At 39.2% G+C, this 62,322-nt stretch overlaps 2 protein-coding genes and 1 long non-coding RNA gene across 3 annotated transcripts; all 3 read right to left on the bottom strand.

Annotated features, from left to right (window-relative positions):
* Nucleotides 1-8,363: 8,363 nt before the first annotated feature.
* On the bottom strand, nucleotides 8,364-9,106 carry LOC131220385 (uncharacterized). The gene is made up of 4 exons (XR_009158545.1): nucleotides 8,985-9,106; nucleotides 8,823-8,895; nucleotides 8,672-8,744; nucleotides 8,364-8,451 (listed from the first exon to the last, which is right to left on the bottom strand). It is a non-coding gene; the product is annotated as an uncharacterized LOC131220385 (long non-coding RNA).
* Nucleotides 9,107-26,916: 17,810 nt separating this feature from the next.
* LOC131221022 (phosphoglycerate kinase, cytosolic-like) lies at nucleotides 26,917-33,558 on the bottom strand. The gene is made up of 6 exons (XM_058216097.1): nucleotides 32,936-33,558; nucleotides 30,128-30,205; nucleotides 29,763-30,023; nucleotides 28,463-28,780; nucleotides 27,845-28,003; nucleotides 26,917-27,253 (listed from the first exon to the last, which is right to left on the bottom strand). Exons 1-6 carry the CDS (start codon nucleotides 33,362-33,364, stop codon nucleotides 27,044-27,046), a joined length of 1,455 nt encoding a protein of 484 aa, XP_058072080.1. The 5' UTR covers nucleotides 33,365-33,558; the 3' UTR covers nucleotides 26,917-27,043.
* Nucleotides 33,559-39,823: 6,265 nt separating this feature from the next.
* Nucleotides 39,824-57,353, bottom strand: LOC131221021 (uncharacterized protein At4g19900). The gene is made up of 5 exons (XM_058216095.1): nucleotides 55,590-57,353; nucleotides 53,087-53,236; nucleotides 49,932-50,069; nucleotides 42,559-42,753; nucleotides 39,824-40,404 (listed from the first exon to the last, which is right to left on the bottom strand). The coding sequence occupies exons 1-5, from the start codon at nucleotides 57,239-57,241 to the stop codon at nucleotides 40,218-40,220; spliced, it is 2,322 nt and encodes a 773-aa protein (XP_058072078.1). The 5' UTR covers nucleotides 57,242-57,353; the 3' UTR covers nucleotides 39,824-40,217.
* Nucleotides 57,354-62,322: the final 4,969 nt, after the last annotated feature.

The raw sequence follows: 62,322 nt of genomic DNA, 5'->3' as shown, positions 1-62,322 counted from the left end.
TTTGGGGATAATTTTCGTCGATTGCTTTTAATGGTGACCTCGTAGATTTATTTAAAGATTTTTTAGATTTATTTGAAGTGTTTTATGTTAGATGACGGGTTATATATATCATACAACATCTTTTTTTAAAAAAATCAGTCCTCATGTTAAATTTCTCTTGACATTATAGGTCAATTGAAAATAGAGCTCTTATGACTTATTTGCACGCTATGCTTGGTGGATTCTGTGCCCATTCATGACGTGATATAGACATCGACTCAGTAGTGAAAGTTGGTATGAATGATCCAGACATGGATGAGAAGGTACCGAATCTAGAAATTGGTATGGAGTTTAAAACAGAGAAAGATGCATATGATTTCTACAATAATTTCGGAAGGAAAGTTGGTTTCAATATTCGAAAGCATAGTGTAAAACAAGATAAAACGACAGATTTATTGAAAATGAGATATTTTATTTGTTCCAAAGAAGGTAAATGTTCATTTGATAAACGTGATGTTAATGTAAAGCATCATCGGGATGAAACAAGAACAGGTTGTGAGGCACATATAAAAATTAGATTGGGAGTTGACGGAAAATATCGTGTTACTGATATTAAGATTGATCATAATCATATTCTTACATCTCCTGAAGAAGCTCATTTGTTGAGATCACAATGGAAATTTACTCAAGAAGTAGTTGTCGATAATTGTGATAATGCAGGTATAAAGCCAAAAGCGACATATGATTTCATGACTAAACAAGCCGGTGGTCGACAAAATGTTAGATATAATTTGGTAGATTACAAGAATTATTTACGGACGAAAATGGTGAAAGCAATGAAGAAATTTGATGACGAAGGTCTTTTGATATTTTTTAAAAGAAAGCAAGCTGAAGATCCAATGTTCTTTTATTGTATTCAATTTGATATTCAAGATTGTATCACCAACATTTTTTGGGCAGATTATGAACGTTTTGGAGATGTGATTTGCTTTGACACAACGTATAAAACAAATAAGTATGGATGGCCATTTGCACCATTTATTGGTGTTAATAATCATCATAGACAGACAGTTATATTTGGGGCTGCACTTCTCTATGATGAAACAATCGATTCTTTCAGATAGTTGTTTAGAACATTCTGTGATGCAATGTGTAAAAAAGAACTCCAAACCATTCTCACATATCAGGATAAGGCTATATCAAATGCCATCAAGATAGAGTTACCTGGAACGGTTCACCGTATTTGTGTATGGCATATATATGTTTCAGAATGCTTACAAACATCTAATATGCCAGATTCCGAGCCTGGGATACTACAAGGAGGATTTTTTTTTTGTATATACATTTAACTCATAATAAGCATAACCACAAGATTACCCAATTGACAAAGGCAACATCATCATCACATATCCACTAATATAATCATTTGAGTACAATGCTGAAAGGGAAAATACATATATCGAAATCAAAGCTCCAGAATACAACTGCACGCTCCAAGCTCAACGCTGCTGCAACCTAATAACACCTGCACGCATCTATCGTGCATAAGCTTATAGAAAGCTTAGGAGGTGGTGTAAGTGTGTGCACAAGGTAAGTGCCAAGTATTCAATACAATGTCATTATCATAAAAACTGGAAGTACTGGTAATCCATAAATCGTACAATATCGGAATAAGCAAAGATACTAGCAAGATCATGAATTATCTGAGTAAGCAGAAATACTGACAAGAGCAGGAATTATCAGAGTAAACAGAAATACTCACAAGATCATAGATCATACGATAACAGAGTAAGCGGAAATACGAGCAAGTCCATGAGCCAATCAATATCAGAATACGCAATATATAACAGCTACGCAAACGAGGAGTCATAAAGAGCCAAATATCAAATGCCGAGAATGCAATGGGGTATATAATTCCTTATTTGTTCACAAATACGTCACCATATCTAGACCATATAAATGCGGACACCGTAACCCAAGATGTCGTATGTCAGCGGATGTAATGCAATATACGGTGCGAATGGAATGACCATGCGGAGTGTGAAGTCGGGATGGTAGTGCGTAGTATCACACGCTATGGGGTCTATCACAAGGGACTTCTATCCAAACCACCCCATACCTAAATTTGGATAGTCGATTCAATGTGGTAAACTCCCGATCTCAGGTTAGTCGCGCGCCCCAACCGAAATCCTGGCCATTGCGAAGGCACACGTAACAACTAGTTGCATACCACCAACCCGAGTAGATAGTGAATGAATGAATGCATGAATGAGTATGCAACTCCGCTCACTAAATCCACATATCGGTACGGTCATCTCTGGGATCATCACGGGGTTTAGTACACTCCAAATGGCACCGCCGCTCTCCCAGGCGCAACCCAAGTGAGCGTAAGAAACCTCACTATCCGCCCGGCCAATAGTCGCCAATACCTATCCGGCATGTCGATAGCGGACCCATTCACGAGGTGATACTCAGGCTAGTATTGCCCCCTACCCTCGGGCGGGTAAGGCCACACCCCTCCCAACCGACCACGACACAGTGGGAGACGCGGCCTGCCTCTTGGTATTCGGCGCTCATGTATCCACTCGGTCTCGACGTTGGGGCGTCTCCTGGCCACGGAGGTTTAGGGATTTTCACCCAGGGACATCTATGGCGCCCGTATGCTAGAACCAAATATTTTCGGTGTCCCATTTGGCCATCCACGATATGCCTGTGGAGGCTACGACCCTGATGTCGCTAGGGCGTACAATAATCATAATGCGAGATGCATGAGTCATACAATCCAGTCATGCATCAATCCTGTGCATACTGCGTGCTCAAGTGAGATAACCTCCGCCTATCAGGGAGTCTCATAACAACATGCTCAATGACATATGCAATGATCAACCACATCTCATAACAAACATGCAGATGATGCGTATGGGCATGTATCATGATGCTATGCTGTCACATACTCATAATCGGTATCAATAACCGGCATCGACAATCGACCTCGACAATGTGGACATTTAACCAACATTGCCCCCAAGGAATGGCCCTCATGGATCCTAATATATAGTGGACCTATGACCTCACACAAGGGCCAAATATAGAACACCATGGGCCTTACTCAAGAGCTTAATACATATCACGATGGGCCTTTCACATGGGCCTAACATACATCACAATGGCTCCATAGCCTAGCCCTCAAACACACCACAATGGGCTTTGTACAATCATAATGGGCTGCGTCACATGGGGCTAATACGCATCACATGGGCTACATGTACATCACAATGGGCCACGTCCATGGGCCTTTATACATCATAGTGGACCCCAACCTACGGGCAGAATATACATCACAATCGAAATCCACAATCGGCCACGATGATTGGCCTTGGTTGATAATCAGCCAATCGACCACAACAATCATAATCGGTAGTCGATAACCAGAATCGGCAAATCAGTCACGTCAATCAGAATCGGTCAATAATCAGCCTCATTGATTGGTCGAACATGGCCTATGGGAAGGTCACAATATGAACATTCAACCATCATCGCTTAACCAACATTGCTCCCAAGTAGTGGCCCATGTAGAGTCAAACATAAGGTGGGCCCAAATATCCGACAGGTGGCCTCAAATAGTCATCACAGGTGGGCCTTGCACGCGCAGCACGTGGGCCTACGCATCACCAAGGGTCGATAAGTGGGTCGCATCACATGGGCCTAATGCACATCGCTATGGGCCGCATCATATGAGCTAGAAATACATCTCGATGGGCTTCATCACATGAGTAGGAATATTTCACAATGGCCTCACTAAATGGGTCGGAAACACATCTCAATGGGCCACGACGTATGGGCCGAGTATATATCACAATGGGCCACGACCCATGGGCCGCTACCCGTGGGCCTCAAATACAAGTGGGCCACATTAATGGGGCCCATATATAAACCTCAGGTGGGCCCTGCTCATGGGCTTCAAATACATAATATGTGGGCCCTACCCATGGGTCTTATACGCTTCAAATGGGTCACGCGTCATGGGCCCAATACATGTCACAATAGGCCTTGCATCAATGGGCCGCACTAATGGGCCTCGTACACATCAAGTGGGTTGTATCAAATAGGCAGCACTAATGGGCCTCGACCCTTGAGCCCTGATATATATCATAATGGGGTGCCTACCCTGGATGGCGTGGATAAAAATACATCAAAGTGGGCTTGACAAATGGGCCACAACATACATCAAAGTAGGCCTCATAACATGGTCATACATACATCAAATGGGCCACACCAATGGGCCCCATATATATCAAATGGGCCACACTCAAATATAAGTGGTGATAATGATTTTCACTACTAAAATTTTCAAGGCCCGCCATAACATTTATTTCCCATCTAATCTAATCATAAGGTCTCAAGATTTCAAAGATAGCCGTTCAATCCTCACCGTGCACTATGGTCCACTTGATAAATAAATCTGTATTATTTTCATCCTAAACCTTAAAATCATTTTTCCAAAAATGGTTGGACGGTTGGATGAAACACATGCATCGTGGTGCGTCCCATTGGGATGGAAGGCATAGATAAGTCACATATCCCGCTATGGAGGTCCACAATTGTGGACACAACACATGCATAAATGGGTCTTAAGTAAGACCCACCAAAATGTTTATTTTCCACCCATCCTAGGGCCCAACATACTGTCCATCCAAACTGGGGCCAACATGATGTTTATTTTCCATCCAAACTAATCTGGTGATAGGGTCACATGGGCCTAGGGCCCGCTATAATATTTATTTGCATCCAACCTAGGCCACTGTAATATTTATTTGCATCCAACCTGTTAATAAGGTCATATAGACCTGGGGCCCACTATAATATTTATTTATTTATTATTATTATTATTATTATTATTATTATTATTATTATTATTATTATTATTATTATTATTTTAACCTGTTGATAGGGTCACACGACATTGGACCCACTACAACATTTACTTGTATCCAATCTGTTGATAAAGTCACATGGGCCAGGGGCCCACCGCAATGTTTACTTGCCATACAACCTCTTTATAAAGTCACGTGGACTAAGCCACTGTAATATTTATTTGTCCACCAAACTTTTGGTACGATTATGTGATCTTGGGGTCCACCATGATGTAGTTCACAAATCCAACCCATTCATTGTGTGTGTGCCACCAATTTAAGGGTCCAAACAGAGTTTCAGGTGGATCCAAGCTGCATGTGGACCCCAGCAGTTGATTCCATGTGGCTTGACATACCACCGCATGAAAGATGATGGTGTGGGCCATACGAGAATGTTTTATAACTGATTTTTAGAACCAACGTATCAAATAAAGGGACCTATCAAATGAATGGCGTGGATGTAGAACATACATCATGGTAGGGTCCACCATTGGGGCCAATGGGACCCTCCCTACTTAACGTTGGACGTCCAGAGAGTCTAGCCTTAAAATCTCTTCTTTTTTTTTATTTTTATTTTTTTTGACGCTGTGTGAAGCACGTCCAGCGTCCGTGGATGACGCTGGACGGACGAAGTGAATATGAAAGTTCTTTAAGGTGGGTCCCACGTTGACGTGGCCCACCTTACAGGATCAACTTGATATTTGTGGTTTTTCCATCACCCACAAGATAGGGCCCACATAGCTTGGACGACCATGGGGTCCATCTGATGGACAAATATACATCACATCTTATTGAGTGGGCCACAAAATAAAGGAAGAAGAGAGAGAGAGAGAGAGAGAGAGAGGGAAGGAGAATCACCCACTTTACTCTTTTTCTTCTTCCCATATACTCCAATGCTTCTATGAAGCTCTTTCAACGGTGAAGATGACAATCTAGAGGTTGGATTGGTGGGGATCTAAGGTAGATGGTGGTTGGATTTTTGGGATGGTTGGACGTCCATGGCTTTTGCAATGGAGAGTGAGGAAGAAAGAGGGAGGGAGAGAGATAGGAGAGAGAGAGAGAGAGGTGATGGTTTATATGTAATTAATGAGTTGACTTATGGGGAAAAGGGAATGGGTGGTTATTTATGAGTTATGGCTAAGGTAGGGTAGGGTGATGTCACCCCTAGGGTGACATCATAATAATTATGTTTCTAGGAAAGTACAACCAAAGGGATAGGTAGGTCCCGCGATCAAGCGATCAAAGGCTGAGATAATGCACGGGCCGGATCTCATAATCTGAGCGTCGCATTGACGCACGAGACGCGTCGTCGGAACCGCAGCAACGACGGGCTGCACTTCTCTATGATGAAACAATCGATTCTTTCAGATAGTTGTTTAGAACATTCTGTGATGCAATGTGTAAAAAAGAACTCCAAACCATTCTCACATATCAGGATAAGGCTATATCAAATGCCATCAAGATAGAGTTACCTGGAACGGTTCACCGTATTTGTGTATGGCATATATATGTTTCAGAATGCTTACAAACATTTAAGTCATCTATTTTGTTCTTCCAAGTTGTTTGGCAATGATTTTAGGAGATGTGTATATGATTTTGATGAGGAGCATGAATTTCTTGAAGCGTGGAAAAGAATGATCATGAAATATAATCTCATAGATAATATATGGTTACAACAGTTATTCAATGAAAATGAGAAGTGGGCATTAGTATATGGAAAGAATAGTTTTTGTACAGACATGAAGAGCACGCAGCGTTGTGAAAGTTTAAATAAGGATTTGAAGAAATACTTGCATCCTAGTCAAAATATAATTAGATTTTTTGAACATTTTGAACGCTTGGTGGATGATAGACGAAATGCAGAATTAGAAGTCAATTTCAAGTTGACACAAAGTTCACCAATTGTAACTTTTCCTGTTAGTATCCTAAAGCACGCAGCTAGTGTATATACACCAACTATTTTCAAATTATTTCAAGCAGAATTTGGTGATAACCTTGATCAAATAGTGGAACAAGTAGATGAGTCCGGTACAATCAGAAAATATCAAGTTTTGAATAGAAAGTTTGAATTCATGAGTATTTTGTGTTCTCATGCATTAAAAGCTATGAATCATACCCTCACAAATATCCCGGTTAAGTACATCTTGAAAAGGTGGACTCGATAAGCTGCTTCAATTTCATTCTCCTCATTAAGTAGTGGAAGTGACTCCATTGACAAAAGCAAGAAATCACAATCCCGGCGTTACAATAGTTTACTTTGCAATTTTATGAAATTAGCAACAATGGGTTGTGAAAGTGAAGAAGCATTTGAATGTGCTTCCAAGCATTTAGAATGGATGTTGCAAGAATTGAAAAAGATTTTGAAAGCAAAAGAAAATGAAAAAGAACCCTCATCACATGTTGAAAGCCTGAGTAATGAAAAAGATGTTCAAGCTTATCGAGTAAAATTCGAAGATGGTGATGTGCAGCAAAGAAGTGAAATCACTAAAATTTTAAAAAAAAAAGCTCATAAGAAAGCAATGAAAAATTATTATATCAAAAGAAAAAGCGCTAAAATCATTGAAGTAAGAGAAAAAGCTCATGAAATTAAAAGAAAAGAGAATTGTCGTGGTAAACGTAGAATTAAGAATAGCTTGGAAAGAGGAAAATCGAAGAGATGTCCACAGAAAGAGCAGAGAGATATACCAAATCCAGTCCATCCCAATCAACAGCCCACATTAGTACGCTCTAATGTTCAATCTCCATTTGCTCAGGTAGCATTTTGATTACCCTTAGAGTAATGAAAATTTATTTTATAGTGAAATTGAAAATTTTCAAGAAACTTAATATTTACTTGTACATTATGTTATGGATACAATAATGTCGGGCCTCTCCCCGTAACCACGTACTATATATCGGAAGCACAGATTCAACCGCAACTCTCTCATTCTTGGTGTCAACCACAGCTGTTTCCTTTCATGAATCAACCACATCCATATATCCAGCATGAAATTGATTCAAATTTTCATATGCTTGATAATTTCAACTTTACACAATTACTTCAGGTAATGAATAACATTTAAGGAAAGCTGATATAGTTTAGTTTTGTAAAATGAAAATGTATGCATATGTAAACTTAGGTATTTTAGTAATTAAAAAAGTAGTTGTTATTCAATTTAAATTTTGATTTGAATTATATCTTAATGAAATTAACTCAAAATTTATGGAATGTTGACTGTTTAGTATCCTGTTACAACTGGTGCCTTCCAACAATTCATGGTAAGTGGCAGTAATTCAAAATTTGGAACAGAGGAACAACGACCTTTATCGAAATAGAATATGGTAAGGTTCATCGTATCTAATATTTTCTTAAATCATTTTCAGTTTTTTCCTAAAATATCTTAGCCCCTAAGTATAATCACATACTCCACACGAGAGATAAACAATCACGATCTCTTTAGCTTGTAATATCTTCCTTAGATGAATCCACACAAAGACCCCACTCGAAAAGAGAAGAAAATCATATTCTGATAATCAGTATCATCCTTAGCCACACTAGCCATCTCCAACTCATGTGCACCTGCAATATCACATTGAGCAGGCCACAAAAGTATATGAATGTCATACTCATACTTTTGAAGTCTTGTTTCACATCCAAAAAGTATAGGAATGTTTTATATATGGAAATGACACAATAAACCCAATCAGTTCATAATGTCTACTAGAAATAAAAGAAATGTAAGTAGTAAGTACTGTTTGTGATTCTGAACTTAGTAGGAAATCAAAATCGAAACTAATACCTTATTTCTATGGACTTATCTTGCCAAACAAAAGTTGTGCAGCTATCTTTTTTCGTTCAAATTGCATATCTCCCTGATCATGACATTGGACTGTAAATATATCTCATAAATGATATATAAATGAAAAATCTTAAAGAAGAAGTGAAAATACCGAATTGAAATAAAATCTATCTCCTTGGGACAAGCAATCCATAAATTTTATCACAAAAAGACCGCAATCATACCTATTTACATTAAAATGATAAAAGTAAGTACCTATTAAAATAAAATCAATATACATTCGTATAAAGAAGTGATTGAAAGATAAACATACGAATTTTTCTGTTGAGGACATTCATTATCCATAATGAGTTGAAAAGTACTGCAATCAGGTATACCACGTATTGAAAAATATTTCTTTACACTTATAACCTGTAATAACGAAAAATAAATAAATATTCTTATAATCATATTATTCGAGTTTAAACAATTTACTTCAAAAAAATAATTTAAATCGAAACATATAAATAACTACATACCATTGTGTTGATGTAGCTAGATGCATGATGACCTTTAATAGAGTTGTAAACTAAAAATATTTTTTTCTTAAGGTCAATAGTGAGCAAGTACCAGTGTGATACTTCATTCATAGGAATAAAATTTTTATCCTTACTCCCCAAATCATAAGGTATCGTCTCAAAGACACATTGAAGTTGACGACTAAAACTATTATCCGTGTCTTCACTTTTCTTTCTTTTTGCCTTATCATTTCTTCTTGAACATATAAATTGCTGAAATAATTCAATCATGAACAAATTAAAATGCTTGCTAAATACATCAATATTTGTATTAACATTGCGTATTTATATAAAAAACTTACATGAAACCAGGTATTAAAAAAATGACATTTTAATAAATCCTGTCTATCTCTATTTTGTCGACTCTTCAGCAATTCACTATACTGGTCTATAACCTGAAACATAATATATATATATATATATATAATATGTCAAATGATTATACTCTTTGCATTCATTAATATTAAATTAATATATGCTGCTACATGAGGTAGTACAAGAATGAAAACAGTACATGTGGATATACCTCATCATCAAGCCATCCTCTAGGATCAATCAATAAGTTTAACGAACTTCGAAGGACATAAAGTGGTCCATAAGAATCCTTCCTAAAGACATGTATAGGGTATTAGTGTGAGGAACTACTACAATGAAAGTAATTGAATAATGACAAACTAGTTAATTTATGTGTCATACTTATAATGAGTCATGTGAACGAAACTTTTAATTGCAATATCCTCTTCTTAAGACAACATAAGCCCAGCCGCCCTCTCTTTCATTGTTGAATCATTATCAAGTGATTTTACTTTGCTTTTAGTATTACGTTTATGATATATTATCATGTACTATGATTGTAAGACCTTTGAAGTATTTCTAATCCTACCACCCTCTTTCACACGCTTCATTATGGAACTCGGACTTCCAAGTACAAAATCATGATTGGTGGTCATCGCATTCATAGGAGAGAAAATATATGGCTCATTTGTAGCTAATGGTGTATCCGATATTACATTTATACGAGGGAAAAGTTGTGGACTACATGCTGCCATCCAATTATCCTCCATTGTCTCACACATTGGACTACCATAATGACATTTCTTCTCTGACTTTGTCAATTTATCAAATATCTCTGTGATGAGTGCTGCCTGTGTATCTAGCTTATCTTGCATTCCCTTTAACACCTCCAATAATTGTTTACGTTCCTTCAACATTTCTTTGTAATGTAAGCTTTCTTCATAATTCCTATTCTGAGTCATAGACTGGTCCTATTTCAATAGCATAAAATTCAATGCAAGTTGAAATAAACTACAATAAAAATAAAATATTTCAAAATAATTTTTTAATTAGAAATATGTGCGTGTATATAAATGAAATAACCATTATGTAAAAAGTACTTAACGATTTTCTCTTCCATCCTCACAAGTATGGGTTCCAATCACTGACGAATTTCTTTATTTGTATTTAAAGTTCCCTATATAAAGTAATATGAAATTAGTTATATAATTTAAAAATATGTATAGAAAATATATAAAATTTTACTTACATTTTTCTCATCAATTTTCAGAAGTATGGGTTCCAACCACTAACGTATTTCTCTATTCGAGCTTGAGGCGTCGTATATGAATATCACAACCATTACTTATATGATCAAGTGTGAGATCATTTATATTATCAAGAATCTATGTTATAAACAAAATAATCATTATATGAGGAATATTTACTATTTTCTCTTCAATCTTCAAAAGGCATGGTTCTAATCATTGACGTATCTCTTTGATTGAATTTGATGTCTCCTGTATATCAATCACAATAAAGACTTATATATCTCAAGTGTACAACTATGGGGTAATTACATAATGGGCAAAAACATAAATATAAAGTGCTTACAGTGAGAGGTAGAAGGTGACTCTCCTCATTTGTAGGGGTTATATCTTCAATAATCTGATGGAGATAAATATATCAATATAAATGTACACTTGAACATAATAGTGATGAATGTTTAAATAAATAATTCTTTAACAAATGTATATACCCGTGTGCAGATAAGATTGTCTAATTTTTTTTTATGTGTGCCCGTTTGTCGATAACTGCTATCGACCCATCTTAAAATACGTGGAGACACCATCTTTGTTGATAACCATGACGGAAGAATAATATGCTCGTGTAACCATGGCTGTTGAAAACAATATCATTGATGAGAAAGACATGCAAAACAAATATATATATATATATATATATATATATATATTGATTGAAAACAATCTCATTTATATAAGAAGTAATACATACTTCCAAAACCATGACACGTCCATTCACGTACTTTTTCTTCTTCCTCGCGCTTTCAGAAATGTCCAAATGGCAGTGGCCCATGCATAACTATGCAAATTTTTCAACTCATTCACATAATGTAACAAAAATATAGAAATTGTCTCGCTGGCGATTAGAAAAAGAATTGTATTGAATAAATATAGTATGAACAATTTCACAAAATCAGATATAGATTCTTCCAAACTTTCTTCCAACAAATTCTTAATATTCTCCTCTATTAACTCTCTCTTGAGAAGAACATTTACAAAATATTTTTTCTTTAGTTCTTTCTCACTTGCACTCAATTCCCTTCTCAAATCTATATGTTCTCCATTCATACTCAATCTCAATATAATGGCAATGTCTTGGGGTTTAAAAAATATCATCTTTCCTCTGAGAAGGAAACAATTATGTTCGTCATCCCATTTAGTAAGAATAGTATTTAGAAATATGCGTTGAACTAGAAACTTGAGAAAATGCATAAATCCTTTAAATGGAGTATCTTTTATTACTTTAATATGTTCGTCCTTCAAATTCACTTTCTTGATAAAATTATAAAACTTTAACGGCGCACATCTAGTAGTATAATTGACTTTTTGTGAGTGAATGTTCTCCTACATTCAATGAGAAACAATCATAATGAGTTCATCACATACCTTTTTAATATTGCATATTAAATTATTCTAAATTTGATTAATATTATCTGAAAGAGAAGGTAAAATAACTCACCATGGTATACCAAAAACCACTTTAATATGATGTCATAGTATGAGAATATAATAATCCTGTATATAAGACAAATAAATGATGAGAGAAAACTAAATGATAACATAAGAAAAAAATTACTCCGATCCATATATAAACAGATTTTTGGTGACATCGACATATTTACAATATTATTGAAATATTGCTGATACACTAGTGATACAAGCAACACCTGGAATTTACATAGTCGAAAATATTGGCAATACAAGAGACTTGGAATTTACACCGTCAAAAATATTGACGATACATTGGTGATATGTAGTGATATATCGCCGATACATAGAATTACATAGAATTTTTGATACTATCAATATTATCGGTATCGTCAAGCTAAAGATATGGATAATATCGGGGATATTCTGATTAGGACAATTGTTATGCCCCATGTGCATTGATGTTGTCGGATGGTGGGCCTATTATGCGACCAATTCTCACACGTTGGGCCATATTAACAAGTCATGGTTGGCCATTCACATTTGTTTCTGGGGGGGAACTAACTTAGGAAAGTGACTTGAATGTGTAGATTGGATCAAAATCACAAATGTGGTAAATTGCTTACATATGTAAATGGATTCCTATGTATATAATTTACTATGTGAAACATTTAAGCATTTAAATGGTTTGTAGACAAACATGCCCGTAAGTAATAGAAATTATCCAATAAATGTTAAAACTTGTACACCAGAACCCAGCTATTGGGATGTTCCATAGTTTCTAACTTCTTGAAGGTTACAACTTACAAAATGTGGCTAATGAACAGAAGATTACAATGAACTGATATAACCACTTTCTAAGTGGGTTTACTTCAATTTCTAACAATATTGGAAGTATTTGCATGTCTTTGTTTCCTTCTCACTAAATTTACAACGTCGCTGTTATGTAACTACAAAGAATTACAAATATGAAAGGAGTGGTCTGCGTTGTTGAGCTTGTGTTGTACAGAACTGGAGGATGAAATTAGACAAACTATTAGCATAAATGTGATTTTTTTTTTTTGCTTTTCTCATCAAAGTGGGTATTTGTGGATAAGATCGAGTGGGAGAAGATTTGAATTGTTGAATGACGTCAGCGGTTGCTACTGCTGGAGGAAATGACATTCGAAAGGTGGGCTGGCTACATGGTGGTGCTGGTCACACGACCAGAGCTGGTTTGGAGTCCGAAGTTTTCTTTTAGTTTTTTTTTTTTTCAAAGTGAGTGGTGACATGGACCAATGAGGATTAGGCAATCAGGGAATCCCTGTTTACCAAATAACAGAGGATCCGGACTTAGGACAGATTGGATAGTGACTCCAGCACTACCCAACTAGTGTATTGGGCAAAGTGGGACCCACCCTAATATATGTGTTTTATATTCTAGCCATTCAGTCATTTTGCTAGCTTTATAGGGCATGAGCCCAAAAAATAAATAAATAAGCCCAGGCTCGAGTGGACCACACCCACTGTTTATTTACTATCCAACCTGTTGATAAGGTTACATGACTTGGAGAAGGGAAAATGACCTTATGAAGTTTTTAGTAAGGGCCCTCAATCATCATTGTTTCCTATGGGCTACCGGAGATTTTGATCTATTTCATCTGGCTGTGGATAAAACAAATACATCACAGTGGGCCACACAGCACCCAAGAACACATGGTGTTGGGTCACCCCAATATACTTTCATTCGCAGCACCTGTTTGACATAAGTGCGTGAGAATCCCTTGCTCTGTGGGGCCATCGTATTATATATGCAACATCCACTCCGTCCACCAGGTTCTATGATATATTCTAGGCCGTTGGAGAAAATATCATCTGGATACGTAACTCATATGGGCCACACAACAGGAGACAATTGGGGATGGTATACCAAGTATGGGTTTGTTTGTGAGGCTGCATTGGTGTGAATCTTTCATCAAATCCATTAATCAGGTGTAATTCACTGGGATGAAGTTAAATACAAAAACACCATGATAAAAAAATATCAAGTGGGCCACACCATCTCAGCCTAGATTCTTTAGAGCAATTTCATATTGTTCCCATTAGAATGGCCCGTCAGAGCTTTTTATCAGGAGAATCTTGTGTATTTTAATTAAAATAAAATTTCTCACTTGATTTACGGCGTGGATTTACATAAAAAAACACGGTGGCCCCCTACAAAGCTTGGGTGTTGCGTAAGAAAAACAGAAAATTAATGCATTCAAAAAATCCATCACAATTTGGAAATCCAGATGCACGATTAAATGCAGGCTCACTTCATCTTTTAGCCAACCAGTTGCAGCTGGCCCGTTGCTACTCTATGGAATCCCTACGATAGGTGAATCTGGACCCTCCTATTGGCGGGCCCAGTTACGGATGATCGGTGAATCTTGAAAAATACCAGCATCTGATGAACAGAATATTCCCTTTTTGAATCAAGAACATTGACTTTCGAGGCTTTCTCTACCACTGAGTCATCCCCTCAGAGGGACCACTTCATGGATGGTCTAGTATCACCAAACGTACAACCACGTGTACGGTGGAGCGGCAACGAACCATGTCTGGTTCACTGCGCGACAGTCAAGAGTCTGCCTCAACTTCAAAGAGCATGATGAATACATGTAGTGCATAGATGAAAGAATAAAATACAGGCATATACATGCATGCATGCATGGTATAGATGCATGAATACATTGCATGCATGCATACTTTCGGATGCTTCTTTCTTGCTTTTGCAAGCTCAATCCTTCTGTCGCGCCCTTTGTCTCACTTGGCGTCGCTCCTCCTTGAAACTATATCAACCTCAAACCGAGGATACGTGTAGTGTCCTCGACCATTACTTCTTGACAATCTGGACCCGTGGTAATCAAGACCGTTGATATGATGGGTATTGTTCTAATGGGGGATTCCTCTTCCTGAGGAGTCGTTTGGATGCTTCTAATAGCTTGTTTGAAAAATGCTGATTAACTTGCAGTGATGACTGGAAGTGGATCCTTGGAAAGAGCCCTCACTTCCCGTTTTCTTTTTCTGTTTTTATTTTTTCCTTTATTTTTTTTAATAATGGTTTGGCGTCTGAAGCTTTCTTTTATTTTTTTAATCCGTTAAGCGAGTGGTGACGTGGACCAATGAGGATCAGGATAACAGGAATTCCCTGTTTACCTGGTAACAAAGGATCCGGACTCTTAGTACATAGGGTAAAGCACCTAAAAAAGTAAGAATATTTTGGTCATTATGGTTTAACAGTACAATTAGAAGACTATTTCGATTAGATAAGTTTTGTTCGGGTCACATTATAAAAGGTGGTGCTCCGCCGGGTGTATAGTGAAAACTTACCCTTTTATTTGCCATCCGACCAATTGATAAGGTACACGTCTGTATACGGTAAGAAAACAAAAGTGGGTAATTTTTTAATATAGGCACAACCCTATTTTCCGTACCTTAAAAATATACTTTAGTAATAAAAACTTACAGCAGTTGAAAAAAAATTTACTTAAAAAACACAGCATCTATGGTACTAAAATTTTCAAACAAAAGTATCAACTTATAGAAAACTTCTATAACCCTCAGGAACTTTTATTAACGGTGGGCATTCAATCACCATTTTATCCCATAGTGTGGTTCACCTGAGATTTCGATGGGCCCAAAGAGCAACCCCCACATACACATCATGATGGTCCACTCATCCGATCATCTCATAGGATATGATAACAGATTTGACCAGAAAAAATAAGATCCACTCATCTAGGGGGCCACGCATGTGCGGTGAAAGTGGACTGTTATTCATATTTTTTTCCTTTTCTCTAATTATCCGCTCTTTTTGGACACGTATGGCCCACCTGATGAATTGAATGACCTTATTTTTGCATCATGCATGTTTAACGTATCCCCCATCTAATGAATGGTCTGGATCTTGACCACAATGCAGAGGAAAACCTCCTAATGGGTGTTCACCTGATCAGGGGGCCCACGCAATGTATCCTTTGTATATCCATGCCGTCCATCATTTTTTCCAGCTAAATTTAATGCATGGTTCCGAAAATGAAGCAGATCCAACTCTCAAGTGAACTGCACCATAGGACACACTGGTCATTGAATGCCCACCATTAAAAACTTCCTATGGCCCATTAAAATATTTATTTGCCATCCAATCATAAAAGTGTGTAATCGGTACGTTGATCAGGACGTGTTGGGTTCCACTATTAAGGAGCCATAACCCAAATTTACTCTAATTAAATTAAAAAATTATTATATGGGTAATTTGTAGGGCTGTAAATGGTTGGGTTTGGATGATTTTAGTCAAAACCAGATCCAATCAGTTATCGAGGCTGGGTCTAAATTTTAAACCCATACCGTTTTATTTAAAAGGATATATTTGGGTGGAGCACGAGTCAACCCATTAAATTCATTTATAAATAGGTTTGAGTCTGAGTTTGATAGAGAGAGATCCCCCGTACATGTTTATAAATGGGTTAGATTTAATGGGTTTGGTTAAAGAATATCTAAACCAACTTATAAACAGGTCTAACGAGTCTGATATTATCCAATAAGTTTGGGTCATCTTGATTTTATATCGAAATTAAATACTAATTAATAATAAATAATAAATTTAACAACTTCTTATAATAATAAAAATGCGAATAATGGCGCAAGTAACTATCGAAATGATAAAAATGATTATCTTTATTTAGTTGCTCGACTTTGATGATGGTACATAGATGCCATGAACTCTTCTTCATGTAGGTTACATCTTGAATTTTGATGTAAGCTTTGTTTCATAATTGAATTTAATGTTACTATGCATTTAACCTGGGTTGCCCTGGCAAGTAATCCGGTAAAAATTTTGATGCAACCCAATTCAAGAACTCTCATTCAGTTGCTCCAATACGAAATTGGATTGCTACTGAGTTACTCAATATGCTCTTATCATACTGAGTAAACTCAATTAGGCCCACTATAAATGTATTTGTCTTATCCATGCCGTCCATATGTGTTTTTATACCATTTTAGTAGTTGAACCCAAAATTGAGGCATATCTAAAGCTCAAGTGAACCATATCACAGGAAACGATGGGAATAATGATTTCCACCGTTAAAACCTTTCTATGGCCCACAATGGTGTTTATTTGTCATTTAACCTGTTCATAATATCATAAAGACATGGATGAAGTGAAAACACAAATATCAAATTGATCTAATACTACTGTGCCTCTATGAAATTTTCAATAGTAGATGTTCAATTTACATTGTTTCCGATGGTGTGGTCTATTTGAGCTTTGGATATGCTTCATTTTTGGGCTAAATACCTAAACTTATATGCTAAAATGCATCGATGGAGTGGGTAAAATGGACGAACGACGATAGGACCCATAGAATTTGCGTACTCAATACGTAACCTGCTTTCCTCTACTATGGGCATGTTGCATAATATCTAGAGTAATTTTTTTACTATAGACGAGACTTTTCATCCATTTTTTTTTTACCCAAACAAAATTTGTTTTACCAATCTAGACTTCTATCTGTACGGACGAACCAATAAAGACAAAAATACCCTTACTTTTTCAACTGCTTTAATCCGAAAACCAGAGTTATTTTTGTCCAAAACTCTCTTTTCATACCTAAAAAATCTACTTTCGTAACATAAGTTTTCAACCGTTTAGAAAAAAAATACATAAAAGGTAAGTGTCTACAATACTAATTTTTTCTAATATATATAAACTCTAACATGTTACTTGTCCATGTATGCAAGTATTTTTATTAGGTTTAAAACTGAATTTAGATATGGATGGGTCCTTCAACATAGATCAAGCTTGCCCATGACTAAATTAGAAAAGGTCAGGCCTACTGTAAAGGAAACCAAATCCACACTCATTTAGCAATTGGGCTTTTTTTTTTATTTTTTATTTTTCACACTGATCCATCCATTTAAAAAATAGGTTAGATCTAGGTCGATTCTAAATGGGTCAACCCTGGTACTCCATCAGGTCCATTGACCTATTTACGGCTCTGTGTGTTGGGATTTTAGCCTGCGGAATCACACAGATCTAGATTTAGGATAGCAATCCAATGGCACCAAGCACACACTTAACGTGTAAAATCTTGTGAAAAAAAATTACGACACAAAGCAACAAATCTTCACTATGAAAATAGAAATTACAAAGAGAGAGGACTTACCCAATTCGAACAACTTCGAATCTCACATTTGCTACATCCTTTGATAACCCTAGAACCCATTTAGAAACCCTTGAAATCCCTTAGAATAATACCTTTTAATCCCGTTTACACCCATATATATAGTTTTAGGAAAAATTTCAAATAAAATCGAAAAGAATAATAAACGAAATCGGAAACAAATCCCGCCCTTCCACAGCTGCGCGAAAAATCTGCACAAAATCAGATTAGATTTAAGACATCAAATACAATAGAGCAGATATGTGGTTGAGAGAAAAGAAGCACAATAGACCTCGTTCAGCTGTCACCATTTCAACTAGTAGATCTTTTGGACATGGTCCACATGAGGTGGACAGAACAGACGAACGGTCTGGATTTACAGCACTACAATGTTCTGGCTGACTAAACACCTGATCGGTTGCATAAAAATCAATGGAGAAAAGTAAGATATGTGTCGCAAAAATCAACTTCCCCAGCAAGTATAGGATGTTCGAGTACATACCATGTTTGAAAAGTCTTCTAAGATCCTGACTCGTCCGAGTCAACTCAACTCCTTACACGATCCATTCGCCGTGAGTTACCGTGGTTTAAGGTCGGTTGGTTCATTAACCATTCGTTCTGCTGGCCAATTATCAGACGGCTAAGAGACTCCAATCCCATTTTCTTTTGGGGTATAACCTATCCACCTTGGTGGTCCACCAAAAAAACAATTTTGATCAGTAGATCTATTTTCCACGTGTACATTGAGGAGGGAAGTGCATAGAATTACATGCACCTAGCTGCATGTTAGCATTTAAGACCTTTCTCGGAAGTCTCACGTGATCTCCGGCGAGACAGGACACAGGCCATACCTCACGTGATACAACCGCCTCGAAGGAAAAGCTCGAAGGGTCAATACCCATATATATATAGTTTTAGGAAAAATTTCAAACAAAATCAGAAAGAATTATAAACGAAATCAGAAACAAATTCTACCCTTTTACAATTGCGCGAAATCTGATTAGATTTAAGACATTAAATACAACACAGTAAACATATAATTAAGAGAAAAGAAGCACAATAGACCTCGTTAAGCTGTCACCATTTCAATCTGGTAGATCTTTTGGACGTAATCCACATGAGGTGGACAGAATAGACGAACGACTGGATTTACAGTACTACAATGTTCCGGCTGACTAAACACCTGATCGGTTGCCTAAAAATCAATGGAGAAAAGTAAGATATGGGTCGCAAAAATCAACTTCCCCAGCAAGTTTAGAATGTTCGAGTACATACCATGTTTGAAAAGTCTTCTAAGATCCTGACTCGACCGAGTCAACTCAGCTCTCTTACACGATCCATTCGCTGTGAGTTACAGTGGTTTAAGGTCGGTTGCTTCATTAACCATTCGTCCTGCTGGCCAATTATCAGAAGGCTAAGAGACTTCAATCCCATTTTCTTTTGGGGTATGACCTATCCACCTTGGTCGTCCACCAAAAAAACAATTTTGATCAGTAGATCTATTTTCCACGTGTACGTTGAGGAGGGAAGTGCATAGAATTTCCATGCACCTAGCTGCATGTTAGCATTTAAGACCTTTCTCGCGGAAGTCTCACGTGATCTCCGGCGAGACAGGACACAGGCCATACCTCACGTGATACAACCGCCTCGAAGGAAAAGCTCGAAGGGCCAGACTCGTGTGGCAGTCATGCGCCATTTTAAATGGTGGTGATTCTTCTTTCCATGTTGCGCACTGATTTACAGCAATCCAAACCATCCAATTTGTAGGTCCCAATGTGGATGGATCATATGTCAAAAATTATCAGTGAATTTTAACCGTCCAGTTGGTATCTACCAAATGGATTGTTAAAAAAAATAGTTAGTGGTCCAAGGGGAAAAACGGATGGTTAATATGATCTCTCCATGCTAGATCAGCGATTTTGACGGTCTGCATTTCCTTGCAACGCTGCAGCTATGCCATGTGCGCGGCTGAAGAGTCACCACATTTTTTCACAAAACAAGGTTAGTCGCGGATTAGGTGCGACCCCGGATCCAGCCATGGTGCTGCCCAAACCATGGGATCCACCTTTAGTAATTTTTTAAATCAACGCCGTCCATCTATTTTTCCAGATCATTATAGTGTACTTTTGAAAAAATGAATTAGATCTGAATCTCAAGTGGACCACACCATAGGAAACGGTGCTCATTGAACGCCCACCATTAAAACATCCTAGGGTCCACCGTAATGTTTATTTTCCATCAAACCTGTTCATAAGGTCACAGAGACATTGATGAATTCAAAAAACAAATAGAAGCTCGATCCAAAACTTTTGTGGCCTCCAATAAGTTTTTAAAGGTTGGAATTCAATACTTACTGTGTGGTCCACCTGAGTTTTTTTCTGCTTCATTTTTAAGTATATACTGTAAAATTAGCTATAAAAACTGATGGACGGCGTGGATATACAACAATACATCGACGTGGCCCCACCCCCATGGTTAGTTCCGCACCCACCTGTCTGGATCCGGGGTCGCACCTAATCCCCGTCCATCTCCCTACTTTCCGCAAAAGGAATTGGCGTCACACGTGCCAATATAGTACAGGGTGAGATCTGAGCCGTTGATTGGTGAACCCCAGTGAATGCGCCCTGACCCAAAATTCAGGCACGTGTACGAGAAATGGACAATTAAAGATGATTATCCAACGGTTCACATTCAAGATCTAAGTTTGCTCGGACCTGGTCCATCCAATGACAGCCCGTGTCCCATCTGATAACCAGACCAGCGTCACAACCTAATCTCTTGGGCCGAGATCACATGGAAAGTGGGCCATGATGCCCACCTGATGAACAGTGTAGATCTCGCACCAGTGTGACATGCTGGCACGTGTGCTCACTAAATTGTCTATCTGAAAAAGAGAGATGGAGCTCGCTGTCCGACTTTTGAAAAACAGCCCAGATGGCACCCCTTAACTAGATCCGGACCATTCATTTGGTGGGCCCTACGGTAGAGGGTCCATAAATCAACATTTAAACTGATGGGGTGATCTTAACCATCCGATCAAAGCCTACAAATGGGTAGTAAATTAAAATAAGTAGCCGTCCACATTCGGCCAGGAAATGTTTGGTTCCGTACAACTGGGGTCCATGTTTCAGTAATCTGAACCGTTAATCTGATGGGGCCATTTTAGATGACCTATAATATCCTATAAACTCTAATCCTGGCCATCCAATTTGGCCTTTTACAACTACAACTGGACCATAACAGTATTTCTTTTCTTAACCATTTATTTTGAAGGTCATGATCAAAAGGTTAAGATATTAAGATATGTTCCATTGAGGATATTTTAGGGTATGGTCCATCCATACTGGGCCCCCTAACCTCAATGGTCCGGATTACTCTACAATGGGCCCATTTCTAAAAACTGAGAAACCAAGGAAACTATCCACGTCCTTGGGCCGAGCCTCGAATAACTCACCTTCGCCTGGAAGGATAGGGTGTTGGGAAACGGATTGGCTGCTCCCCCTGCCATCAGCCCCGTGGCTGATGGTCGGTGCTCCGTGGGCCCCACTATGATGTATGTGTTTCATCCGTTCCGTTCATCCATTTTTACAGATTATTTTAGAGTTTTATGGTGAAAATGAGAGGGATATATATCTCATGTGGACCACACCACAGGAAAACAATGGTGATTGGATATCCACCATTAAAATCCTCCTAAGGCCTACTGTACTGTTTATTTGACATCCAATCTGTTGATTAGGTCATACAGGACCAGATGAAGGGAAAAACCAAAGATCAGCTTGATCCAAAACTTTTATGGCTCCCAAAAGGTTTTTAATGGTCCACGCTCATTCAACACTGTTTCCTATAATGTGGTCCAACTGAGATTGGGATATAACTCATTTTTAGTCTTATATCATAAAATTATCTGGAAAAATAGATAGACGGCATGGATGAAAAACGTACATCATGGTGGGTCCCACAGAGCACTGACCACCAGCCATTGGCTGGTGGCAGGGGGAGTAGCCAATCCGTTTCCAGGGTGTTGCCGACCAACCGTGGGGCCCACCTGTTGGTCGGTCCAGAATCTTTTGCCTAAATAAAAGAGGAAGAAAGGAAACGTCCCCATCAATTGGTGCGCATGAAACATGACATAGACGTATGTTGTCTTTAATATAATCAAGTTTCATTGCATCAAATCGTGTGGATGAGATTGGTTTTAACTATCCATCTGTTGCCTACGAAACAACGGTTGGGATTAGTTATGTAATTTGGGCCTAATCAGCAGTTTGGACCGTCTAATGACCGGAGCCTATCATGGATTGCTTATGGTTCCAAAAGAATCACTTCTAGCAAAGAAGGTTTAGGGCTTGTATTAGGCATGTACAGGATTTCACTCAAATACTTTATAATCAAAGTGACTTCAAATCTTTAATTGTGTTTGGCAATTTGTAATTAGAATACATCAATTCAAATTTTTTGGAGCCTGTATTTAAAATGCATTAGGATTTTATGGTATATTCATGTCTTAAATTTAATTAACTTAATTAACTTTAATATCATAAATTAATATACATTTGTGATATTTGAAAGAATGAATGTAACAAGCCTATTAAAATATATACATTGATAAAAAATTAAGAATTTTTTAACCTTGAGTGGGCTACAAATTTAAAGATCATAAATAAGCAACTCATCAATATTTTTTAATTATTCATTTAAATGAGTAACATTTGGACAATTTATCTATAGAACAATCTAATTTCAGTTTTTTTTTTTTCAGTACCCACTTATAACATGTGGCTTTTCTATCCCTGGGTAATTGGTAAAGTTCTCAAGTTTGATTTCTTTCTATTGAATTGATTCCATTATTCATAGTTTTTAATCATCCATTGAATTCTTGTGAATTTATAGCTTTAATATAGTTAGATAGGTTATTAACCTCTTGTGTATCAATGGAGTTACATTGTTCATCACTTACGTGAACATAGAAGTCATCGAAATATGATGGGGAATCTCTTGATCTCTTTTGACCATATAACATAGGATGGATATTTGTCTGATCATCTACAACCCTATTATTAACCGGCTTTCCATAAGTGATTGATCATCCTCACATATCAACCCAAGAGGCTTAGTATCATCTACTATATCAATTTTATTGAGATTTTTAAAAAATTCAGTGTCCTTACTTTCTATTTAATCCATTTCTTTATGATAAAAAACCTTTATCATTTTGATTCACCAGGGTAACCTATAAAATTATATCTATTAGTCTTAGGTTCCAATTTGTTTCTAAGTTGTTGAGGCACTAATACGTGTGCCGCTGATCCCCATTTTCTAAAGGTTACTTAGGTTTTCTTCAGGTGTTCTTGTTCTAAGGTTAGTGCAATGGAAAGTTAGTAAGGTTCGGAATTTTTGCATTTAACCTGAGGACTAGCACAACCATCTTACAATAAGGTGGAAGAGTATTCAAGATGGTTGATATTTGCGTCCTCTCAAGAATTTCATTCCTAGCAACTGTCAAATCCTTCTCCACGACCAACATCATGTTAATGTGTTCTTTCACATTGCCACCACCTTTCATTTCGAAGGTGTTGTACCTTTCTAGGAGTAATTGGATGTTTTTCAAGTGTGGCATCATATTTCTTAATGATAAGATCTTCTGCAAAATTTTCAAATGTCCTTTTCTCCTTATCCGGGGGATCTACGGTCAGCTTAGGCAAATCTATCTTTAAAAGATATGCATGCCTATCTTGTATCAACTGGTATTCCATTTTGAATTTTCATGCCGAGAAGTTTGTACCATCTAGCTTGTCCATCTTGACTAGTTCGATGGTGACAATAGGATTAGCTTTTTTTTTTTAGTGAAAATATTCCCAACCTTTAAATAAATAAATAAAATTCAAAGCAATTGACCATATTTGCAGAGAGAAAAAAATTGTTTTTTAATGAAAGCGAGCCCCACATAACTTGATGATGTAGCTCGTTTACTCATCCACTGTTTCTCTTGTTCTCCTCGGTCATGCAATAATTACACTTCTGGCATATTATAATTCAGAGTCCGGATGGCTGAGATATCTACCTGGCCCTGATACCACTGAAAATATGTCGCACTTCTAGACAATTTGGACCATTGATTAATGCCATCAAGGAGGAGGGGAATGTCATGGGACTGACAATCGCTTAGAGGTTGCTCATCCAAACCGTTTTTCGGGATTTTCTCGGCAATTTATCTTTTTCTGATATTTCTTGTATGTCTTTACAAATGGGGTGGAAACCCTTTATATAGCCTCCGATCCAACAATCAAAATGTTCAGATCTTCAGTTATCCCTAAAGAGAAACGGTCCCTCATCCGATGGTAACATTAATCCCCATTAATATTGAAATCCAATGGTAAAAAGGGATATAAGAAAATGGATAGCAAAATAAATACTATTTATATCATACAATAGATGCGATTAATAATCAACCTAAGTCAGTGAATACATAAAAGCACTTGAAAAGAGAAGTCATGAGTGGCACATATGCTGGAGTATAATAAACCTCATGATAGGAACATGTACATATCCCATTTTTTTACTTTTCTTTGTAAATATCCCATTTTCTCCCATCATAACTCAAGGAAGTTGAATTCATCATAACTTAAGGAAGTTGAATTGGCCTTCACGTTTCATTGTAAATATCGCATTTCCTCCCATAACTTGAGTTGAATTGGCCTCCACGTTTCATTGTAAATATCCCATTTTCTCCCATAACTAAAGAAAGTTGAATTGGCTGTGCAAGAGCAAGCATTTGAACAGGGGATGATTTCTCAGGAAAGGTGGGAAAAAACCCAAAAAACATCCAGTAAAAGGTATGGCTGGTTATAGAAGTCATGGACAAGATATAATACAACAAGAAAATGGATGGGGTGATGCAGAACCTCATGGCACCCTTTCTCTTATTTGACTTGCCTCCGCACAATGCACAATTCGATTTGTGGATCTACTGTTCGGGCCTGTTTGGTCCGTGAAATTAAATGATATGGAATTGCATTAGATGGGACTGACACCATTATTGCACAATGATTGCATGTCTGGAAATACCATGGTATTTTGGCCATGGGAAATACCATAGTGAGAATTTTCCCAAAAAATTCTTGCTATGGGAAAAACACTTGATTAAGCAAAACCCCATTTGGTGGACCATGGAATTGTAATCAATGAACCAACATATGTCGGTCACTTGTACACATATAACTAGAATGTCACATGCAAAAGGTGTACATGGACGGATGGCATGGATAAAACACATGGATCAATGTGGGGCCCACGTATGTAGTAGATTTCAAAATCCACTAAAAATCCAGCATGGGACCAAATGCAATTCGATCCCACGTAATCCCAACCCTACCCGTCCTCACCAAACACCGGATGGAATTTGCACGGGACCAAACGCAATTCCATCCCACCTAATCCCATTTCCCCAGTTAATTCACGGAATTCTGGAAGGAACCAATAACCATGTTTTCTGCAATCCCATTTCCCCAGTTAATTCAGGGAATTCGAGGTTGTAACAATAAAATCAGCCTCCAGGAATTCGACGTTATGACTCTAAACAGGGATTCTATAACATTAAATTTTGATGGTTTGGAATGTCTTCATCTTCAACAAGCGGGAACTAAGTAGGCAGCTGCAAAAGATTAGGTGGTGACTTGCTAGACAGATTTATATGATGGAGAACTCAGATTGAGATATTTAAAAATGAGTTTCTAGGGTCAAGGAGACATTCCATAATCAAGAAAAAAGAATCAAATGATCAAAAGGTCAAAAGGTAAAAAATATTCCAATATGAGAATTTTATTTTTCACATTTCTCCCATCCAAGGCAAGACCCATTCGGATAATTTCAATCATTGGAAGATGACCCAGATCCAAAGGCTAGAGTCTGACATGTCCTATACCAATACCTTTGGATGTATTGCAACAAACCTCTTTTTAATGCAATTGCCAGTTACCAAGAAAGATCGGGATGTATGATAGTGTATTACGAATGTACGCAGTAATTCATCTAGTAATAGGATAAAAATGTTGGTATCATAGCATGCCAATGTCTTGGAAAGTATTGTTTGTATCATTGATATGGTCAGATACAAATGCATGGTAGGCTGGTAGCAGAATGATTTCTGGATGCATTCTTCCCCAAATCATTTTAGTGAATTCCAATTTCAAAAGCCAAATCAATAATAATGGGACAGCGATGCGTTGCAATAAATTCATATGGTGATATGATTGAACCTCTGTAAGCAAAGCTTCATCGGGCCTTTAGTCTGTAAGTGGGGCCCATCGCCTTTAGTCTGTGTTGATCTGATGGGCCCCACTTTGGACAGACCATGTCCAAGAAAGCACCCCCCAAAATAGAGGGTAAAGAAAAAAGTAAAAGAACTGTTTGCATAATAACTCAAAGCAATCTCCTTGAAAGAGATTTTCTTCTTTCGGCGTGAAAGCGAAGGTTGATGAGGACAAGAGAAGACAAACTGAAGAAAAGATTCCTCTTATTAAAAACCGATCCCCATTCTCTACATGATGTTTTGCTTCTCTTGTACAACCCATTCAAAAAACATTACAAAGACGGGAAAAATATTTTAAAAAAGAGAGACTTGCCTTAGACGGCAACAGGAACGGCTTCGTCGAGAGCGAGAACGCCTGGAAGCTCCTTGCCTTCCAACAACTCCAAGCTGGCACCACCTCCTGTTGAGATGTGGCTCATCACCTCAGCTACTCCTACCTTCTCTACCGCTGCAACAGAATCTCCACCTCCAATGATTGTCGTCACACCCTTCCCGCTGAGCTCTGCTAGCTTCTTTGCAATCGCCTGCAATCGGAGGATGTTAGCCTCACTGTAACAAATCATAAGCAGCAGCAAGCACAATATTGACAACAGCCGTTCATTGGGATGGCATGGCACACCATTATCCCGTATCAGATGATCCCAGCCATCTAATTGGTAGCATACAAATGGACAAGTACAGCCAATGCTCCACATTTAATGGGGAACTATGGGTCCAATCAGATGATTAGGATCGTTCAATTGGGGCCAATACCTGACAGGTCAGGAAACTGAAAGGTGGGCCCTACATGCATAGTTTGTTGGGTCTAGAAAACTGCTTAATTAGTTGCACATCATTACTTGGTGTAGAGCAAGATTCAAGGTCAGGACACCAAGTATCAGATTATTCTCCACAGATATGGCCCCACATCGCCCCGTATCCCTGTGCTCGGCTGTTTCAGGCCAATAAAACCGTATTGTCCACAGACAATACCAGTATGTATCCAGTTTCTGATGATACTTTAAACCATGGTTCAAAAGGACTCTCGAGAAGTTCACTACCACTGTCTATCAATCTATTTTTCTATCCATCTCCCTATATGTAAGTCTGCATGTGAGCACTGTATATATGCATACCTCTGTTCCAACTGCAAACTTTTCGAATTCAAACACCCCCATAGGCCCATTCCAAATAACTGTCTTGGTAGTCTCCAATGCCTCACTGAATGATTTCACTGAGTCGGGGCCGATATCCAATCCCATCCAACCATCTGGGATAGCAGACGACGGTACAACCTGCAAGACACCAGATGATTTTTCATTCCTAGAAGTCAGGTCTTAAAGCCAAACCCAGCATCCTAATAGAATTGAACTAGTGAAGTTACATGAGCCGAACAGTTTTCAAAAAGCAGGATAAGAAACAAATGGATGTGCGCCTTGTCCAGTGCTGGATCTGTTTTACTTGAGCATCTCAATCAGGAACTAAATTGACTAAACTCAATTCAATCAAAATCAGTAATTCTTTACTCTTCCTCATGTCTGAGGGCCATTTAGAAGCACCCCTGAACAGGGATTGGTCCTGCAACTTGAGTGAAACCCCGCCCACTTTGAGTTTGGGGTGGAAAACAAGTCGAGCAGGATTCCATTTTCCCAATCATCCACTGCTAGGAGCAGTAACTTCCAAATTTCACAATGATTCTTCTTCTACCATTTCTAGTTTGTGATTCAAGATTTCCAGGAGTCCAAGTAATGAACCTTGCTGTTTGCATCGGGAGCGAACTTGTCAGCTATAATAACATCGCTAGGCAGCAAAAGAGACACCCCTTTCAACTTGGCTTTCTCAAGAAGGGAAGTCGCAAGATCAAGTTTGTCTTCTTCCACAAGAGATGAACCTACTGGCAAGCCCTGTGCCTTGTAAAATGTGAAGATCATTCCTCCGCCTAGAAGAAGGATATCAACCTTCTCCAACAGTGACTCTATCACACCAATCTTGGATGACACCTTGGAGCCACCAACAATGGCAGCAAAGGGCCTCTTGGGGCTTGAAACAGCCCCAACAAGATAGTCCAGCTCCTGAAACAACAAAGCAAGTTCAAGTGTGAAAATTCAAGCATCCATTACTCACAGGTCATAACAAACATCATCACCATCATCTAAGGATGATTGCATCAACTTGTTTTTACAACAAACATCAACTCTTCCCATAAGAATGATTGCAAACATCCAGCAAATGTATTAAAGAGATGAGGATTCAGAATACTCTTCATGCATAAGTGCAAAATCGGCAGATGTATGCAGAATCGTTGCCAATCATCTGTCACCACTATGACATACTTCAAACATGTGCAGGTGAAAAATCCAGGCCAATCTGCTCATCAGGCGGACCACAAATGCATGATGAAAATGGAAAGTTAAAATAGATTGACCAGCTGTCGAGGATTGAAAATTGATTTTTGTACATCGTATTGATCACCACCAAAACTAGGTTGTAACACAGCATCGAGCTGTTTTGGGCTGTTATGCACCGATATAGTCGCAGTGTTTATAGATAAACAGGTTGTATCAGTTGATACATCCCCGGTTTCGGACAGTACTTTAACCTTGCCAGTGATCCATATTCACACATGCATGTGGCCCATCTGATAAGTGACCTGCCTCAACTTTTAGCCAGTGACTGTCCACCAAACCTCAGATGGTGAACAGCATAGATTGCACACGCATGCGAAGGTAGCAGCTTATTTTTGAGCCAGGGAATGTCCCTGCATGGTGAACAGCATGGATCTTGCACACATGCATGTTCAGATGCGGCAAATGGGTTTCTTAGGCACAAATATCCTTCACGTTCTGTCACAATAATGTCAACACCATGCAAATTTCAAGATTGCAGTACCTCAAATGCATATTTGAGAAGCACCAACATGAAATTAAACTGCCTTATTGAGATGATGGAAGCTTTGATTCATGTAACATTGTAATCAATATAACCAACAATGAGTGCAATTTATTGAAATGACAAAATTTTAATGGACAGAGCAACAAGTTTCTAGGATCCTACCTTCTGCAAAAGGAAGCCAGCAACAGAAGGCTTCAAGTATTTGGTAACTCCCTCCGTCGACGCATGTGCTCTGTGCGCAGTACCAAATGCGTCGTTCACATAGAGGTCAGCGAGCGAAGCAAGCTTCTTTGCGAACTCTGGCTCATTCTTTTCTTCCTCCTTATAGAACCTCACATTCTCTAGAAGAAGAACGCCACCTTCTGGAAGTGCGGCCACCAACTTCTCAACTTCTGGACCAATACAATCCTCAGCTTTCTCAACCTGTTTGGTACTCATACAGGAATAATCAAAGAAAATCATCATCTCAACAACCATATCAAAGACCACAAAAGATGGTTGTACTTTGAAAGGAAGAAGAAATGTACCTTAATTCCAAGAAGTTCAGATAGCCTAGGGACGAGTGGCTTCAAGCTGAATTTTGGTGTCACGCCCTTTGGGCGTCCCTGAAAATAAGAGAAGAATGAGAATTTGTATAAAAAAATCCTACGTGAAATGAAATCCGCAATATCAAGAATAATTTTCACGAGAACTTAACAAGGTCACATTCTAAGTGAAGATGGCGATGTGTTACATGACAAAACTGAGTTGCATCAGTACATATTGGAGAATAAGTGCTCAATGTGATCTGTATTGCTGAAAATTCCAACTGATTTTAGAGCCATATCAGCAAAATAAATAAATAAATTTGGAATGATGATAAACTTTATTAGGCCAAAGCTGGAAAAAAAAAAAAAAACACCCAGAAAATAACAAAGTACAAAACAAAAAACACAAAAAGAAAAGAAAAGGAGAATAGAAAAGAAGTGAAAAGACAGAGAAAACAAAACTTAAAAAACAACACACAACAGCCCTAAGGCAATCAAGGTGCCCAATGTCTGAATAACAACAGGACACAATTGAAAACCCCAGCACAAGAAAGGCTCTTGTTGTAGAAGCATCAGTTGTTTCTTTCCCCCGAGATAGCCCAGAGAACAGCAATCCTCCATTTCTTTCTTCCTAGACTCTCCCTACCTTCAGCATGCCAAGAATCGAAGAGGCCAACAATGTTAGAAGGCATCACCCACGAAACATCAACAGGGCCAAGGAAGACTTGACCATATGTCTAAGGAGAAGCAGTGGAGAAATAAGTGGTTGATCGACCCCACATCTTGAAGGCACATCAGACAGATATTAGAAAAGATCATATTCCTTTTGCAAAGGTTGTCGACCTTTAGGACATGACTCCTCCCAACCAACCAAGCAAAAGCCACTATTTTTTGTTTTGTGGGGGCACCATATGACCAGACGTGACCCATGCAACAGCAGGTGCCTGAAGATACGGACTCAGAAAGGATGTCGAAAGACTAAACTGAAGCTAGTTCCCAGTGATATGGACTCAAATATTAGCAATATATGCTAAAATGGAAACACAGCTAGTTCCCAATTAATAATGCTCATGAAAAATAAAAAACTTCTAAGAAAAAATTTGACTCATGTTTTTAATAGTTTTAATTCATGTTCTGATAATAATTCCTCAACAATGACGGGCATCTAATTCATTAAAGGAACAAAATTACTCCTGCTATTAAAATATCAACCATCCGTTAAATTTCCAAAGCAACATTGCTAAAATGGTAGAAGTGCACTTTCTTTGTCGATTTCCACAATCTTGAAAAGAATGCGACCCTAACTTAACAAATAAGAACATCACCATAAGAGGGGAGGAAATGCTGCTATCTTATTCCCCAGGTTCCTAGACAATCCAAACAAAAAGAAGGAAATTTTAATTAGAATAGGCGTTAATATAATATTTTATCCAGAAATTGAGAAAATGACATTATGCACAGCGCATCCATATTAGCCAAAATTAATTTCCCCAAAAATCATAATTGATAGAATAAAAACTGTTGCTAGGCTGAGATGACATATAACTCATTCATAAGTTATAATTTAACTTATTGAGAAATGCTTGAGGATTGTGGAGGTGTCCTGCATGTGCAAATGTAGCATACATGTGCAGTAACCAGTTCACTCATGTGGGTACGACCATGAACATGCTGTGGCTTCAAAAATCAAGAAAGTCCTCCATTCAGGAGTCACATTCATATATCGAACATAGACCATTGTCATTACATTCATATATCAAACATAGACCATTGTTCATCTTCTTTCTACTGTTTATTTCTCGATAGGCATGTGACCCGCCCGATAAGTCGACCTGCCTGATCTTCTGACTAGGACATGCTCATGATGGCCCTCACCTGAGTGGCCCAGATCCTGCACATGCATAATGTTGGAATATGTGCCATAATTCACCGCTTCAATCACCTCTCATAAATTGCACTATCACTTCTCTTATTCTCAACATTCTTGCTTGTACTGCTAACCGATTCTTTTTCTTCTGTTTTTGGATTCTACGGTCTCAGCAAGCAACCAGTAACAACATAAAATCACAACAAAACTGAGAATAATTTAGCAATAAAATGCATCACACTGAAGATGTTCTTCAAAACTTGCATCTCTTTGTATCAACTACAAACCTGCTAAGAATGCAGCCAGTGATAGGAAAAATGAAGATGAAGAAGAAGAAGAAGAAGAATAAACACAGAAACAAATGCAATTGAAATTGAAAAAAAAAAAAAACCAGAAATTTTAGCAAAAGAATGCTAAAATCATCAAGATTATTGTAACAAAAATTCAAACACGATTTTTGAGCTTTGCAAAGTTTACTCAAGTCAGTATTTTTCTTGTATACACTGCTCACACATTTCAAAGTGGTACGCGTGTGCGTGATCCAAGCCCTGCACCACAAGGACCTCACTGTGTAGACCCTTGGATGAAGATTCAGACTGGTATTCTACTCATCAGATGAGCTGCACTTAATGCAAAAGAAACAGACAGTTAAGAGTAATTGGACCAACAGTCCAATTCAATGTAACACAGTCCATGTGTTCCGTACCCAGTTAATCGATGGTCCTGATTTCTCACCCAGAGCATCTCCATGGAAGTTCCCGCATAATGAGTGGCTTGGATTGTGCAAAAAAGATTGAAATTTCACCAAATTCAGATAAATGAATATAGAAACAGAATCCAATTATATAACAACAACACAATGCAGCAGAATAAATACAGAACATAAAAACCTAAAAGTACCCTAAAATATAAACATATAGAGAGAGAGAGAGAGTTCTCACCAAATGGCTGGAAAGGATGACTTTGGCGCCTTTGCCGATCAAATGCTTGATTGTGGGGATCGCAGCCCGGATCCTGGTATCATCAGTGATGTTCTGGTTATCATCCAACGGCACGTTAAAGTCGGCCCTGACAAAGACCTTCTTCCCCTTCAGATCGGCCTCCGTCAGGTCGCCGACACTCTTCTTCACCATCGATACGACCCCGCGCGGGCCCCGCCCATGGCCGGACGCGGCCGCAGCGACCCTCTTGGCGACGTGGATCGCGAGGAGGGGGTCGGCGGAGACGCCGGCGAATCCGAGGCGGCGGAGGGGGGCAACGCGTAGGCCGCCAGCGTGAATACGGGCAGAGGGCGCCACGTGGCGGGTGGAGCGCTGGCGGGAGGAGGTGGTGGGGAGAGAGAGAGAGGTGGGTGATGCTGCAGTCGTCATAAGAGAGAGGATATCTACGGTTAGAGAGAGAGAGAGATCCGATAGGGTGTGGTTTCTGTTCTTGCTTTGGGATTTGTGGAATGTGATTGGGAACAGAGAGAGAGTGAGAGAGTGAGAAAGAGGGGATTTTCTGTGGATGGGATTGGAGATGAGAGATGATCTTTCTTATCGTTGAGAAGAGGTTGAAATGAGAGAGTGAGTGGCGATTCTTTCGGTGAGGACTGTTTTCTTATTTGGATTTTCCATCGCTAGGATTCCCGCCCTTCAATAAATGTCAAACGTGTGGTGGCGATTGGGGACTCACCGCATACGTGCCAACATGGATCAGAGCCGTTCATCGAGTTGGGCCCACCTGTAATCCGCCCAGCCCAGAGAAACAGGCATGTCCATATCGTCGGCTAGTTGGAACGTGCAAAAACCAGAATCTACACGATTTTTGTCGATTTTCGTAATAATATAACATAAATAAGCAATTGTTACTATTTCACGGATAACTATATTCGTTGATACGTAATTCTAAAGTTAAATGCGAATGTAATAAATTTAACAAAAGACTCTTTAAAGAAATTTATAATCACTACAAATTTTCAATGATAAAGCAGATAATCTAACCAACACCATATCAACTCAGGCAAATGCAAATGATGTTAATAGAAATGTAAAGTAATTTGTAATAAATTTTTTATAAAATGTATTTTACTGACATAGTTACTGAAATAAACAAGCCTAAAGAAGTTGTTTAGTAGCTTGAATGCAAGTGTAATAGATATAATAAGAGATTTTTAGAAGAATTTATAATTACTACAATTTTATAGAATAAAAAAAATAATGTAAACAATATCTCTATTGATTTTCTATTATTATTATTATTATTATTTGTTTTTATGCATACACACACCCCCACACACTCATGCCGTAGTGGAATTTCACAACCTATGGGTATTCAAACCCTTGACCCAATGCTGAAACTCCCAAGGATCTCCCAACCGAGCAAGAGTAATTATCAACAAATGTCACGAGAATAATAAAGCAATTTGTAATAACTATCGAGGTTTATTTTATATTGTTGTAATTGGTGAAACAAACAAGCTAAAGTTGTTTGGTACTGTAGAATCATAAGTAATTGAGAATAATGAAAATGATTTTTTATTTTTTAATTTTTTTTTAGTATTTAATAGCCTGTATCACCAATTCACTTGTTTTGAAATCCCAGGGTGAAAGCATGTATCCAACAACTATTACCATGGATTCATGTGATGATGTGAAAGCATGCATCCAACAACGGTTACCGTAGATTCATGTGATGAATTTCTCATGTCAATCAACTTTTACAAGGTGATTCACTTTAAGAATTAATTACCCCCACCATAATGCTTAAGTAAAATCTACCTTGACTACTGGGTGCATTACCTCAATTTAAATCAGCCGAATATATGATTTAAGTGGGATATACAAAAGGAAATAGTTAAGAGAGGCATGCCCATCTTTGATTTTATTTTTTTTACTCAAAGCCCACCATGATAATAATATGAAATCCACTCTGACAATTATATGCTAAGAGCAAAAATATAAGATTCGTCCATGATTTAGGTGGACCACACAAAGGAAAATAGCTTAGAGGGTGAGCATTACCTCGTGGTCCACCTAAATCACGAACCAAGCTGAATTTTCAGTGACACTTGGTGATTTGGGTGGATTTCACATAGAACATCACCATAGGACGTGTGAGAATGTTTTAGTTTAAGCTATGCATGAAAATCACTTTAAATCTATGTCGAGAATTAATGGGCCTACCGTGATGTCTAGGGCTTGTTTGTTAGATATAAAGGGATGTAAAATCATAATAATTATGTTTTTTTTCAACGTGATGACCGTTGCCATAAGTAATTATATGGTCCTCTACCACGGATCAATGTATTTAAACATCCCACCCGAATTATGAAGATTTCAATTGAACTTCAGAATTGGCACCCTGATCAGCCAAGAGAAGTATTACGAACGTGAACGGATCAAACGGAGAAGATGTGTGCTCGCGCCCATTTGAAAAGGTTTCCTCGCGCCCAAGAAAGGCCGCTGAGAGTGTGAGAGGTGAATAATTGGGTTTGAGAGTAAAGGTCTTCTTGGTGAGATGTGTGCTCCAGGGGGCTTGGCCAGAGGAACTCCACTACGCTGGAAGGTTGCCCATTGTAAAAGAAGTTCATCCATCTACAGAGTAGGTTGAGAAACGCATGATCATCTTTTTGCACCATAGTTCCTCAAGTTTCACATTAGCATCCCACGCATATCATTCGAGCATTTTGCTTCATTTTTTATTTATTTACTTTCCCGCATGTTAATTTCAGATATAGTTTCTTCTTAAGCTTGTTTAAATCCTTGAAAAATTCAAAATCCTGTAAAGTAAATATTGCATATTATGTATATGAAATACGGCGCCTAAATATTTTCTTTTTCATCAACAAAGCTCTTAGAGTTTTTGGTTATTGTCAACTATATAAGTTACTAGAGTTGGGGGATTTCACAATTCTCTAACCCTCAAGTGATTCTATGAGTTTTAGCTAGTTATAAATTCTAAGTTTCATTTGGCTAGTGACCACTTCATGTGCATTATTTTATCCAAATCAATAGCACACCTCACAAGGCAAAACACATTTACCAAGACATGCTAAAGAAGTGGTGCAATCGCTTGCATAATAGTGTTCACACAGTATGCTTCGTTTTTCAATTTTCACAACTACGCCTAGTCTATTCGAATCCATCATGGAAGTATAATTAATGAAATATCTCTTCGATAAGACAATCCTACCCTCTCAAGTTTGGGGCCTTCCATGGATGGATGAAGGGGTGTGAAGTCAGGGGATGCAACTCTCTTTCCGGGGTTCGGTCATTTCAAACAGCCCTTACGCGAAATCTACCCGGATCACCGGGTATGTCATCCCATTTTAGCCATATGGCACAGAAATAGCCCATTTCATGATTCACGTGGGTGGGCCGTAAGAAGGAAATTAGTAAGGAGAGGGATGCCCATCTTTGATTTTTTTTCAAGGTCTATTGTGATTATTATATCAAAGCCACTCAAATTGTTAGATACTAAGCTAAAATTTAGGCATCAAGATAAAATAAAAATTAAGCCCATGCATGATTTTGGTGGGCCACATAAAGAGAAACAATTTAGAGGGTAAGTGTTGCCTCATATATTGTTTCCAACCATATGATCCACCTAAATCATGGACTAGGCTGATTAGGCTGATTTTTAGGTTCTATTACCAAAATGGGGTGATGTGCCTAGTGAGTGGGGTTAATTCATATAAAACATTAAGGTGGGCCATGTGTGACAATTCATAAAATGCATCTATTCATGCTTCCAAAGTGACATGGCTTCACTCCAAAAACATTAAGGTGGGCCATGTGTGACAATTCATAAAATGCATCTATTCATGCTTCCAAAGTGACATGGCTTCACTCCATCCATCAAACGCAAACTTTTGATTCCACCCTATTCTATCTACTCAATACCAAACACAACTGGGGATTCTAATTCACATGAATTCCATATTAATTGTGATTTGGATTCTAATTCATACTAAATCTGACCCCAAGCTCAGTGAGCTACACAACAGGAAATAATGAGATTAAATACCCACCATTGAAACCTTTCTGATGGTCACGAAAGTTTCGAAAGTATACTTCATCGCGGTAGGAATTACTTCGTTCCCATTGTTTTCTATGGTGTGGCTAGCTTGAGTTTTCAATTTTCTTCATTTTTGGACTCATATCCTACAATAAAATAGAGCAATAAATGAACAAAATGAATATTAATAGCCATAAATCACGGTGGGCCCACGGAGCTAATAGTTACTGGGGATTACCATTGCAAGTTCACGCCCATGCTGGAGCTATGTTTGCAACCCGGCCGGTGAGAAAACAAGCCTGATTTATCCTTCACACGTGTGCCATTTCCACATGCATCATTCAAAACACGGTGGGCTGCTCCATCAAATGGGATCCATTGTGGATGGATCTGATTCCCAAATTTGCACAAATCGAGCAATCCTAGCCATCCAAACTTATTGCACTTTGTGCAGTTGGACATCCATCATTGACTATAGTGGTTTAGGGCCCGTTTGGCCCGGTGGATTGGGAGGGATTGAATGGTATTAGGGTGGATGACATGGATTTCTAGGTAATGATGGTGTTGTCAGTGGATTGTCTGGAGATCCATGGGATTGCTATATCCCTGGATTGCTATATCCAATCTGTTTGGTGCGCCCGGCCAATCCTGGGATTAAACCTTCTCATCCCTTCCAATCCCTCAAACCAAACACGTCCCAGGCAAATTTGAAAGGATTAGGTTGGATTGGATGGGATTTAGAGGTAATGATGGGATTTAGTATCTTTTTTTGTGAGGATTACTAACTATGATGGCAACGATGAGCCAGCCCTATCATTTTTTTGAATCATTTTCCATCCACGGTAAAGTAGATGGACGGTGTAGATGATATGTGGAGATTGTAGTATCATATTGTGGCTCTAGTATCTTTTTTTGTGAGGATTACTAACTATGATGCAACGATGAGCCAGCCCTTTCATTATTTTGAATCAATTTACATCCACGGTAAAGTAGACGGACGGTGTAGATGATATATGGAGATTTTAGTATCATATTGTGGCTCCAGCACATCACCACCCTCAATGTGATGTTCTTGCGTGGAACTCACAACTTAGGAATCACATTCCATATAACTTTGATAGTTTGGGCTTTTTGGAGGACGCATATGAGCTACTGACAGGTTCAGTAGTGAGACTCCTACTGAAGTGACCTCACCATATTCTGTGGGCCCCATCATGATGTATGTGTTATATCGATACCGTCCATTCATTTGGAGAGATCATTTTAGGGCATGACTGAAAGAATAAGTAAGATCCAAATCTCGAGTTGACCCGCCACAGAAAACAGTGGATATTGAAGGCCTACTATTAAAAACTTCGAGGAGCCAGAGAAGTTTTCGATCAAGCTGATATTTGTGTTTATCCTTAGTTCACGTCTGTGTTCACTTATGAAAATGTTGGATCTCAAATAAATATCATGGTGAACCCTCGGAAGGTTTCAACGGTGGGTGTCACTCTCCCCATTGTTTTCTGTGGTGGGGTCCGCTAGAGCTTTGTATCTGGCTCATTCTTTGAATAATGCCCTAAAATGATCTCTCCAAATGGATGAGCGGTGTGGATACAACACATACATCATGGTGGCGCCCACAGAATATGGTGACGTCACTTCAGTAGCAAGTCTCGCTAGTCAACCTGTCAGTAGCTAATCCGCGCCCCTTTTTGATGCGTGAATTCCATGAAACTTGGAGTTACTGTGGGCCTGTTTGGTTAACCACTGGTAAATGGGGGACGCAGATTAGTTCTGACAGGTTGAGTAGACTCAAGTGACGTCACCAAGTTCTGTGAGCCCCACCATAATGTATTTATTATATCCACACCGTACATCCATTTGTAAATATCATTTTAGCGTGTTAGCCAAAGAATAAGTCAGATACGAAGCTCGAGTGGACTCCACCAAAGAAAACAGTGGGGATTGAACGCCTACCATTAAAAACTTTCAAAAGCTACAGAAGGTTTCAATTCAACGGTGGGCATCACTCTCCCAACTGTTTTCTGTGGTGGCGTCCACTCGAGCTTTGTATCTGACTTATTCTTTAGCTTTATTTTTAGGCGGCGCAAATGATGCAGGGAGTGGAAGTTACACACATCATGGTAGGCCCCACAACTTCATTACACGTGCTCACTGCAGCAATTGCTTGGGAGGATTCCTATCAAAACAAACAGGGAAACGGATTGTCTACTCACCCTGCCACTAGCCAATGGCTAGTGGTCGGTGCTCTGTGGACCCCAACATGATGTATGTGTCTCATCCATGCCGTCCATCCATTTTTCCAGATAATTTCATGATATGAAGACAAAAACGAGGTAGATCAAAATCTCAAGGGGGCCACAAAGTGTTAATAGAACTCTCACCGTTAAACACTTCTTGGGGCTACGAAAGTTTTGAATCAACCTGATATTTGTTTTTTTTTACCTTCATCCAGGTCTGTATGACCTAATCTACGGGTTGGATGTCAAATAAACATTACAGTGGGCCCTAGGAGGTTTTTAATGGTAGACATCACATCTTTTCCGACGGTGTGGTCCACCTGAGATTTTGATCTGCTTCATTTATGGGATAAAATATTTAAATGATATGTAAAAATGGATGGACGGTGTGGATAGAACACATATATCATGGCGGGGACCAAAAAGCACCAACCACTAACCAAACCTCGTCCAACAAACAGATCAGCCATCCGTTATAGTACAATGTGGCAGACTGGGCGAGTGAAACAGCCCTCTCTTTTTTTTTTTTCTTTTTTGAGCCAGAATATATAATCAGTATGGCCCACCTCATGGAACGCTGAGATCTCAACCCCTTAGCCAGCCTCTTGACAAAAGAATGGTGGCCCAGTCTTACTACAAAAGCCATTGATTTTCTTTACCTTTTCAAACCCAACAAGATACATTCTCAAATGGCCCTTTTCACATCTCTTTTGATCCCCCCTATATGCACCTTTGAACCTCATCTTTTCCAACTTCAACAGTCCTGACCTTTTCTAACCAAACAAGACCCATCTCCCGTCAGATCGGATCATCCACGTCACGAAATATAAAGAGAAAATCATGCCATCTCCAACCATCACCATTGCTCTTTCAGTGACCACATGATCTCTGCTTCCAGTCTTTCGAACCTTGATTCCCGCATGGGTCGGTAAATGGGGAATTGCCTTTTGCAGAAAAGGAGACATTCATGTAGGAAGGATTATAACACATCAAGGCAACGGAGGCAGTGACGGTTTAGAAGCCTCTCGACCAGGCTCTCGGGTTCTGGAACAATCGAAGACGTCAAGGAATTCCAGAAATGGAAGGCAAGTGACTCGTCTAGAATCTTCTTGAAGAGTATATCTTGTTGGGCTCTTTCAGCCTGGGTTGCTGGTGTGGCGAAATACCTGCAAACAACCCAATAGTTTTAACCTGAGTGATTGAAAATACAACTCAACAGTCTCAATCCAGGTTAGGTAGACTCAAAAGACTCGACTAGGCATATAAATGTGGGAACATATGTATAAGATCTAGACCATTCATCTTTCTGACTACTGTGAATTGGCCATTTGACAGAAATCTAACCGGTCAGATGATCCAGAGGAGTTTTTTTTCCCATGAATGTTGATTGTTGGGCGTAAGGGCTACAATTGGGTTCGGGTTGACCCAACCCGTGTTTGGATCAGGATGGGTTGCATTGCCAGGGTCCTCATGTTGGGTTAGGGTTGGAAAACTCCCAACTCGATTTGAAATTGGGTTGGGTTCGAGTTGAGCAAAGCAAATTCGGGTCAGGTTAGGTTGGGTTGGGAATAATCACATGTATTTGGGCTGGGTAGGGTTCAGGTGGGGATCATCAAGTTGGAATTCAGGTTGGGTTGGGTTGCGGGTTGAATCCTCTCGCCTCTAAAGGTTGGTTGGGCTCAGGTTGACCCTCAACCTGATCCAACCCACCCGAGTTGCGCCCTTTGTTGGCTGTACTTTTTCCCAACCGCCCAATTGTGATCCTTTAAAAGTCATCCAGTACAAAGCTAAGATTATGCAACTGGTGTGACTTTTTGATGTGTGGCCCATCCATGGTTTGCCCAACAGACAAGGAAGTCTCCATCTTGGGCATATTCAAATGCTTGCTGCTTGATAGCATTTTATACCCTCTTTCCTGCCATGCCACATATAAAGGACATCCAAGCGGTGCAAAAGGCAGGCCCCACTGAATATTACCTGGTGCTGATATCGAGCTGATCCACCGATCAGAGATGGGATCAGTTTGATTTCTACCCCAGGCCATGATGGGGACAACCTTTTGCACAGGTCAGATGTCCTATGCATGTAACCCATTGGTGGGAAAGGCGGGGTAGCATGATAGGGGTTGTATCTGCCCATTATTTATATAATTGATTGATTAACAGATGAACATAGCAAAGCTAGGAGAAATATTTAAAAACCAATTCTAGAATAAATGTCTTTTCCCCATTTACATAGATTACAATGAGTATTTAGAGGAACTCAACTCAAGATGGTGACTCAGTTCGAAACTCAATTGAGTTGATTAGATCTATGGACCCAGCATGTAAAAAGCCCAACCATGAGGAAATCAGGAAGAGAGACCGGATGTGGCATAAGAATGATAAAAACGACAAATTGAAGAGTATACTGTTCACTCACATGGCTAATGTTACCAAATCCCTCTATATAGGAAACAAAGTTCAAAAACCTGAAAGCTAAGACTCGACTTGATATGCAGGCCGGATGGTCTGACTCAAAAACTCAACTCGATTGGACTTGATATTCAATAATTAACTAGAGAAGTGTTTGAACTGATGACAGATAATTGGAACTAATATTAGGTACGACAATGTTGAAATTAGCCACAAGCCCAATGCGTGGCTGGCTGGTGACATTGCTGGCACGTGTGCTTGAGGTTGTGGGTTGCAGTCTTGTTCCAAGCATATCTTTTTCTACTTCTTTTTTTTTTCCTTCTCATTTATTAAAAAAGTCCATCAATCAGCGACTGACTTGGTTCAAGTCATGCAGAGTCGCCTCGAGTAGGCTTGAGCCCAATGCAAGTCGGCTCGACAAGTCTCACCAACTCAGAACAAATGCCAGGCTTATGAGAGAGGTTCATAGTGACTTGGACCGAAAGCTCGCTGAGTCAAGTTCACTGGACTGAGTTTCAAGTCGAGTCGCCAAGTTTTAGAACTATGACTGGACATATACCAACTTCGCATTTAATGTAAGCAAACTCGACTGCTGTGTTTAGCCGGAAATAGAATGCCCTTGGGTGCTGGTATTTGGTAATAAATGTTTTTTTTAAAACCTGAACATTACATGTTTTTCATATCACAAAATTGCAACTGAATTAGCTTGATCGGAAACACACCTTTTATTACTTTCACTATATAGTGGCATTCTTGTAATGTCTTTGTATTCCAAAAGAAAGTTTTGAAGAAAGCTGACGAAGTGTATGTACAGAAATGCCCCCCTTTTATGTAATAGAGAAAATGCATGTAAAGATACCCATAGAGAGAGAGAGAGAGAGAGAGAGAGAGAGAGAGAGAGAATACCTTGTGATATTGTGAGAATTTATTGGAAAGAATGCAACTGGAGATTCTATCTTTAGACCCAGCTGTGTATCGGAACCATCCCTTCCGCTAGCAAGCCTGTTGCTGACTCTTGTCAAAAGATCAGCACCATTCCACCTTAGACGGGTGTCATCATATGTTGAGTAAAATTCCTTCAGGCACTCCATTATGAAAGGACTGCAAGCATTTTGCACGAAACCATCTTAGTTTCTACAATAAAAATATCTTAGTTAAAGAATACATACAAGCAGTGGTTTAAATATCGACGATATCAGCCGATATATCCCACGATATATCTTGTATCCCACCTGTGCGATACGAAACGCACAGGTAGTGCTGATATATCCCACCTATTCGATCCAGTGAGCATTTTCGATTTTTGATCCATGTTTTTGTTGTAAATCACGTTAAATCAGTGTCAAATCATTACAAATCTATGATTCTTCATATTTTCCATGAAAAATCATAGATTTGGAACTTCGATTTCGAGATTTGGGGGAGATGGGTCAACTTGCAGAAAATTGGAAAAAATCAAAACTTCTCAATTACTCGCAAATCAGTTTCAATCTTTGCATCCAAACACAAAATTAAACATGTATGTAACCTGATCTAGTGATTCTTCTTTTGGTTTTGAACGTATTGCTTGTGTTTCAATACATGTCTTCTTACATTTATAAATTATATAAATAGACTTCGAATATACTTGCATAAGTTCAATTGGAAAGTGCATATGTTAGGACCCCATACAAAGGAAACCCCTATTATGTGCTTCTTTTCTTCTTCTTTTTTGTAATGTTTTGATTTCTAACTGTGTATTGACGTCTTTTTCAACAATCCCTGAAGTTTCATTGAAAAATTCAACCAATTTCCCAATGTTCCCATGTTTCCCAACAACAGCGATACATTACACAATACAACCGATATATCCCATGCAATAACCGATATGTATCCGTATCCCAAGGGTGCGATACATTACACGATGACAATATTTTAAACATTGCATACAAGTAAATAAATTTGATTTGATCTCTTCTTCTTGACTATTTCGGATCCCCGCTGTTTCTTGAATTACAGACCAAGTGTGTATTTGGATCCTCAGTTGAAATGAATTGCAATAACCCAGTTCAGTGATGGGAAGCGACAATGTGGGATTATACCCACTCCAAATGAGACTAGCCCCAAAACAACAATGATGATAATTTCAAGCCAACTACGCATGGAATTAAGATTTATCCTGCCAATTTACTTGTTACATTCTGAAATAGATGCTTCTCCTCTCCCTCACCCGAATCTACTGCTGCTACACTTCATGCTTCATGCAACTGTATAGTGTATTGATTAGTTCCATTTGAACTTAATTTTTTCGTGACTATATGCCTCTGCTGCATGCGCAATGAAGAGTCAGTCGATCATTTCCTTCTTCACTGCCCTTTCACTTCTTCAATCTGGGCTGAGTTTTGCTCGAGGTTCAATATCTGTTGGTGTGCCCCTAGAGCGGCAGATCATTTTCTTCAAGCTTGGCACGGGGTCAATATAGGCAAGCTCAAAACCAAATCATGGAGGATGGGGATTTTAGCAGTCTGGTGGTCAGTCTGGGAGGAAAGAAATGGGAGATGCTTCTCGGACGTCCCAAATTCTGTTCACGTTATTATTTCTAGAGCTAAACGTCTCTTGATAGAATGGGCATCCCAAGTTGATATGTTTAAGGGCTATAGCCTCTGTTTTATTGGTCTTTAAGGAGAATCTGCCCTCTCAACAGATTCTCTCCCTTTTGTAATCTTTTCTTCATTAATATATCATTATCTTTCAAAAAAAAAAAAAGGTGTACTGATTAGGAGTGTCAGTGGGTACCTGGACAGGCAGATACTCGAAGTTTCAGATAGAATTTTAATCAGATCCAGTTCCAGCTTTCGGGACAGATTAGTAATCATGTTGGATTCAAGATCCAAGTATTCAGTCTGATTAGAAACCAGGTTGGGTCGGGTACCCAACCCAAGTACCACACAGGTACCTGAATATATGCTTTGTTTTCAGTTTTATCCCTTATCTAATATATATTAAGAAAAGATTTGATGACTTGTGGTTTAACTGAGGATATTGTCTGTGATAGAGTGGAGTGGCAGAACAGGATTCATGTAGCTGATCTCAATTAGTTGGGATAAGACTTCAATGTCGATGATTTAAGAACCTTACAAATGAATGTTTCGAGAATGGATTGGATCCAAACCTGATTCTAGACCAGATTTTTAGATCCAAACCCCATACCTACTCCAAATTCACAATCAATGCCAGACCCGACATAACCTGATGGGACATCTGAATCCAATTAGATTCAGATCCAGTACCTCATATACACAAGATATTCCATAATGGCAATGGTGGTCGTAATGGCCACCACCATTACCATTACAATACAGGGCATAATGGCCGTTGTGGATTATTTTATTAAAAAAAAAAAAAAAAAAACCTATGCTATGGCCGTTACGGGTCAACTTTTCTGTAATGCATAATGGTTACCACTGTTACGTAACTGTTTTGGAATACCTTCCACATACAAATACCTATATTTGAAGCTGTCAGGGCCTGCATCTGATTCCCCTAGGTGGGTTCGGATTGGTGTACACCAGTATCGAGCCCAAACCCGAGCCTTTGACAACCATAGTACTGATTCGCCCAGTGCATACTGGTGAGTCCCATCATTTGCTGATCCCGATGGTTGATCTGATGGAACCACCATGTATAAGGATTGCACAAAAGCTTTAAAATTGGGAACATCCTAAGGCTTCGGTTGGCAGACTCTCAAATAGACAGCAAAGAAAAAAAAAGAAAAAGAAGCAATGGTTCAGAAAGAAAAGGGCTAAAGATTGATGGCTAACATCTTCAGATTATGAAGAATGGGAACCTCAGTCCACAAAGGATCCCATCAGGTCAACAATGTGGATCACCAAACTAATCAGGTCAACAATCTGGATCGCCAAACTATGGCCCTCTTCTTTTTATTTTTATTTTTTAGAAGAAATCATAGGCCTCGCTGATATGGATCTGCACAAGGATGGCATCATGTCCTAATGCACAAGGACCCAATAACTCCACCAAGTTGTTTCTTTCTTTCCTTTCTCTCCTTGGAACAAACGAACATAGTGTTTAACAGACAAAGGAAGATCGCAAAATGGGTTCACAAAAAGGCAAGCCAATAAGTAGTTAACAAATCAAGCATACCAGGCGACGTTCCTAATGAATTTCATTCAGCACTAAAACTAGCCATTTTATTTCTTAAAAAGTTTCTTCAGGGAAGAAGGATGTTCGCCCAATTGAAAAGGAGATAATAACACACTACCATTTCCATCTCATGACACTTGAAAACAGTTCCTACAGAGAGAATTATCGTTTAGGATGCATGCAGATGTATTGCCAAATCACACTTGGTTTTTTACGTGGCACAGAAAACAGAACATCACTCTGCAGATTTTATGTTTTCCTACTTTTCCTCCCAACTTCGCTAGTGAAAAATGTATGGGAAGGTCCTGAATAAGGGTGGCAATGGGCGAGGTAGCCCACCCAATCTAATGAGGCCGACCCGGTTGTCGGCCTTGGGCTTGGACCTACTAGCTTGGCCGTGGGTCGGTCTTGGGCCTTGCATGCATGGCCCAATCAATTTTCTGTTTGGGAATGGGCTCAATTCATTTTAGCCCGACCTAACCCGGCTCAACCTGCCCGACCCGAATTTATATGTACATGTGTTATACCCGTTGTTCGGAGTATACTCGATATTATCCGTATCTCCAGCTCGGAGATACCAATAACAATGGTAGTATCAGAAATTCTAGGTATTAGCGATATATCACTAAGTATCACCAATATATTGATATTGCCAATGTATTGCCAATATTTTCGACAATGTAAATCTGGAAATAGTGAGGAATGTTGTTGGGTACTGGTAAGTCAATTACTAAATGCCAATGGAATGACTTATAGCTCAAAATACTGAGCTGGAGTGGAGATGCTGGTGGAACAACATGGCAGACCATTCTACTCAGATTTTCACGGACTGAACCAAGTTCTGGTCCATAAACTGAGGACAAGATGAAGCAGGAACTCTTCAATTTGAGGGTTGGGGCGTACATCTAAACAGGACCTTAGGAATTCTGCATTTACTCCATTTTAGAACAATAGCCATGTCCATATTATTACATTTATACAGTGTTCGAGTTGTCGGTATCGCTACAAGTTTCGCTGACTGGAGATAAAGATATAATATCGTTATTGCCGATATCCGGAAATGCGAAAAAAATAAAATTAAATTAAAATGGCGAATAATGGGGAAAATGATAGAATTTTTCAGTAAAACTTTAGGGCATGCCTAAATACACATATTTGCATATTTATGAATAAAAAAATTGTAAAACAAATGTATTAAATAATAAGTTTTCATTTAATAGGGCCCAAAAAGCATACGCTACCATAAGAAATCGCTCCAATTGTAATCAAAATGAGTTCATATAATACAAATGCAGCTAACATATAATAATTAGGACATGTAAAAGTTAATGAACTAAAAAAGTACACCTTTCTTGGGACATGGAATCTATATATTGGTATACTTGGTGATTGATGGCTTGGATATGACACTTGTTTGACATATTGACGCATCCATCCAATTTTCCAGATCATTTTATGGTATAAGCCCAAAAAATAGATAGATCCAAATCTTAAGTGGACCACATCACAGGACGGTGTTCATTGAATGCACACCATTAAAAACTTCTCAAGGGCCACAAATTTTGTATCAAACTAGTTTGTATAACCTAATCAACAGGTTGGATGTCAAATAAACATTACACTGAACCCTGGGAGGTTTTTAATGGTGGACATTCAATTGCTACTGTTTCTTGTGGTGTGGTCCACCTGAGAGTTATATATGCCTAATGTTTTCGATCAAGATCTAAAATGATCTGAAAAAATAGATGGACATCGTGGATCAAATAAATACAGCATGATTAGGCCCACATAGCACCAACCACTAGCCATCTTGACAATGGCAACGTCACTAGCCAAATCAAGTCCTTCTAGTGGTGTAAGGACTTTGTGGTACCCACCGTATGGCATGTATTTTATCATGTTGTGAATAACAAGGTGGCTACTCGAGAGTGTTCCGTGGGCCCACCATGATATATGCGAGAAATCAACCCCATTAATCCATTTCAGCATATCATTTTAGTACATAGTCCCAAAAATGAGGTAGTTTCAAATCTCAAGTGGACCACACCAAAGGAAGCAGCAGCGATTAAATCCCACCATTAAACTGGAAGCGGATTCCATTCCCTTAAAACTGGAAGCGGATTGGCTAGTGTACCACACACCAGCTATATAGCTGCTGCAGGTACGTGTCGTGCGAAGACGAGCACTGACGCTCCTCAAGCTCCGAGTTGTACGAACGGTTCAAAGGAGATCAAAGTTACATAGCCCCACTGTGATGTATTTATTATATCTACATCATTCATCTATTTTTAGAGATCATTTTAGAGCATTATCCAAAAAATGAATCATGTCCAAAGATCATCTGGACCACACCACAAATAGCAGCGGAGATGATGATTTTCACCGTTAAAAAATTCGTAGGGCCCACCATAACGTTTATTTTCCATCCAATCTGTTCATAAGGTCACAAAGACCTGAATGAAGAGAAAAAACAAATTTCATATTGATCCAAAACTTCTGTGACCCCAAAAAGGGTTTCAATGGTGGACATTCAATCTCCCACTGCCTTTTGCAGTGTGGTCCACTTGATAGTTAGATCTGTCTTATTTTTCGTCTCAAGCCTTAAGAGGAGCTCACCAAATTGATGGACGGTTTTGATATAACAAATACCTTGTGATCAGACCCACATAACTTGCTGACGTCAATACAGCAGTTATACAGCTGGTGTGAGAGGACAAAGATTAGATAGATACTGACAGGTTGAGTAGCGAGTCAGCTACTGAAGTGAAGTCACCAAGTTTTGTGGCCCACCATGATGTATGTGTTATATCCACACCGTCCATCCATTTTTAGATATCATTTTAGGGTATGAACCAAAGAATGAAGCATATAAAAATCTGTAGTGGACCCCACACCGTTGAAACTATCCTAAGGCCCATCATAATGTTTATTTGAAATCCAACCTGTTCAAAAGTTAAAAAAGACATGAAATAAGGGAAAACACAGATATCAGCTTAATCTAAAACTTTTGTGGCCTTTACAAGTTTTTAATGGTGGGCATCACTATCCCACTGTTTTATGTGTTGGGGTCCACTGGAGCTTTGGATTTAACTCGTTCTTTGGATATTGCCCTAAAATGATCTCTCCGAATGGATGGAAGGTGTGGATACAAAACATACATCATGGTGGGGCCCACGGAACTTGCCGACGTCGCTTCAGTAGCTAGTCTCGCTACTCAACCTCTCAGTATACTCATCCTGTCAGTAGCTAATCCCTGCCCAGAGCGGATGCGAGAGAGCTTTCGTTTTTACGAAATTCTCTCGTTTTCTCCGGAAAATTTGCAATCAATATCATCTTCCGTAAGGGTTTTTTTTAAGGGTTTTCTTATCTCGGAAAATTCAGAGCTATCGACAACGATTGGCCCACTAAATCTAGCCAAAATCCACTTCCGCGGGTAGATTTGGAGAAAAAAAAAGGTAAGAGAGCTTTTTTTTAATATTTTTTATATTTATTTCAATTTTTTTCAATAATAAGGAGAACGATAGCTATTTTTTCGATAAAATCGAAAATACCACCGATATTTCGTCAACATTTGGAAGAGAAACAAAAACTTGGGGTTTCGGTATCGCTGGTTCAACAACACCGATAATATCGCTGATATTATCAATTTCTCGTCGACAATTCGAACACTGCATTTATAGCATAGAGAATCTAACCTCAATCATTTTCAAAAAAGGAAACAAAGAATAATCTAATCTTGATGTGAAAGTGTGATACTCATATACATTGATCGAAATGTTAAACTTTTACCAATTTGGTAACAAAGACAGTTCCACATAATTTTGGAAAAATAACAAATTTCAGTAAGGCAATGTTTGAAGAAACACATAAATGGCAATTGCAACCTATTTAAATGATGTCCATTTTAAATTGAAAACATCGTTTTGTTTGGAAAAGTGTGGAAATCCCATTCCGCATTAAGCAGAACTGATAAAGAAAGTCATACCGGCACCAAGTGGCGAGTGAGCTCATTTCTTCAAATTGGAGAAACAAGCACAGCAGCCATTTGGGGCAATGGCGATCCCACTCAGAGCAAATTTAGTAACTTTGAAACCCACTCTAAAACATTTCTTCGGATGCTAGGAAACTTGAAGTACCTGTACTTTTCAAATGCCATCACAGCTCCATTGAGAGTAGAACTTGCAGCCAGCTGCTCTTCTGTTGCAATCAAATTCTTAAGTGAACGCAATGGCTTCAATACAATAACATCGGAATCTAGATAGACTCCTCCGTACCTGGATTGTGTCAAAATAAATTCATGCATAAGCCGGTTGTAAGTGTAAACTAGTGAAATAAAAAAGAAATTATAATCACCAAAACTTATTAGATAATATAAAGTTCAAGGAACGAAATAAACTAATAAAATTTAAGTAACTAATACTACTAGAATGATATACATGCAGTAATGGCATGGAGTTAACCATGAACATGACTGAAGGAAACATGCATGAGCAACTAAATTTTCAAATACTTTAGCTCTTAAAATGGTCTAATGAAAAAAAATAATACATTTTCACAAATGGAATAATATAACAAGAAGACTTTAGCTCTTAAAAGCTCTCACATTTTAATTTACGATAGGAGTAGATCATGGAAATGCTAGTTTGACATGTATGCTGTATTGGATGAATTCTTACTGGTTTGACATGGAAATACTATCCCAACAATAGAGATGAGACAAAATTGTAGGTGCAGTCCTGATATGAACAGGTAAGGATGCTTTGGAGAAAAAAAAAATAATAATTGGAGAATAATACACCGAAACAGGTAGTAGCTTTAGCATGCCTTTGGAAGTAACAGTTAGGTCCGTTCCTGAAGAAGTGAGAGTAGTGGAAAACATGATCAACATTGCAGTGGAATTTTCACACTGACATGCACTGAAGTTGGATGAAGATTCTAAGTGCGCAGACAAAGAAACAACGAAAACGAAAAAGTGTTCGCATGGGTGATGGAAAAAAGCAGAAGAGGGAGAATGATAATTAAGGTGAGTGGAAACAAGGCATAAGGAGGGTAAAATGATCAACCCAAATGAATATCACACCATGGAATTTGGGACAATCTGGATCTAGGGAGAAAAGAAAATTTGGGAAACAGATGTAAAGAAAAAGTGGATTGACCTTGCACACGTGTGGTTGAGAGTAGGAATCTGCATCCTACTTTGCAAGTTGCCATAGTAAAGTTCACACAGAAAAGCTGTCTAAGTGGATGGGTTGAATTTCAGAGATCAATCCCTTTACGAAAATACCTTGGATGAGTTAGGCAGCAGAATGCTCTGGTCCTTGGGGTAAACGGTGTCCATCCAAAACCCAAAGACCACACCACTCAGGATCCTTGTCACTGATTGTTGGACCAAGAAACCAGCTGATAACCTGGGCATAATCAGACAGTTCTATGGGGAAAAAAATAAATTTGGAGGTATTGAATCTGTTATTGTGCCTGTTCTGTCGGAGATAGTAGAGATCCTTTGTGGCTGCTAAACACATCTTCTCTTCATTTTTTTTTTGATGAGTACTAAAAGATTTTATTACAAAACCAGCCTGAAAACAAGCTGAGAAAAAAGCACATCTTCTCGTCATTAAGCACCTAGACAGCAAAGACATTTCTAATGGGTGAGGATTTAGGCCTGTGAGATGGTTTCGGGCTGGATTTTGTAGGAATCGCAGGACTCCGAGCTTTCACTTTCTAATTACAAATGTAACACCAAACAGCAAATATACAATGACCAACCAAATGAAAGTGTCTTTGCTTTGAGAAAATGTACAAGTGGACCCAACCTTTCAGTGATCCAAACCTTTTATATTTTGGTCCTCAACATGAAGGGGTCATGCCAAAAGATCTTCCCCATTTTAAAACCTTAGCAACACCACTAGAGGTGATCTTTTCCATGTATTCGAAATATCGTTATCGTGTTACGTATCGCATCCTTGGGATACAAAGATGTATTGGTTATCGCACGGGATATATCGTTTGTATCGGGTAATAATTAATATATCGCACTTTTTGGGAAGCATGGTTGAATTATTCAATGAAACTTCAGGGATTGTTAAAAAAGGCTTTTAATACACACTTTTAAATCATAACATCTCAAAAAATAAGTGCACATAAAAGGTTTCCTTTGTATAGGGTCCTATGCACTGTCTAACTGAACTACCACAACTATATTTAAATTGAATGCATAACATTTAGAGTGTGCATGATGATCATTTCACCAAACACTTCTAAAAACTTCGAAATTAGTCTCAATTGACAGTTGGTTGAAGGGATATTTCGAAAAATAATATTTTAATTAAAAAATATATATTAAATTTTAATTTTAAAAAATTCTGAAAATTGACAAGGACTTAACAAATTAGTGGATCAACCCTCATACATGGTTGATTTCATGTTTGGAGTGCAAAATTGCAAGCAATTTGGAAAAAAAAAAGGGAAAAATTTCAAATTTTCTCCAAATTTTCACAAATCGGACCACCTACACTCAAATTTCGAAATTAGAGTGTATGTGATGATCGTTTCATCAAATACTCCTAAATACTTTGAAATTAGTCTCAATTGACAGCTGGTTGAAGGAAAATTTCGAGAAAAATAAAAAAAACTTGGAGAACATGAAGAACCAATGGATATCGAAATCAAAGCTCTAACTCCATGATTTTTCATGCAAAACACAAAAAACCAATGGATTTATAACCATTTGACACTGATTTAACATAATTTCAAAAAAAAAAAAGGGAATCGGGAATTAAAAATGCTCACCAGATCGAACATGTGGGATATATCGGCACTACCTTTGCGTTTCATATCGCACAGGTGGGATACAAGATATATCGTGGGATATTATATCGGCCAATATGGTCAATATTTAAAACATTGGTCTTTTCTCATTTAACGTGAACTGTAAGCAAAAACCATCCACTGCTAGCAACCAGGGGATTGAACACCAAGGTGATCTTTCATGCTTTGTGTTGGTCGATTGCAATGGGTTGTTTGCAGTTTTTTGTTTTTACCTTTTAAATAAAGTAGTCAGCTTTGGGCATAGCAGATGAACAGTCTGGATAACCGAAAGGGGGCCTAATCAGTAATGCTGCTGGGCCGAACAGAAACAAAGCCATTTGATTTGGTAAAGCATTATATTACCTCAATAAAAAAAGTACCTGATTAAAAAAAAAATGCACGCTTATGTCTATGCCATATGTAAAGAAACATCATGCTCGAACACACTTTAAAAGAAAACATGAATATAAAAGGGAAACCTTACTTGTAGAGAGCAGCAAGGCGTACAAGCTCACTATAGTGGATATAATAAAGGGGTATCTTTCTCCATTCGTGCCACGCTGATGCAAATATGTGCACCGGAGTATCCTTCAGCAACTCGTCAAGATTCGGCATGACAACAGCAATTTTGAACCTGGAAAAACAGAAACAAAGACGGCTGTTAATCAATCATTTCATTAGTTTTCTATGATTGAATCAGAAGATAACATTGCAAAAGCTCTTGCTCATGGATCATGCAGCTTATGTCAGTAGCAAAATCAGGCAATTTTCTTTTTCTTTCTAAATGTTCTGTCAATTATTCTTCTTCGATGAACAGAGAATCAACTTATTGCACTTCAAACTTTCATGAAATTCTTAATTAGATAGTGGAGATCTTCTAACAAAAGATACACATCAAAATGAAACTCAAAGCCCATGTGTCAACAAAAGAAATGAAACAAATCTCAGATATTGCAAAACAAAAGAAATCACAGGTGTTTTGACATTTGGATTCCATTAAGTGCATAATGTACAGATGGAAAATCCATTAAAAAAAAAAAATTAAAACTTTAAAGAAATTAGAATTCCATTTTATAAATGATTATTAATTGCAAATTCAACATATCTTTGCAGGCATTATTCAGTGGAAGGTCTGTCGTATTAATGGCACGTGACCCATTCATCAGATGCTTCACCTCACACTACCCCAGAGGCCCAAAAAGCAGCCCACGTGGAAACTTAGGTGGGCACAAGAAAGACAAGTTGAGAGGGGATGCCCACCCTTAATTTTCTTGGAGGGCCCACCATGTTGTGTATACGGAATTGAGGCCACCAGACCCTTCATCATCCATGGATGAAGGGTCAGGACAAAATCGGGGTGTTATGCAGTTCCAATGGGCCCCAGTGAAAATCAAGCGTGGGCATCCCCTCCATCTTGTTCCCTATTATGTGGTTCACCCGAGTTTTTAATCAAGCTGAGTTTTATACCCTAAAGGTAACCTGAGGGGACTCATCAGATGGACGAGTTGGATGTGATACATACACCATGTGAACCCCACTTCTGCCCAGTACCACCGACAAGCTTACAGTGGTACAAGTACCACTGGAGCGCACCTCTTACAAAAAAGAACCAACCAATGAATGGGCTCAACCCATTAACTCAGAAAAGAAAAGAGACCAGAAGCCTCTGCCCGGGAACAAAGACAGCTGACACTGATTCACTGATAGTATTGAAAGTGCAGTCATTTCTTTCCTTCCAGATATAGCTCAGACGATAGCCACAAAGCAGAGATCCCATACGACGCTTCCTTTCTAGAGAGAAGGGCTTTTTCTCCAACCCTCAAAGAGCTCAACATCGACCCAACCACTTAAACTGCTCAAAATACCAGCCCCAAACAGCAGACACAAAAGAGCAGTTATTGCAGTTATCTCATTGGATCCCAATAGTAAGACTTGGGATTGATACTTGAAATGATAGGCCCACCAGTCTGGTTGGGGTGGTTTGCTAGCTTTAATTGTAAGTATCGTCTTGGATATTGAGAAAAGTAATGGACTGGCTCAATTCCATGGCGCAAAGTGGTCCAAAATGAGCACTACAACCAAGGTTCAACATAATGATAGTATGTATCATATCACCATATGAATTTATCACGATACATTTTATATACGATCACACTGCTCCTAACTAATACTTTACTATATTTGATAGTTTGCTCGATATATTCATCTAGCTTTCATTGATCATGTGCAAAGAGAAGGAAGAATCGATTGATCACCTTTCTTTCATTGCTGGATAGCAAGGGAGGTACCGTCAGGGTGGTCCTTTCAAGAATCGCAAGGAGACAGTGTGGAAGATTACTATATTTGGGATCCTATGGGTTATGTGGAACGAGAGAAATTCAAGGATATTCGAGGATGTGGCTTTGTCAGTTGAGGGTCTAGAAAGGACAACTCTCCATATGATCATAAATTGGGTGCTTGCGAGGCAAGATTTCTGGGGATGTTCAAAGGCAAAAATACTTGGAAGTTGGGAGAATTTGTGATGCCTTATCATGCTTGGAAGTTAGGAGAATTTACATTGCCTTCTCATGGTTGGGGGAAGACATGGCATAGAAACCTAATTTAAAATTTATATTAAAATTGCTTTCCTCAGTAAAATATAAATTTCATACGTCATCAAAGGTAATAAATTTGTGATAAAATGGGGAAAATGGAAGATACTTTCTTTACATTCGATACTTTGTTTGTGTCACCTGGGGAATGTATGCTGTGTTAGATTTCGAAATCTCTCTCTCTCTCTCTCTCTCTCTCTCTCTCTCTCTCTAGTGGAGCCCACTTCCCAACACCCTCTGATCAAAGATCAGATTGTTACACTATTCAGCGAAAGTGGACTTGCACCGCGCATTTCACTGACAAAGTTCAGTTTAAACCACAAGCCCCAAATCAAGTAAACACCTAGTTCTAAATTCTTCAAAGTGCAGAACAAAAAGATGGATTTCAAAGCATACCCATTCTTTACAAAGCCACTGAAGAAATCAAGCTCGATCGTCTCTGAAAACACCACAACACATGCGTCAGGATCATGGTACAAAAGGCTCTCCATCCCTCGCTGATGCCGGACACCATACATCCACGGTGGAGAATTCCACACCATGAATACCCGCATCGAACACTTCCCATGTGCGAAAAACTGATCCATGAATTTCGAAAAAGATAAATCTGAATCCAAGCCCGGAAAATATCCCCATCGCTTCCCATCCGCATATATCGGATGTCTCAACCCAATTCCACTCCGAACATCCAAACTCAACTTTTTCTTTGATAAATCCCTTTCCTTCTGCCTAAGATGAGTTGGCGGGTCCTGACGTACCCTGTCCTTCTGTTCAGCACCATCGACAGTAGTTCCATCTGAAGCTCTTTGCCCCACCATCTCCTTAACAATAGTTTCACTAATCTCGCCACCCACATTGCCATTTCCAGTCATTTTCATCTCAGCAGTCTGTACTGATGGCAGTCCACCACCAAATGTGACATCCTTGTTAAGTCTCAACTTGATCTTACTCCGATCATCAAAATTCAACTTCTTCGACAATTCCCTTTGTTTCTCCCCAAAGCTAATCGGTGGGCCCCGCATTACAACATTCATCTGATTGGCAGCAACTGTCTCATCTAAAGTTCTTCTCTCAATCCTCTTCTTGGCAAATGCCTCACTCTTATCCGCACCCACACTGCCTTTTTCAGAGATTTTCATTGCAGTGTTCTGAACTTGCTGGGACCCACCAAATGGGGTCTTCTGGATTTCCTTCCAGATAGCTTTCTGCATGAGCTTATCTCCCCTCGTCAATCCAGTCACGCCGGGCGTGTCAGGGTCCTGCAGAATTGGATTGTTCAAAGGATTCAAAACCTCCAAATTCGATCGCAACATCCGATCCCGTCTAAGGAAATCTCCCTTCTTCTCAAACCACGAGGCCCACCCATCCCTCAACACCGACGCCCCATTGCCGCGGCCCGCCTTCAGCAGCAGCACATCCTCAACTGACCTGATTGCATCCAATTTCATCCGCACGCCTTCATCCAAAGGCTGATCATCGGACGCGAACACAGACTTACTCCGATCCTCAGAACTCCTCGAATAAAAACCGAATTGATCACCGTCCAACGGATCAACCGCACCCATTGATAGCTTATCAAACGATCCACGCCGTCTCGTGACACCCATTACATGGTCCCAGAAAACCCCAGAATTCTTTTCTTTCATAGAATCTTCTACACCGCCCCTATAGCCGTCTTCGAAGCCAACAGCATGGAGAATCCGATCCTCCTCTTCATCAACGACTTCCGTTTCCACATCAGGGGCGTCGAGTTCGTCGATGGGATCTTCCCCGCCGTTGAGATCATCTTTATCAAGATCTTCGTCGTCGGCGAGGAGATGGACGGTGGATGTGGCGGCATCTGTGTCTTCGGAAGCGTCTGAGGATTGGGACTCCGTCTGACGGTTGGGGTTTCGGAAGGAGTCGTCCGACGGTAAAAAGCCGAGGCTGAGGCGGAAGGAGCCGAGGCGGGTGTGGAGGACGGCGAGAGAGAAAAGGAGAAGGAGGGCAGCGATTGCAGCGCAGAGGTGGGCCCCACCTATACGGGGGCGTCGACGGGGCTTGAGCATTTCGGAAATTCCGTCAGATGTGACGGAGAAGATGACAGAAATAGAGGGAGTGGAACAGAAGCGAAGGACTGAGAAACGCTTCGTATAAGATGCTGGCGCACCGTACTCTTTTTCTTTTTCTGAAGAGAAATTTCCTACTGTACGACCCATTTATGGCCCACCAGCCATTTGAAGCCCACCTCTTTTCAAGCTTCCAAGAATACTCCCCTGTGTACGGCCGACTTTTGAAGGTACCAAAATACCCCCGTCGTTCATTCCTTCCGGAGGCCGATTGGCTGGGGTGCGAAGACGAGCGCTGATGCTCGTCGACATGGGCCCCACAATGATGTATTTATTATATCCACACCGTTCATCCATATTTCGAGATCATTTCAGAGCATTATCGGAAAAAAGAATCATATCCAAAGATCAACTGGACCACACCACATAGCAGCGGGAAACTTGATTTTCACTGTTAAAAATATCCTAGGGCCCACCTTAACTTATATTTTCCATCCAATCTATTCATAAGGTCACAAAGACCTGGATGAAGAGGAAAAAAAAATCATATTGATCTAAAACTTCCGTGACCACTGAAAGGATTTCAATGGTAGACATTCAATCCTTCACTGCCTTTTACGGTGTGGTCCATTTGATTGCTAGATCTGTCTTATTTTTTGTCTCAAGCCTTAATATGAGTTCGCCAAATAGATGGACGGTTCGGATATAACACATACATCATAATGGGACCCACAAAAAGCGGTAGGGATTACAATAGCAAAAAATAAAAATAATAATAAAAAATAAATAAATAAATAAACTAGGAATGTAAGGCTACGGATTCTCTATGGCTACGGATTATAACCGCAGCAGTAGCTGTAGTATGATCCTGTCAATGAAAATTTTTTTATTTTTTATTTTATTTTTATTTTTTTACATAGAGAACTTTATTCTACCTACAATTTTCTCTAATACATATTTATATAAATAGATATATATAAGCATATAATTTTTTTTTCTCTCTTTTTTTCATTTCTTTCGTTATTCATTTAACAATAATATCTTATAAACCAAAATTAGTTACTTGACGTACCCTATATGATTTTGGGGTAGGAGAAGCTACTTTAGCCAACCAACCTAGTTAATTTTCAAGATTCCATAATGTCGATGGTCGAAAATCCATTTCATTCACTTCGCGGTCAATTTCGTTCATTTCATTTACTTCGCGATCATTTTTATGCATTTCATGGTCATTCCCAGCGCATTTCACGGTCAATTCCCTTCACTTCACAGTCATTTTCACGCATTTCACATTCAATTCGCTTCACTTCACGGCCATTTTCAAGAATTTCATGATCAATTCTCTTCACTTCATGACCATTTTCATGCATTTCACGGTCATATCCGGCAATTCCGTTTATGTTTACGATCATTTTGACACACTTCACGATCAATTCACTTCACTTAACGGCCATTTCCAAGCATTTCACAATCAATTCTCTTCACTTCACGGCCATTTCCATGTATTTCACAGTCATATCCGGCAATTCTGTTTACGTTCACGGTCATTTCGACGCACTTCATGGTCAATTTACTTCACTTCACGGCCATTTCCAAGCATTTCACGATCAATTCTCTTCACTTCACGGCTATTTCCATGCATTTCACGGTCATATCCGGCAATTCTGTGTTCATTCACGGTTAATTTGACACACTTCACGGTCAATTCACTTCACTTCACGGCCATTTCCAAGCATTTCACGAGCAATTCTCTTCACTTCACGACCATTTCTATGCATTTCATGGTCATATCCGGCAATTCTGTTTACGTTCACAGTCATTTCGACGCACTTCATGGTCAATTCACTTCACTTCATGGCCATTTCCAAGGACTTCATGGTCAATTCTCTTCACTTCACGGCCAATGCCATGCATTTCACGGTCATATCCGGCAATTCTGTTTACGTTCACGGTTAATTTGACGCACTTCACGGTCAATTCACTTCACTTAACGGCCATTTTCACGCACTTCACGGTCAATTCACTTAACTTCACCGTCATTTCCATGCATTTCACGGTCATTCCCGGCGATTCCGTGTTCATTCACGGTCAATTCGACGCACTTCACGGTCAATTCACTTCACTTCACGGCCATTTCCACGCACTTCGCAGTCAATTCACTTAACTTCACCATCATTTCCATGCATTTCACGGTCATTCTCAGCGATTCCGTGTTCATTCACGATCAATTTGACGCACTTCACGGTCAATTCCCTTCACTTCATGGCCATTTCCACACACTTCGCGGTCAACTCACTTCACTTCACCGTCATTTCCATGCATTTCACGGTCATTCTCGGCGATTCCGTGTTCATTCACGGTCAATTCAACGCACTTCACGGTCAATTCACTTCACTACACGGCCATTTCAACGCACTTCGCGGTCAATTCACTTCACTTCACCGTCATTTCCATGCATTTCACGGTCATTCCCAGCGATTCCGTGTTCATTCACGGTCAATTCAACACACTTCACGATCAATTCACTTCACTTCATGGCCATTTCCACGCACTTCACAGTCAATTCACTTCACTTCACCGTCATTTCCATGCATTTCACAGTCATTCTCGACGATTCCGTGTTCATTCATGGTCAATTCAATGCACTTCACGGTCAATTCACTTCACTACACGGCCATTTCGACACACTTCGCAGTCAATTCACTTCACTTCACTGTCATTTCCATGCATTTCACGGTCATTCCCAGCGATTCCGTGTTCATTCACGGTCAATTCGACGCACTTCACGGTCAATTCACTTCACTTCACGGCCATTTCCACGCACTTCGCGGTCAATTCACTTAACTTCACCGTCATTTCCATGCATTTCACGGTCATTCCCGGCGATTCCGTGTTCATTCACGGTCAATTCGACGCACTTCACGGTCAATTCACTTCACTTCATGGCCATTTCGACGCACTTCGCGGTCAATTCACTTCACTTCACCATCATTTTCATGCATTTCACGGTCATTCCCGACTATTCTATGTTCATTCACAGTCAATTCAACGCACTTCACGGTCAATTCACTTCACGGCCATTTCCACACACTTCGCGGTCAATTCACTTCACTTCACCGTCATTTCCATGCATTTTACGGTCATTCCCGGTGATTCCGTGTTTATTCACGGTCAATTCGACGCACTTCACGGTCAATTCACTTCACTTCACGGCCATTTCCACGCACTTCGCGGTCAATTCACTTCACTTCACCGTCATTTCCATGCATTTCACGGTCATTTTGCTTCACTTCACGGTCATTTCCATGCATTTCACGGTCATTTCCAGCGATTCCGTTTAGATTCACGGTCATTTCGATGCACTTCATGGTCAATTCCCTTCACTTCACGGCCATTTCCATGCATTTCACGGTCAATTCGCTTTACTTCATGGACATTTCGATTCACTTCACGATCAATTCCCTCCAATATAACACACTCAAACCAAATTCACTCCCTCTAAATTTCCCGTGACCTTCACGCTCATTTCCATGCTGTTCATTCATTTCTTTAAATGATTTACGATCATGGACCAAAAAATTAAGTACATCCGAAGCTCAAGTGGGTCACTAATAGAAAACAATGGAAATAAAATAGTTGGGGTCGACCGGGTCATACCTGGTCGACCCCATTTCCCTATAATTCACATAAGTGGGGTTGACCGGGTCCTAACCCGATCGACCGGGTAACTATATAGGGAGTTGGGGTCGACTGGGTCAGACCCGGTTGACCCCGACTGTTTTCTTTGGCAAGCATTCAATCAGCTCTGTTTTCTATCATGTGGCTCATTTGATCTTCTTATTTCCATCATTTTTCATTCATTTGTGGTTTTGTATTTGAGAAAGGGCCTCTGTCATCATCAGGTGAAGGATTCAAAGTGGAGGATGTGGGCTACCATTTTCTAATTGAGAATCTCTATTTGCATGAAGGGGGAGAAGGAGACGGTAGTGATTTAGAGGGTATGTTATTCCATGAGGTCGATAGAGAACGAACCGCTATCATCAACTGGAAAAGTATTTGAAGTGGAGCATGTGGGCCACCATCCACCAATCAAGAGACTTGATTTACTTGAAGGGGCAGAAGGAGATGGTAATGTACTAGAGGGTATGTTACTACATAGATTCATAGATAAAAGGCCGCCATTATGTTCTGATGAAGGATTCGAAGTAGAGGAGGTGGGCTCAATCATCAGATCAATGGTGAGGATAAACCAACTATAGACGACACATGTACAAACTCAGTGTACAATATGTCCCCCCTTTTAGTTGTGACATAACACAACTCAGTTTTTCTTGTTCAGATGAGTCACTATGACATTAGTAAACTTGGTAGAATTTCTCACAGTCCGTGTTCACAATATCGGTATCGATGCATGTATGACACCCTTGGGATACATAAACATCTGTCTTGTCCACAAAAATGTTTAAAGGCATGGATTTCACGGTCAATTCCCTTCAGTTCATGGTCATTTTCACGCATTTCACGATCATTCCCGGCAATTCCATGTTGATTCACGAGCATTTCCATGCATTTCACGGTCAATTCCCTTCACTTCATGGTCATTTCCACACATTTCATGGTCAATTCGCTTCACTTCCCGGTCATTTCCATGCATTTCACGGTCATTCTCGGCGATTCCGTGTTGATTCACGGTCATTTCCATGCATTTCACGGTCAATTCCCTTCACTTCACGGTCATTTCCACGCATTTCACGGTTAATTCGCTTCACTGCACAGTCATTTACATGCATTTCACGATCATTCCCATCGATTCTGTGTTGATTCACGGTCATTTCCACGCATTTCACGGTCATTTCCACGCATTTCACGGTTAATTCGCTTCACTTCACGGTCATTTCCATGCATTTCACGGTCATTCCCATCGATTCCGTGTTGATTCACGGTCATTTCCACGCATTTCACGGTTAATTCGCTTCACTTCACGGTCATTTTCACGCACCAAACTCGGAAACCGGCTCACAAAATTCCCGATCGCCGAATCCGGCGACTCCGTAGAACCCCATTCTCGACTCCCGACGCCA

This window comes from Magnolia sinica, chromosome 12, assembly GCF_029962835.1.
Source record: "Magnolia sinica isolate HGM2019 chromosome 12, MsV1, whole genome shotgun sequence".
NCBI classification, from domain to species: domain Eukaryota; kingdom Viridiplantae; phylum Streptophyta; class Magnoliopsida; order Magnoliales; family Magnoliaceae; genus Magnolia; species Magnolia sinica.
The sequence above is the reverse complement of the archived record's forward strand: the minus strand, read 5'-3'. Positions and strand labels throughout refer to the sequence as shown.

Excerpts from the sequence above, each read along its gene's own strand:
- LOC131221021 (XM_058216095.1), bottom strand. The coding sequence starts at position 57,241 with ATGCTCAAGCCCCGTCGACGCCCCCGTATAGGTGGGGCCCACCTCTGC. Across the intron at positions 53,237-55,589 it reads AGTGGCTTTGTAAAGAATGG|GTTCAAAATTGCTGTTGTCA; the intron begins GTATGCTTTGAA and ends CTGTTTTTCCAG. Across the intron at positions 40,405-42,558 it reads AATTCTCACAATATCACAAG|GTATTTCGCCACACCAGCAA; the intron begins GTATTCTCTCTC and ends GGTTGTTTGCAG.
- LOC131221022 (XM_058216097.1), bottom strand. The coding sequence starts at position 33,364 with ATGACGACTGCAGCATCACCCACCTCTCTCTCTCTCCCCACCACCTCC. Across the intron at positions 28,781-29,762 it reads CTGGCTTCCTTTTGCAGAAG|GAGCTGGACTATCTTGTTGG; the intron begins GTAGGATCCTAG and ends TTGTTGTTTCAG. Across the intron at positions 28,004-28,462 it reads CTCCCGATGCAAACAGCAAG|GTTGTACCGTCGTCTGCTAT; the intron begins GTTCATTACTTG and ends GGTGTCTTGCAG.